Here is a 72,089-nt window from a genome sequence, read left to right as displayed (position 1 = left end):
ATCAAGTGATCCCATGGTATGGTAAGCATTGTCCATTACGTGTTTGTATACTAACCCATGGTCTTTGTGAGACTCCTGTGTGGGGGTTAGGTGTGCTTTCATTGGGCTTGCGTCAAAAGGAAGATCTCGTACAACCCATGAAGGATGACGTCAAGTGGTGATCGTCATCAAGATTGTGGTGTGCAAGTTCAAGTGGATCAGCACAAATATATCATTGAAACATAAGCTAACAAGGATGTTGATAAGGACAACCTCATGTGCTAACAAGGACAAGATCAAGATAAGCATTTCTGAGCACTACATGCTTGATTCTTGTGGATGTTCACATGGTGGACAAATGAAGATGAATACATAAGCTAGGCTTTCTGCATTGTGTATGGGAAAGCTACTTGAAGACTTCATCATGTCTTGCTTTCAACTTGAGCCAAGAAGGAACAACAACATCAAGCTCAGGTGAAAGGGCTAACTCAAAGGTATCAGTTCCTTTGACGTTAGTTGTGCGGAGTGATGATCAACGAATAAAAGTATACACTCAAGTATGGATCATCACTACTCTTTTATGATTCTTGAGTCCTTAGGGATCCCGCACTATTAAGAAGGGATCACAGGCTTTGCGATAAACTTGCTCATACCACATCTCTACAACCATATCATACACCACATATTGTCCACTCTCTACAATTCAACATATGTCCAATCTCCTCGGACATCCGGCTCCCTCCGGACGTCCGAGGGCCGGACGTCCGGCTGGCTTCGGAAATCCGCAGCCAGACACCAGTAGTTTGATAGGCTTATATCTCAGAAATCCGGCTCCCTCCGGACGTCCAAGGGCCGGACGTCCGGCCAAGCTCCGGAAATCCGGAGGTCAACACCAGTAGTTTGTGTGCACTATATCTCGGAAATCCGGCTCCCTCCGGACATCCGAGCGCCGGACGTCCGACACCCATCGGAAATCCGGAAGCCACCACCAGTAGAAATTGTGGTGTATAACACGGACTTCCGGGCCACTCCGGACGTCCGTATGCTGATGTATTCAAACTTGTTCAGGCACATCTATAGGCCTCGGACGACCGACCCCTGTCGGACGTCCGGCCACTGATAAACTCAGAAGAGTTCCAGTCATGCCTACAGGTCTCGGACGTCCGGCCCCTCACGGACGCCCGGACTTCCGACAAGTGTCGGACGTCCGGACCCTGTGTGACTTATTGCACCTCCAACGGCTGGATTTCACTCCACACTATAAATACTCTTCTCCCACCTCGTGAAAGGGGGTTCAACACAGCTAAGACACATCCAAGAACACCTTTCCTCTCACTCACTCTTGTCTACACTAAATCCTAGATCCCAAGAGCATTTGTGAGTCCTTTGGAGTGTTGTTCCAATCAAAAGATAGATCGTCTCCCTCTCCTCCTTCCCACCAAAGTGATTTGTGATTTGAGCAAGTTTTGAGCATTCCCCGTGATCTTGTTACTCTTGGAGGTTGGAGACTCCTAGGCGGTAGGAGTTCTTCGGAGAGGAATCAATCCGTGTGATTTCCCCTGGAAAAGTTTGTGAGGGTTTGGAAGCCACCTCAAAGGCTTACCACTAGTGGTTGAGAAACGCCTTTGTGATGTTATCTCAAAGGGAGAATAGGGTGAGCCTTCGTGGCGTTGGTGTGCCTTCGTGGTAACATCCACCTCTCTAACGGTGACTAGCTTCCCTCCAAGGAAGTGAACATCGGGATACATCTTCGTCTCAGTGACCTTGGTTATCCTTAACCCTAACTCCTTACTTGTGGTTTACTTGTGTTATTTGAGCATACATACATTGCATATTGCTTGTGCTCATTATATTGTGTTGGCCATTTCTTGTACAAGATTAATCATTCAAGCATACCCTCTATATCCACACGTTCATACTTGCAGCCCTTGATATATCGTGTTGATATAGTGTGAACTAGTATCTTGTGTTGTTCACCTACTTGTCGTGTGATATAGCTCAAGTAAGTTTGTGTAACTTACTTGTGCTTGTTAGTAACTGTATTGTGTCCATCTTGGTAGATCGTGTTGTTGATACACGTTGCAGTGCCTAGTGCATTTAGGATTTGTGCTTGACAAGTACCCTCTTAGTTTATTTCCGCATTAGGTTCAAGCCAAATCTGAAGAAGTTTTTAAATAGCCTATTCACCCCCCTCTAGGCGTCATCGAGGTCTTTCACGGGGGATGAAGCGGTGACCTAGGTTCGACGGTGGGGGGGGAGAAGATGTTGCGACATCGACGGTAGGGAGCGCCGTCAGGCAGGGGATCGGGACGGAGGCGGAGGCGGAGCACGGGAGATCGGGGATGGTGCGCTCGAGGAGGAGAAGATGCGGTAGCGGCGTTTCACGCTGGATCTCCTTATCCACTATCGTCGGTTTGCTCTCCAAGACTCGAGCGTGAGCAGTAGGATCCCGTGGGGAGGCGCAAAGAGACAGCGGTTTGGGCCGAGAGAGACGACGAGGGGCGGGGGCGAGCGTCGAGCGGCAGGGGTGAGCGGGAGCGGTTCCGTGCGCGTGGGGGGTTTCGTCATTAGCGATGGTATTAGCGGGAGTTTCGCTAGCGAGCGATCAGTTTCTTTAGTAGTGAAATTAGACCGTTGATGATATAATTAGGCGCTCCATATTGCGAGTTGGATCTACCCTCTCGTGCTTTCAATAGTACAGATACAGATGTTCAAGTCTGGTCTATAATATTTTGATGCATGGATTGTATGATTTTTGCACTGTTTTTTTTTTAATTTGGGCAATTTTTTGTTAAGATTTGTTCAAATTTAAATGTTGACTAGTCATTTTTGTCCAAAATTTTCCAAAATAAATTCAAAAACCCGAATTTTGCCCAACCCCAGTAAATTTTGCAAAAGGAAATCCAAAACACAAGTACTAATATCATGCATATGATACTAGTGTATGATACTACATTCTTAATACATAGTATCGTATGTTAGTATTATAGAATCGGTCATTTATTGTCATGCATGGCATATAGAAGCACAATATTTAATATGATATAGTATCATGATATGATACTCAACCCTCTCTTTCTTCATTTAATTCTATGTCACCTCATTAAAATTGCCTAGTTGACACGCATGATACTACCTAATTTTTTAGCTCCTATTCAAAACGCATACAAATTTTCAAATGTTTGCTTGGTAAAATTCAAGCTATTACATGCATATTTTTTTAAATAAATACAAATGCAGTCTAGAAAGTTTGAAACTTGGCATGGTCAGGTAATGATCTCATTATACCGTGTTTAATAATTCAATCAATTTCAAAAAGCTGCATTGCGCATTGCTTTTTTTTTTTTGTAACTCGTGGGTTTCCCATGTAGAATCATAGCATTCAAAGGCTAATTATGAAGTTTTGACTCAACGAACCATTTTATTATCATTTACACCTAAGATTCATCTGACACTATTACACACGCATATACTGCCATGTTTTATCATGTTATCGAATACTTTGTATTTTTCCTTTTTTGGAAAATCAATTTAAGGTACAATATGTACGTTCCAAAAATATTTATCTAAAATTCTCCAACCTTCTACATGAAAGATAATACATTACAATGTTTTTGTCGGATTTATGTATTTTTCTGAATCTATTTTCTATTATTTACAAATTAAATGAATTTATATCTATTTATTACATATAATTGGACTTTGAACTACAAGTACGTAAACTAAGACCTTGGAATATAAAAAACCCCAGTTAAGTACTCATGTAAATTTTCCATGAATATATAGATGGGAAATATATAAAAAATTCCATATGTTATTCATATGTTTTGTGATGGCATATGAATTAGATATTATTTTTACAAGATTTGGTGATACTTTTATATCTTCAAAAATAAATAGAGATAAAAGAAAGAAAAAAATATTTAGGCCAAATCATATTGGGCCATGGCCTAATCATATGATTTAACCGTGTGCCCAAATCATGAATCGTTTCACTGCTGTTTCCAGATGTCATCATAAAAGCATCACCCGACCGGGTCTTATCGACCCACTTTTGTTCTGAATCGTCATGGACCAAACAATGGCAGTTCTTGACAATGCCATCCGAAAGCCATCATTGATTAATATGTTTCTGATAGTGCGTAAGTTTACTCTTGTTTACTCCACGCATTACATCAAGAAACACTTTTTTTCACCCGCAAAAAAAAACACTATTTTTTTTATCAAAGCCATATACCCCATGTGGCAGTGTTTCAGAATCCAGTATCAATCTCTAAGAAAATCATATATTTGAATATGGATGCATTTGCAAAATCACGCCGTACGCCGCGCCATATCCTTTGAACTTGTGGACAACACATGACATGACCTGAGGCAAACACAAATCGAAGCACAGAGAAGACACAAGCCAACAAAAGAGGTATAATTGAGGGAACAGGCTGACAATGCTCAAGCAACATATACCGCACCACAATGATAGAAATGCTCATACATATATAGTGGAGGGAGCTTGCGGCCGGTGGTGAGACGGAAGGACAGTTTAAAGGAAACGAGGAATCTAAGGATCACGCAAATAAACGAGCAAACATCATCTTTTCCAATAAGGGTAGATTTCACTTACTTAAAATGAAGCATCATGGAGATAAAAATTACATAACCAACACCAACACACTCACATTAAAAAACACGCAGGAAAAAAAGCAAAGTCATACGAGACGAAAACTATGCCTAAGTAAATAAAAAACGACCATTTTATGGTACCCTGTACTGCTGACCGATAGAGGGAGCGGTATATTCAAATCTGGCCATTGATTTTTGAAGGGTGAGATAGACATTTTTCTTTTCTACGCAACACTCACTTAGCTGATTCATCTATTTTGCGTCCTTCTCCCAGTCGTCGCCCCGTCACCAGTCCCCTCAACCCCCCCCCCCCCCCTAACACAACGACGGCCGAGATGAGCCGATACCTCTTCATAACAAAGGGCAGGATGGTCCTTCGAAAATGTCGGCGACCTACAGTCGTCGGGGTGACGTGTCGTCAGCGCGCCAACCGTCATGACGTGGCACGTCCACGTCGTCTCGTGACGGTTCCAGTTCGTCCGTCGGTTCCCGAGGCCTGCCGCGTCGTCGGTTCCCGAGGCCGCCGCCTTCAATCGCGCAGCCGCGTCGCCAGTTCGTCCCGTCATTTCGGGGGAGCAGTTAATACCGACCCGCGTCAGTGCCCCCGTCATTTCTCCGTCTCCCGAGGGCGCCATTAATGGCGGCAGCGTCGTCAGTGCCTCGGGGGTGTCGTTCCCTGGGGCCGCCGCCAACTGACCGTCGGTCTCCGCCGTCTCCCCAGGCGACGCGGACTATTAACCGCGGGTCCGCCATGTTCCCGAGGCTGCCGCGCTCCCGAGGCACCGCGTTTACTCCCCCAGAGTAACGCCGGCCACCTACCCCGTCGCCTCCCCTTCCCCTCGCTGTGCTATACAACCCGGCACCCCCAGCACGTCGGCCCCCATCTCTTCCCGACGTTCTCCTCCCCCTTTCTGCTCGACGTTCTCCTCCCTCCCTCCTCCGATGATGCTCTCTGCCTGACGCTCTCTGCCCGACGTTCTCCTCCCTCCCTCCTCCGACGACGCTCTCTGCCCGACGTTCTCCTCCCTCCCTCCTCCGACGACGATGGCCCGCGCCGGCGGGACCAGCTCCGGCGGCGGTAGTGCCCCGGAGAGCAATTGGCCAAATATCCTCGACTAGCCGGCGACGGAGTAGCTCTACCGGCTCGGGCTCCTCGTCCCGCCGGGCTGCCGCCTTGCGAAGTCGTGGCGAATCAACAAGGACGGCTACCCGACGAAGGGCGACCCGCCGACGGCGGAGGAGCTTCCCACCCACCGCGGCGGCCGGTATAACGCTCGCGGCCGTCACGCCTTCTGGGATAGCAAGAGCTACTACGCTGTCGTCGCGCACCTCCGCCCGAGGAGGCGGGCGGCCGTCCCCCAGCCCCCACCGGCGGCCCCGACGATTCCCAAGGAGTTCGACCTACCGCCGAAGCAGATCGTCCTCCGTGAGGACGGCGACCCCGACGACACGCCGGGGCTGCTCGTCGCCCTGCGCGCCTCTCAAGCGGCGGCCGCCGTGGCAGCGGAGGCGGCGAGAGAGGAGTCGGAGATCGCGGCGGCCATCCAAGCGGCGCAGGCTCTGAGAGCGGCGGACCCGCAGCCCGTCGCCGCCGCCGACGACGACGACGTCGACTGGGACGGCCTCGCCGTCAGTTCCGACGACGACGATGGCTCGGACGGGGGCAGCGCGGGGGTTGGGCAGGACGTCGTGTACGTCGACGAGTCCGACTAGTTATTTTAGTCATTTTAATTAAAATCAAGTTATATTCTAATGTAATCGTGAACTATGTTTTATTAAGTTATGTATCGAATTTTATTATATTATCTAAGTTATTTATCGAAGTTATTATGTATTATTTTTCGTAATATTTTAAATTTGTTTGACTATTTTTAAAAAACTAGAACTTCCATAAATTATTAGAAATAAATGAAAAATTTAGAAAACAATAAAAAGATTATTAAAAAAAATTCAACAAAGGTGGCAAGATGAAGGATTTGCTACCCCACGTGACGCCGTTTTAGAGAAGTCGATTGTAAGACCAACTCGAAACGATCTCAAAATTTGATATGCCATTGATGTTGATATTTTAAGTGTGCATGCCAAGCGGGTGCACGAGTTTCAACAAAGGTGGCAAGATTTGTTATGTTCGGTCTTTTTACAGTCATTTTAGAAGAAAAAATACAAACTCATTGAAAATTTGCATGCTTGGTTTGCATGATGGTGTAGGATGTTTGTAAGGTTTTTCCTAACATGTTGGAGGTGTAATGAATCAATTTCTACCCCATGTGTCGACGTCTAGGGGGTAGACGGACGGGGGCTGTTTTTGTGATTTTTGTACAAAATAAAATAAAATAATATGTAACTAGTGTAAAAATTGTATATAGAATTGTGCATCTCATGCTGTTTTCATCACGTGAGTCTGTAAAAAAAATATGGGGTGTTGTCTTGACTTTTGAAAAATGAAGGTGCTCCGAGACGAAGCCTACAAGGCTAGTCTGAGAGACCCGTTTTAGAGAAGTGGATTTTTCGACCAACTCCGAACGATCTCATATTTTGGTAGGCCCTTGGTGTTGATATTATAGGTGTGCATGCCAAGTTTGAACGAGCTTCGACAAAGTTGGCAAGATTTGTCACGTTCGGGACTTTTTCGGGCATTTTAGATGGATAATCATTGCAAACACATTGAAATTTGGCATGCTTGCACTAGTAGAAAACAGGGCATTGAGCCAACCACATTGGATCCGGATTGGATATAAACCGGTTCTAAAGGGTCTGTCCGCTGGCCCCCCCTCCCTGCAGCAAATGGCCGCAAGGCCTTCAGGACCGGTTTGTAACACAAACCGGTCCTAAAGGTTTTTGGACCGTTTGCTGCAGGGAGGTGTGCCCAGTGGACAGACCCTTTAGAACCGGTTTGTATCACAAACCGGTGCTAAAGATTTCTCATTTTTGCACCAACTGCGGGGCCCCGCTGTCAGACCCTTTAGCACCGATTTTTAACACAAACCGGTCCTAAAGCCCTCCCCTATATTCCACCCCGAGCTCAGCTCCATTTTTTCCAGCTCGAGCTCAACTCCATTTTTGCTCTCTCCTTCCTCTTGGGAGCTCTAATCCATCCCCATTTTTCTCCACCATTTGTCAAGATTGTTGGCACCCATCGGTCCTACGGTTAGCATCAACATTCCCTCTTCCGGCATTGCAAGTTTTGCTCGTTTTCTTGCTCATTTCATTTTTGTTGTGCTAGCTAGGTGTTTGATGAAATGCCTAAGCTAGAGAGAGTTCATCATTTGTTATGTATACATATGCAATTTGAGCTCAAATTAAATTATGATTTGTGGTTTTTTTAGTGTCGCGCACCTTGTCCCCTTCCTCACCGTCGTCGATCGCCCCGTCACCGACACAACCTTGGTGAGCCTATTGTTTTTATTTACCAAAACAAATTTTGATTTGTATGATTTACATATTTACTTGTATATAATTTTCTTATTGTGTAAGATTTTTTTTATATGTATAGCGCCATGGTTTTGATATCCGTCCCCGTTGGCCCTCGTCCAGTATATGATTCGGATGTGATATATTATCTTTTATAACTACATATTTTCATTTCCTGATTATATGACAATTAATTACGCCGACCAACTTGACATAGATATTTTTATCTAGGAGGTAGTTGAACCGGAAATGCCAATCGACCCTGATGAATCCAGAGAATTTCAAAGGTCCTGCCAGCTACGCTCTTACCAAGGAAGAGAAGGAGATCTTTTTCCAAGTCCTGAGCAGTATCAAGGTCCCGTCTGGCTACTCGTCGAACATAAAAGGAATACTAAACCTAGAAGAGAAAAAGTTCCAAAACCTAAAGTCTCATGACTGCCACGTGATCATGACCCAGTTACTTCCGATTGCATTGAGGGGGCTTCTGCCAGAAAACGTGCAAGTACCCATTGTGAAGCTATGTGCATTCCTCAACGCAATTTCTCAGAAGGCAATCGATCCAACAACTCTACCAAGTTTACAGAAGGACGTGGTCCAATGTCTTGTCAGCTTCGAGTTGGTGTTCCCACCAACCTTCTTCAATATTATGACGCACCTCATAGTTCACCTAGTCCAAGAGATTTCCGTTCTCGGTCCTGTATTCTTACACAATATGTTCCCCTTTGAGAGGTTCACGGGAGTCTTGAAGAATTATGTTAAAAACCGTGCTAGACCAGAAGGAAGCATGGTCAAGGGCTATGGAACATAGGAGGTCATTGAGTTTTGTGTTGACTTTATTCCTGACCTGAACCCGATCGGTGTTCCTCAGTCGCGCCATGAGGGGAGACTGCGTGGAAAAGGCACGCTAGGAAAGAAATCAACAACATGTATGGACGAGCAATCTTTCACTCAAGCACACTACACAGATCTAGTTAATTCCAGCTTGGCGGCTCCATATATCGAGGAACACAAGGATATTTTACGCTCGGAATACCCGGAGCAACCTAAAGATTTCATTGCTAAAGAACACGCGAAGACTTTCGGCGGTTGGTTGCAAAGACGTCTCATTAATGACAACATTGTTGAAGATGAGCTATACTTGTTGGCCAAGCAACCATCTTCGACTGTATTGACCTTTAAAGGGTACGAGATAAATGGTAACACATTTTACACGGCAGACCAAGATAAAAAGAGCACCAACCAAAACAGTGGCGTCCGGTTTGATGCAAAAGACGACAACGACAAAGGGTCACATACTATGGTTACATAGAGCAGATATGGGAACTTGACTACGAACCTTCCTTTAAGGTCCCTTTGTTCTGGTGCAAATGGTTCAACCTGTCAGGCGTGAAGGTAGACCCGAAGTACGGAATGACAACAGTGGATCAGAAGAATCTTGGGTACGGCAATGATCAATTCGTCCTAGCCAATGATGTGGCTCAGGTTTTCTATGTGAAGGACATGTCTAGAAGACCGAGAAAAAGAAAAGATAAGGAAGCGAATACATCAGACGATGAGCCAAGGCGCCACATAGTTCTTTCAGGGAAAAGAAACATCGTGGGAGTCGAGGACAAGACAGACATGTCAGAAGATTACAATAAATTTGATGAAATTCCTCCCTTCAAAGTCAAAGATGATCCAAGCATCCCGTTAAATGATGAAGATACTCCATGGTTACGGCGCAATGAGAAGAAAGTCAAGAAGAAAAATAGATAAGGGGTGTTGTTGGTGATGTGTAATAATGTATTAAACCTTTTATGTAATTGTGTTGACCATTTTGATAAATATCAAAAATTTGATCAGTTTCCACTAAATTTGACCATTTTGATAAATATCATTTTTATTTTTTAAGTGTTAAAATGACATTTAGACAATTTGTAAACAAAATATCAGAAAATATAAATATGTTGTTATAATATTTGATTTTACAAAAGCTTTTGTTTATACAAAATTTTTGAGTCTATTTTGGACAATTAAATGACATTTAGACAATTTTTACACAAAATATGAGAAAATATAAATATGTTTTTATAAATATTTGATTTTACAATTTTTTGAGTCTACTTTGATTTTCTAAATAAATGTAAAATAAAACAGAAAAGGAAAACAAAAAAAATAAAAAAATAAACAAGAAAAAGAAAAAGGAAACAAAAAAATATCTTTATATTTTTAAATTAGTTTGATAAATATCTTATTTTTTATTTTTTTATTGTTTTAAATGACATTTAGATAATTTTTACACAAAATATGAGAAAATATAAATATGTTTTTATAAATATTTGATTTTACAATTTTTTAAGTCTACTTTGATTTTATAAATAAATGTAAAAGAAAACAGAAAAGGGAAACAAAAAAGAAAAATAAAAGAAGAAACAGTAAAAAGAAAAAGGAAACAAAAAGAAAAAGAAAACAGGAAACAGAAAAAAGGAAAAAAAAAAAAGAAAAAAACCTTTAGGACCGGTTTTTAACAACAACCGGTCCTAAAGGTGGGTTCGCTCGCCCATTTTGAATGTGGCCCAATTTTTGGACCTTTAGGACCGGTTTGTGTTAACAACTGGTGCTAAAGGGTCTTTAGGACCGGTTCTCAACACCAACCGGTGCTAAAGGCTTGTACAGCCTCGACCTCTCCGGTGTTGCCGTCTTCTCGCCTTCCCGCGCGTCTTCTCTCCTTCCCGCGCGTCTTCTCTCCCTCCCGCGCGTCTTCTCGCCGTCGTCGCCTCCTCGCCGCCGTCGCCGTCCGCCTCGACCTCTCCGGTGCCGCCGCCCGACGTCCGCCTCCACGCCGCCGCCGTGCTCGACCTCCGCGCCGCCTCGACCTCGACGCCACCGCGCGCCGCCTCCTCGCCACCCCACGCCGTCCGTCGCCCCGACGCCATCTGCCTCCGCCGCCCCCATGCTGTCGTCTGCCGCCCCGACGCCGTCTGCTTCCGCTGCTCCGGCGCTGTCGCCTCCTCGCCGCCGTCGCCTCCACGCCGCCGCCGCCGTGCTCGACCTCCGCGCCACCTCGACCTCGACGCCGCCGCGCGCCGCCTCCTCGCCGAGTCGACCTCGACGCCGCCGCGCGTCGCCTCCTCGCCGCCCCACGCCGTCCGCCTCCCCGACGCCGTCTGCATCCGCCGCCCCCACGCCGTCGTCCGCCGCCCCGACGCCGTCTGCCTCCGCTGCTCCGGCGCCGTCGTCTCCCCGGCCTCCCCTGCCGTAATGATATATTCCTAATGATCCGCACGCCGATCAGCTCGCGGGAATGGGTGAGGCGGAGAAGGAAAGATACATGTGCCAGATGATTTTTGAAGATGCAACGGCCATATATCATGATGACGACGGTGGACAGGCGTTTAGCAATCAATTTTAGAACGACTCCGGTGACGGAGCTGAGAATATAGAAGATGTAGTAGATGACGACGACGACAACGTCGACGATGCAGAAGTGCCCTCCGGAACAAACTCTGCCAATGTATATCTCAAGTCACTGTTGACGCAATAATTAATTTGTATTGCACTTACTAACGAATCATTATTTTCCCGTTTAGGCGCCCTCCGGAACAGCTAGCGCAAGTACTGAGACAAAGTCGAAACGAGGCCCGGCCGCAAGGTTGAAAGATACTGCAAGGTACTCGATCGATAAAGTTGCTGCTGATGGCAAACCACTCGAACCCCCAGAAACTTATCGCAAATTTGTAAATCAGTGCAGAGTTGTTGTAAGAGACCTGGTCCCGATCAACTTAATAGAATGGAATAAGCCGAAGACCGGCGCCAACGTTGGAGCTACTTATGTCGATGACAGATTGAAAAGAGTGCTTTGCGACACGGTCTGGCTAAATTTCAGCGTAGCGGAAGATAAGAAGAAGAAAGTCGAGGAGTGGGCTTTGAAGAAGACGGCCACACAATTCCAGAGGTGGAAGAAAGACTTGTGGAAGAAATATAAGGATGAAGATCCAGTTTTCACTGGGCACCTAGTGAAGATAAGAGACGCTTGGCCTGATTTTAAGGCGTACAAGAAATCGGGTGTCTTTACATCCCGATCAGCCACAAATACGGAGAATGCGAAGAAGAAGAAATATCACCATATTTTGGGGTCAGGTGGCTACATGACTGCCCTGCCTAGGTGGCGACGCATGAAGATGCGCTTCTGAAAAGAAATATCATTCCACAGACACATGACTGGCCCGATAGGTCCAAGTTCTGGTTGTTCGCGCATGGGGCAACGTTGGACGCTGAGACTGGGATGATTGTTGCGGAGGGACCATGCTCGGAAAAAATAACACAAGTCGTATCAGATCTAGAGAAGGCAATAGAAGCTGTTCGAAAAGGAACTTTTGTTCCCGATAGAGAGAACGACGAGCTGACGAAGGCACTCGGGAACCCTGAAAAGTGGGGACGAACACGAGGCTTTGGAGCCACTACCCCGTGGAACCAAGGGTTTCCGACGGACCTTGGCACTTACAGAAGCCGTGGTAGAAGCAAGAGGAAGGCGCTGGAACGGATATCGACATTAGAAGAAAAGGTGGCGTTTCTCTTGAAGAAAGGGGGACACCCTATACCTGACACTGAAGAGGAGGAAGAAGATCCTGCACCTGGCGCTGATCAGCAGCAATTAGAAGACGATCCTGTAGCAGATGCCGTCCCATCTCAGCATAGAAGCAGCGTGGGTTCCACGCAGCTGCAGCTAGAAGACGGTCCTGCAGTCGAACCGTCGGCGCCTCACTACCCCGTGGATGATATCACGGAGAAGACAAACTGTGAGATACATATGCCAATGGGGAACATATCCTTCATGGTGGCATCAGGCTATGCTTTACCGAATCAACCTGGAGCAACCTACCATGGTGGTCAGATTCCAGCATCCCATGCTCGTGTCGGGTTGTCAACAATTACGCCGGGATGCCAGTCAATTGAGCTTGATATTCCTGGAGGTGAAGGCGAGAAGACACTGGGAGAAATGGAGCTTGGTATCATCTTGTGGAAGAAGAAACACATCGTGTTTCCTAACGCGGCGCCAAGGCCACCGACTCCTCCAGGTACAAATGCACCACCTCCAACAATTACTGAATGTTGCACCACATGTAAGCCCATTTTTAATAGTTTTTTCACTTTCGTACAGAGAATGCACGACCTCCAAGTCCACCCCCCAACGCACCTCCAAGTCCACCCCACAACGAAGATTGGGAGTCCGAGGCCGAGAGTCCATCGCCCGTGCACTCCCGTGAGCCGACGGATGCGCCCACTACGGGTACGGCAAAGCGGAAGCTGCAGTTCAGAAGAAACGGGGCTCCTCCCAAGAAGAGAGAAAGGAAACCCAAGAAAGTCAAGACTCCCCCGAAGTTACCAGGCCTGATGACTCCGGAGGAACTAGACGAGGCCGTGAAAGCCAAAAACAAAGCATGGTTCGCACGGTTTACCCTGAAGCCCCCTCCAGACATCTGGAAGGAAACTCTGAAGAACATACCAAAGTGGAAAATTGAGCGCACCATCGACAACTTATATTATCCTGAACCGCCGCCACCGCCGCCCCTTTCAGACTATGAACGGTACATTGAAAAGATGCACACCGCACAGATGAAGCAGGCGGAGCAGATGAAGCAGGCGGAGCAGACGAAATGCGGGAAACAAGTTCCCCAGCTCGGACAACAAGAAGCACAGTCAATTGCCCCGCTCAAGGTGTTATCTGACCAGGCTTCAGTGTCCGGTCCACGCATGGGCGGCGTAGGTTACGCTATTGCTGATGTGGTATATAAATATAAGCCCGAGCACCCTCTGGTCGAAAATCCTAGTGCTCTAACAACCCAACTACGGAATTTACATGTTTGGTACTTGAAGGCCGCAAGGCAAAAGAGAGACTATATCATGGCGGCAGTTCAGGATCAACACTACTTCGGAGAGTACGGTGTGGAGGTTGGGTTCGATGATTTTTTCCAGATGTACAATCAACGTGCCCTCGACAAAGCTATCGTCAGCTGCTACTGTTTGTAAGTGATTTATTTGTGTAATTTAATTATTTAGTTAAGCTCGCGTTCATTGCCCGTATAATTATCACTCACGAGACATTCTTTTTGTACGCTACTATGCAGAATGAAGATTCGTGAATGCAGGCTGGCAGGAATCTGGGACTTTGGGTTCATTGACCCGTATTCGTTTCATCAAGAGACAATAGAAAAGTTCAACAAGGATACACCGGATGATTTGCTAAGGTTTTTGAAGCGACAAAGTACCAAAAAAGAAATACTTTGGCCCTACGGATTCAAGTGAGTGTTACTGTCTTGTACACATTCCATTTTGCTTACCTGATGTTAAGTGTAATTGATGAGTATGCATGACTGCGTGTGTACACGTGCGAGGTCCCACTTCATATTGTTCATCATTAGAATCGATCAAGGACAAGTTGAAGTCTGGGACCCGTTAACCTGGGACGCTGACACATGGAAGAGCGCGCGTCAGATGCTTCAAAGGTATATATATATCGGCCTCTTTCATTCATCGGCCTCTTTTTCGTTCATTTCCTGATATCAAGTAAGTAATAGTTAACTCTTGTATTCATTTTTCTTTGTCAGCCAGGGTTTGGCAAATGCTCATCAAGGAAGAACCCGGTACATGGGCAGGCAAGCTCCACTTTCAGATTAACAAAGTAAGTAGTACTACGTACCCTGGTTTCAATACCATTACCATTCTCTTGATTATTATTAATTTGACTGAATTATGTTCTCGTATATAGGGCGTCCGCAACAACCACCGGGCACTGATTATTGTGGATACTATGTTTGCGAGTACATTCACAGGATTATCAATGAGAAATCCCGTACTTCCAGAAATCTAGAGGTACGTAACCGGATCTTCACAACTTTATTTATGTTGCCATCAATTATGTTTAGTTTTGTTCATAACTTAATTGTTTTCATCTACTTCTTTTAAAGCTGCAACGAAAGCGGGCGATGCTCAGACCAATCCAACGTTGCAAGGTAGTTGCAGAGGAATTGGCAGGATTTCTCCTCACGCAAGTCATAGATGAAGGCGGAGAATTTTTCCATCCTATGAACCAATAGCCAGCTCCCTTCTCTATGCAAGTATACAGCTATAGGAAACGAACTTCAAATTATGTAATGATAATCGGTCGAGTACTTCGTGTTACATGTATATATGTACTTTTATTTGGTGCATCAACATTTAACCGCAAACACGGAATCGGAAACACTTAACTGCAAACACGGAATCGGTGTTTCCGATTCCGTGTTCGTAAAAAACGGAACACAGACACACGGAATCGGAAACACGGAATCGGAAATACGGAATCGAAAAGACGTAAACGGAAATACGGAACCGGAAACACGTAAACGGAAACCCTGAAAATACGGAACACGGAAACACCGAAATACGGAATCGGAAACCCTGAAAAGAAAAGGAAAAAAAAGAAAAAAAAGCATTAGGACCGGTTGGTGTTACCAACCGGTTCTAAAGGTCCTCCGCCTGCGTGCACTCTTCGGCGCCCACGTGGAGGCCTTTAGCACCGGTTTGTAAGAGACCGGTGCTAAAGGGGGGGGCCTTTAGTCCCGGATACGTAGCACCGGATGTGTATCCGGGTCCAAAGGCCCTTACCAACCGGTTCTAATACCCCTTTCTCCACTAGTGTTGGTTTGCACGATGTAGGTAGTCACTACAAAAAATTACACATTATTCTGAGTCTCTGAAGATCCAGTTGCTTCACAAAGTGAAGGGTGCGGGAGAAAGTTCATGTGTACACTACGGATTGATCGGAATGAATACACGGTAATGCACACATTGATCATCAGGGTAGCATGATGGTGTAGGATGTTTGTAAGGCTTTTCACATGTTGGAGGGGTAATGAAGCAGTTTCTACCCCCATGTGTCGACGTCTAGGGGGGGGGGGGTAGACGGCGGGGGCCATTTCTGGGATTTTTGTACAAAATAAAATAAAATAATATGTAACTAGTGTACAAATTGTATAGAATTGTGCAGGTGATGTTGTTTTCATCATATGAGTGTGTAAAAAACATGGGGTGCTGTCTTGACGGTCGAAAAGTGAAGGTGCTCCGAGACGAAGCCTACAAGGCTAGTCCCATTTTAGAGAAGTGGATTTTTCGACGAACTCCGAACGATCTCATATTTTGGTAGGCCCTTGGTGTTGATATTTTAGGCGTGCATACCAAGTTTGAACGAGTTTCGACAAAGTAGGCAAGATTTGTCACGTTCGGGACTTTTTCGGGCATTTTAGACGGAAAAATGCAGAAAATGGATAATCATTGCAAACACATTGAAATTTGGCATGCTTGGTTTGCACGATGTAGGTAGTCACTACAAAAAATTACACATAATTCTGAGTCTGTGAATATCAAGTTGCTTCACAAAGTGAAGGGTGGGGGAGAAAGGATCGGAGTGAATACACGGTAATGCACATATTGATCATCAGGGTAGCATGATGGTGTTGGATGTTTGTAAGGCTTTTCCTAACATGTTGGAGGTGTAATGAAAAAGTTGCTACCCCCATGTGTCGACGTCTAGGGGGGTAGACGGCCGGGGGCCATTTCTGGGATTTTTGTACAAAATAAAATAAAATTATATGTAACTAGTGTAAAAATTGCATAGAATTGTGCATCTGATGAGTTTTTCATCATGTGAGTCTGTAAAAAAACATGGGGTGCTGTCTTGATTGTTGAAAAATGAAGCTGCTCCGAGACGAAGCCTACAAGGCTAGTCTGAGAGACCCGTTTTAGAGAAGTAGATTTTTTGACCAACTCGGAACGATCTCATATTTCGGTAGGCCTTTGGTGTTGATATTTTAGGTGTGCATGCCAAGTTTGAACGAGTTTCGACAAAGTTGGCAAGATTTGTCACGTTCGGGACTTTTTCGGGCATTTTAGATGGAAAAAAATTCAAAAAATGGATAATCATTGCAAACACATTGAAATTTGGCATGCTTGGTTTGCACGATTTGGTAGTCACTACAAAAAATTACACATCATTCTGAGTCTCTGAAGATCCAGTTGCTTCACAAAATGAAGGGTGCGGGAGAAAGGTTCATGTGTACACTACGGATTGATCGGAGTGAATATACGATAATGCACACATTGATCATCAGGGTAGCATGATGGTGTAGGATGTTTTTAAGGCTTTTCCTAACATGTTGGAGGTGTAATGAAGGAGTTGCAACCCCCATGGGTCGACGTCTAGGGGGGGTAGACGGCCGGGGGCCATTTCTGGGATTTTTGTACAAAATAAAATAAAATAATATGTACCTAGTGTAAAAATTATATAGAATTATGCAGGTGATGTTGTTTTCATCACGTGAATTTGTAAAAAAACATGGGGTGCTGTCTTGACTTTTGAAAAATGAAGGTGCTCCGAGATGGAGCCTACAAGGCTAGTCTGAGAGACCCGTTTTAGAGAAGTGGATTTTTCGACCAACTCCAAGCGATCTCATATTTTGGTAGGCCCTTGGTGTTGATATTTGAGGTGTGCATGCCAAGTTTGAACGAGTTTCGACAAAGTTGGCAAGATTTGAAACGTTTGGGACTTTTTCGGGCATTTTAGACGGAAAAAGATGCAGAATATGGAGAATCATTGCAAACACATTGAAATTTGGCATGCTTGGTTTGCACGATGTAGGTAGTCACTACAAAAAATTACACATCATTCTGAGTCTCTGCAGATCCAGTTGCTTCACAAAGTGAAGGGTGCGGGCGAAAGGTTCGTGTGTACATTACAGATTGATCGGAGTGAATATACGGTAATGCACACATTGATCATTAGGATAGCATGATGGTGTAGGATGTTTGTAAGACTTTTCCTAAAATGGTGGAGGTGTAATGAAGCAGTTGCTACCCCCATGTGTCGACGTCTAGGGGGGTAGACGGCCGGGGCCATTTCTGGGATTTTTGTACAAAATAAAATAAAATAATATGTAACTATTGTAAAAATTGTATAGAATTGTGCATGTGATGATGTTTTCATCATGTGAGTCTGTAAAAAAACATGGGGTGCTGTCTTGACTGTCGAAAAATGAAGGTGCTCCGAGACGGAGCCTACAAGGTGTTGATATTTTAGGTGTGCATGCCAAGTTTGAACGAGTTTTGACAAAGTTGGCAAGATTTGTCACGTTCGGGACTTTTTCGGGCATTTTATACGGAAAAATCAGAAAATGGATAATCATTGCAAACACATTGAAAATTGGCATGCTTGGGTTTGCACGATGTAAGTAGTCTCTACAAAAAATTACACATCATTCTGAGTCTGTGAAGATCCAGTTGCTTCACAAAGTGAAGGGTGCGGGGGGAAAGCTTCATGTCTACACTACAGATTGATCAGAGTGAATATACGGTAATGCATACATTGATCATCATGGTAGCATGATGGTGTAGGATGTTTTTAAGGCTTTTCCTAACACGTTGGAGGTGTAATGAAGCAGTTGCTACCCCCATGTGTCGACGTCTAGGGGGCTTGACGGTCGGGGGCCATTTCTTGGATTTTTGTACAAAATAAAATAAAATAATATGTAACTAGTGTAAAAATTGTATAGAATTGTGCATGTGATGCTGTTTTCATCATGTGAGTCTCTAATAAAACATGGTGTGCTGTCTTGACAGTCGAAAAATAAAGGTGCTCCGAGACGGAGCCTACAAGGCTAGTTTGAGAGACCCGTTTTAGAGAAGTGGATTTTTTGACCAACTCTGAACGATCTCATATTTTGGTAGGTCCTTGGTGTTGATATTTTAGGTGTGCATGCCAAGTTTGAACAAGTTTCGACAAAGTTGGCAAGATTTGTCACGTTCGCGACTTTTTCGGGCACTTTAGACAAAAAAAGCATAAAATGGATAATCATTGCAAACACATTGAAATTTGGCATGCTTGGTTTGCACGATGTAGGTAGTCACTACAAAAAATTACACGTCATTCCGAGTCTTTGAAGATCCAGTTGATTCACAAAGTGAAGGGTGCGGGAGAAAGGTTCATGTGTACACTACGGATTGATCGGAGTGAATACACGATAATGCACACATTGATCATCAGGGTAGCATGATGGTGTAGGATGTTTGTAAGGCTTTTCCTAACATGTTGGAGGTGTAATGAAGCAGTTGCTACCCCCATGTTTCTACGTCTAGGGGGGGGGGGGGTAGACGGCCGGGGCCTTTTCTCGGATTTTTGTACAAAATAAAGTAAAATAATATGTAACTGGTGTAAGAATTGTATAGAATTGTGCATGTGATGATTTTTTCATCATGTGAGTCTGTAAAAAAACATGGGGTGCTTTCTTGACTGTCGAAAAAGGAAGGTGCTCCGAGACGGAGCCTACACGGCTAGTTTGAGAGACCCGTTTTAGAGAAGTGGATTTTTCGACCAACTCCGAACGATCTCATATTTTGGTAGGCCCTTGGTGTTGATATTTTAGGTGTGCATGCCAAGTTTGAACGAGTTTCGACAAAGTTGGCAAGATTTGTCACGTTCGGGACTTTTTCGGGCATTTTATACCGAAAAAATGCAGAAAATGGATAATCATTGCAAACACATTGAAATTTGGCATGCTTGGTTTGCGCGATGTAGGTAGTCAATACAGAAAATTACACATCATTCTGAGTCTGTGAAGATTCCAGTTGCTTCATAAAGTGAAGGGTGCGGGAGAAAGGTTCATGTGTACACTACAGATTGATCGGAGTGAATATACAGTAATGCACACATTGATCATCAGGGTAGCATGATGGTGTAGGATGTTTGTAAGGCTTTTCCTAACATGTTGGAGGTGTAATGAAGCAGTTGCTACCCCCATGTGTCGACGTCTAGGGCGGGTAGATGGCCGGGGGCCATTTCTGGGATTTTTGTGCAAAATAAAATAAAATAATATGTAACTAGTGTAAAAATTGTATAGAATTGTGCATGTGATGCTGTTTTCATCATGTGAGTCCGTAAAAAAACATGGGGTGTTGTCTTGAGTTTCGAAAAATGAAGGTGCTCCGAGACGGAGCCTACAAGGCTAGTCTCAGAGACCCGTTTTAGAGAAGTGGATTTTTCGACCAACTCCGAGCGATCTCATATTTTGGTAGGCCCTTGGTGTTGATATTTTAGGTGTGCATGCTGCTACTGCGACAACAGACCTTCCCTGGTACGGCGCCAGGAATCCTGCTGCTACGGCTACGCCTTTAGGGACTTCCTTGGCAAATATGCAAAGGATTTCCCCGCGGCCTTGGAGCCTTGCGTTGGTGTTCCCTTGAAGAGGAAAGGGTGATGTAGCACAGCAGCGGTAAGTATTTCCCTCAGTTTTGAGAACCAAGGTATGGAACCAGTGGAAGATCTCGTCTAGTCACAAGTACCTGCACAAACACAAAGAGCTTGCACCCAACGCTATGAAGGGGTTGTCAATCCCTTATAGATTGTTTGCAATGTGAGAACCGAAAGCAAAGAGTAAACAGAGCAAAGTAAAAGTGAAACTGGAAACGATAGTTGCGAATAGACCCGGGGGCCGTAGTGTTCACTAGTGGCTTCTCTCATGAAAGCAAGTAGACGGTGGGTGAACGAATTACTGTCGAGCAATTGATAGAACCGCCCAAAGTCGTGACGTTATCTAAGGCATGATTATATCTATAGGCATCACGTCCAAAACAAGTAGACCGATACTTTCTACATCTACTACTATTACTCCACATGTCGACCGCTATCCAGCATGCATCTAGTGTATTAAGTCCAAAAGAACAGAGTAATGCCTTAAGCAAGATGACATGATGTAGATGGACAATCTCATATCTACGAGAAAAGCCCATCTTGTTACCCTTGATGGCAACAACACGATGCGTGCCTTGCTGCCCCTTCTGTCACTGGGAAAGGTCACCACACGGTATGAACCCAAAGCCAAGCACTCTTCCATTGCAAGAATCATAGATCTAGTTGGCCAAACAAAACCCAAGACTCGGAGAGACTTACAAGGATATCAAATCATGCATATAATAAATCAGCAAAGACTCAAATATAATTCATAGATAATCTGATCACAAATCCACAATTCATCGGATCTCGACAAACACACCGCCAAAGAGGATTACATCGGATAGATCTCCATGAAGATCATGGAGAACTTTGTATTGAAGATCCAAGAGAGAGAAGAAGCCATTTAGCTACTAACTACAGACCCATAGGTCTGAAGTGGACTACTCACGAGTCATTGAAGAGGAGATGATGTTGATGTAGAAGCCCTCCAACTCCAAAGTCCCCTCCGGCAGGGCACCGGGAAGCGTCTCCAGATGAGATCTCGCGGAAACGGAAGCTTGCGTTGGCGAAAAAGTGTTTTCGTGGATGCCCTTATTTTTTCTGGATTTTTAGGGAATTTATAGGCCAAAGACCTAGGGCAGGGGAGTGCCAGGGGGCCACAAGCTTGGTTGCCGCGGCCTCCCCCCTAGCCGCGGCAACAGGGCTTGTGGGCCCCTGTGGGCCCACTGCCTTGGCCCTCAAACCTCCCGATCTTCTTCCGTTCTGGAAAAATTTATTTCGGGGATTTTATTCCGTTTGGACTCCGTTCCAAAATCAGATCTGAAAAGAGTCAAAAACACAGAAAAACAGGAACTGGCACTTGGCACTGAATTAATAAGTTAGTATCAAAAAAGATATAAAAGGTAAACAAAACATCTAAAGTTGATAAGATAACTGCGTGAAGCCATCACAAATTATAGATACATTTGAGACGTATCACATGCCAAGTTTGAACGAGTTTCGACAAAGTTCGCAAGATTTGTCACGTTCGACACTTTTTCGGGCATTTTAGATGGAAAAAATGCAGAAAATGGATAATCATTGCAAACACATTGAAATTTTGGCATGCTTGGTTTGCACGATGTAGGTAGTCACAAAAAAAATTACACACCATTCCGAGTCTCTGAAGATCCAGTTGCTTCACAAAGTGAAGGGTGCGGGAGAAAGGTTCATGTGTACACTACGGATTGATCAGAGTGAATACACGGTAATGCACACATTGATCATCAGGGTAGCATGATGGTGTAGGATGTTTGTAAGGCTTTTCCTAACATGTTGGAGGTGTAATGAAGAAGTTGCTACCCCCATGTGTCGACGTCTAGGGGGTAGACGGCCGGGGGCCATTTCTGGGATTTTTGTACAAAATAAAATAAAATTATATGTAACTGGTGTAAAAATTGCATAGAATTGTGCATGTGATGATTTTTTCATCATGTGAGTTTGTAAAAAAAACATGGGGTGCTGTCTTGATTGTTGAAAAATGAAGCTGCTCCAAGACGGAGCCTACAAGGTAGTGTGAGAGACCCGTTTTAGAGAAATGGATTTTTCGACCAACTCCGAACGATCTCATATTTTGGTAGGCCCTTGGTGTTAATATTTTAGGTGTGCATGCCAAGTTTGAACGAGTTTCGATAAAGTTGGCAAGATTTGTCACGTTCGGGAATTTTTTGGGCATTTTAGACGGAAAAAAATGCAAAAAATGGATAATCATTGCAAACACATTGAAATTTGGCATGATTGGTTTGTACGATGTAGGTAGTCACTACAAAAAATTACACATCATTCTGAGTCTCTGAAGATCCAGTTGCTTCACAAAGTGAAGGGTGTGGGAGAAAGGTTCGTATGTACACTACATATTGATAGGAGTGAATATACGGCAATGCAGACATTGATCATCAGGGTAGCATGATGGTGTAGGATGTTTGTAAGGCTTTTCCTAACATGTTGGAGGTGTAATGAAGCAGTTGCTACCCCCATGTGTCGACGTCTAGGGGGATATACGGCCGGGGGACATTTTTAGGATTTTTGTACAAAATAAAATAAAATAATATGTAACTAGTGTAAAAATTATATAGATTTTCATCATGTGAGTCTGTAAAAAAACATGGGGTGCTGTCTTGACTGTCGAAAAATGAAGGTGCTCCGAGACCGGAGCCTACAAGACTAGTTCGAGAGACCCGTTTTAGAGAAGTGGATTTTTCGACCAACTCCGAACGATCTCGTATTTTGGTAGGCCCTTGGTGTTCATATTTTAGGTGTGCATGCCAAGTTTGACGAGTTTCGACAAAGTTGGCAAAATTTGTCACGTTCGGGACTTTTTCAGGCATTTTATGAAGACAAAAAGTAGGTTTTTTTTCCAATCGTCGGCTGTAACGACGTGGTCGCGTCGGTTTTCGTCGGGTCTACCGACGTGCCCGCATATTTGGGGATTTCCTTCCCTCGTCGGGTCTAACGACGTGGTCGCGTCGGTTATCGTCGGGTGTACCGTGATTGTTGGGATTTCCTTATCACGTCGCACCGCCTCGACCCCGCACCTAGCCATACCCTCCCGCGACGTCGCAGATCCATCTGAGCTAAGGTAACGCCGTCGCCGCCGCCGTCACAGGTAAACCTAACGCCGACGTCCGTCCGTTTAAACCTAACGTCCACTACCGTCCCGACGCGTTTCAGCACGTTAAGATTGACTTCGGGGTTCTCGTCACGCAGTCGGGGGTCTCGCCGCCTCGCTGCTTTACGGGGGTCTCGCCGAGCGTCATCAGTACTGACGTCGGGGTCTCGTCACCGCGCTGCTTCACGGGGGTCTCGCCGAGCGTCATCAGTACTGACGTCGGGGTCTCGTCATCGCGCTGCGTCACGTGCGACGTCGAGTCGCGAGGCGGGATTGGCGCGTCCCCGTCCATCGGGGTTTCTGTCGGAGTGACGTACGACGTCGACGCGCCGTGATAAACTCACCGACGGCAGAAGGTACTAATTTTCGATGTTTGTTAATTTTTAATTTTCTGTAATTTCTGGAAATATTATAAATTAGTAATATGTACTATAATTTTGTTTGTGTAGTATGGAGGAGCACAATGCAATATATTGTTCGATTGAAAAATGGTGCACATTAGTGGAAAAATTGAATCCGAAGCAATGTTTGCGGCTACGTGGTACTAGCTTACAAAATATGTTGCGTATTCCTAGTGTGCTTATGAGAAAGAATCTACTTCAAACGTTGATTAAATCATATGATGTGACTAAAAGAAGGTTTGTTTTGCAACCTAAAAAGGTTGAGATGACAGTACGGTCCGCTGATGTGTTCCAGATTTACGGATTAAAAAATAAAGGCAAAGATGTGATAAAACATTTAGCAACACTAGAAAAGGGATCAAAAGATTATGTACCTAGTAGATTCTTGAATGAAAAAACTGGTACAATAGTCATAGACGAATTGATCGATCACATTGTTAAGTCTGGATCATTTGATGATGATTTTGTGAGGAGGGCCGTACTTGTTCTTATTGGCACCGTCATAGCACCACACTTCACGAAGACTGTTCCTCGTCACTTGTATTCATTGGTGGAGGATGTAGAAACTATCAAGTTATATAACTGGAATGCGTTTATGTTACACGTGTGCATTGATGGAATAGCAAAGACAGTTAAAGATCAGCACAAATTCAAATGATGGGTCGGCAACTTATCGCTAATTCAGTTATTTTATTAATGCATTTTAAATTTTGTTTATAAACTTGTAATAGTGCTAATATTTTATGTACCATGCAGTACTCATACTGAGAAAAAGTGCAGACGACAGGTATAGACGAACATTTGTCATATGAGTATCCACTAATGCTTAATTGGTCTGAAATTAAGGCCAAGAAGCGTGACGAGTACGACTTAAAAAATGGACGTGGTCATAAGAAGGTAATAAGTTATGCCTTATTGTCAAGTTATTTCTTTTATCATCGTTTATGTCATTTAATTGAGTGTCTTTCGACAAAGGGTACTCAGGAATGGGTCAAGGGAGACTTGCACCACCTGGTCCAAAAACAAAGCGGAGAAAAGGCATCGGGGTTTGCGAAGGAAGAGGTTGTAGACTTGTAGACATGCCGTGAAGGGGTTGTAGCCATGCCGTGATGGCCAGAACTTTAGTGACATCGTCGGCGGATACTGGCGACTAGAAATCAAGGGGCGGGCCTGGGCTGCCAGCTGCCGTGGTGTAATTTGGCCAGAACGGCCAGCCACCGTTGCTGACAAGCAGCGTGCACCTGGAGCAATTGGATGCCCCGAAGACATCGTTTTGGAGGTCCTGCACTGAGCAGCCGTCTAGTCCCCGGCCGGAGGACGAGACGGCGGGGCTGAACCGCTGAAGTGGGCGAGGCAGGCAAGCCGGCGTGCGTGCTACTGGAGGGGATGTCAGCGAAGTTGACGGGCGCAAAACTCCGGCGCCCACGCCGCCAGGGACCTTCGTGGAGGCGAAGACAAGGAGGTACGTAGCAGTCGCAGGTGAGCTCCAGCGTGACGGCGTCCCAGGGGAGCGGGGAGCAGCGGCGTCGGGGGCGGCGAGTCCTCGAGCGCCTCGCGGCTGGAGGAAGATGAAGATGAGGGAGGGACAGGGAAGAAAAGCGGGGCATTGGTGGCAAGGAAAATGACCTAAGTCCGTCAAAAAGAAAGGAAAATGGCCTAACACGGCAGCCAACTGATCCGCTATAGGTGGTGAGGCGCACGCCGCAGCGGCCGGAATCTAGTGGGCTCGGCAGCTGAATCTTTTACTTGCCAAAATGCATTCAGAGCATCTCCAACAGGCGTCGATCGTGCCGCGCGTAAAAAACTTGTTTACCGCATGCCCATCGCTGGCTTCAGCAGCTGCGCTAAAATGCAGCACGCGCGCGCCGCTCCAGCAGCGCGCACACAACATTTTACAACTATAGATAGATTGCAAAATCGACCAAATAAATAGATTGCATAAAATAAAAAACGATACAAAGTTATTTTACATCGTTGCAACTAGATAGATAGTTCGAAAACATAGATAAAAGTACGATGCAAGTAGATAGATAGTTCGAAAACGTAGAAACTACTCCCAGTCGCTCCAATCATCACCATCATCATCGTCGTTGGTGTCGTCAGAGGTTGATAGCCATATGTCCAACCAACGATCATCGTTTTCAGTGAAGAACGACCTCCCGCCTGCTGCAACGATATCGGCCTGCGCATTCGCCAATGCTTTCCGCCGATGCATGTCCAACCGCTCCTCGCGGCGCCTTCGCGTGTCCTCCTGGCGGCGCCTTGCCCGGTAGTCTTGCTCGTAGGCGACGTCCTCCGGGTGGCGCCGGCGCCACTCCGCCATGACCCGCTCGTCCTCGTGGGTGACGAGGAGGTGGCGCTGCCGCACAGTGTGCTCTGCACGGTCTTGTGCCGAGTTAAGACAAGGCGGCGGGGCTACGTCTAGCGCCTGCTGAAGCGTGTAGACGTCCTGGAAGTTCATCTGCCGGCGCGGCCAGCCTAGGCGCCACGCCGCCACGTCGAACGCGCGGGCGGCCTCATGCGCCGTCTCGTAGGTGCCGAGGCTGAGCCGGAGATCGCCGGAGCGTATCTCGGAGTAGTACCCGCCGTTGGGGCGCAAGCGGACGCCGCAGTAGCCCGATGCTCCTCGGCGGCGCGGCGGCATGGTGGTGCGTCGGTGGCGGGGCGCTGGAGCGGTGGAGGCGCGGGAGGTAGAAGAAGAGGAAGAGGAGCGGTGGAGGAGCGGAGGAGGCGCGCGTGGCGAGCGCCGCATTTTATAGGCGCTGCCGCCTTTTCGCGCGCGCGCAAGCGGTTCCCGCGCGCGCGACTTTCCCCCCACCGCTGGAGCACGTCAAAACCTCCCGCGCGCGCTAAAAGTTGGGTTTACCGCGCGCGCGTTTTTTGGCGCGGCCGTTGGAGATGCTCTCAGAATTCGTATACTGAAGGATAGAAGCAATGCGGTGCAAGCCATACCGCGTGCAATTTCACTAACAAAACTGGAGCAGTACTGAGCGTTCCCCACCATTAGATGTCACAAATGGACGACCCATATTTCTCGTAGGGTATGGTAAAAGAGCTAAAAAACCTATGATCAAAACATCGACCGATAAACTACATCAGCGATCATATCCGCATCAGTCATCTCTTAACATCATAAGGACCACCAAAAAGTTCTTCGACAACAACGCAAAAAAAAAATGCATTCATTATAGGAACAATGCTCAAGCACTGCCGTCAGGATCCAACCTACAGAAAAAGGCATTGTTTTCAACCTACAGAAGCAAGTCCAAGCATATCCAAACAATGCCTTCAACAAAGTAAGGATCAAAAAACATTGGGGTTGCTTGAACAATTTAAATCAAGACTTAGGGTGTGTTTGGTTTTTGTCACGGGATAGAATGTAATGGGTCGGACCCATCTCTAGAGGCCATTCTTGCGTTTGATTCGTCACAGGAACCAGAACCCATCGGTTCCCAAAACATCATATTCACTCATATTCTGGAACCAGTGGTTCCTCGAAATCGAACGGGCCATGCGGAATGGCTTCTTGAATCGTCGATGCTAATATGCCTGTTTGTTGCATGGATGGATGGATGATATCCAATTGCTCACATTCCTTGGGTTCTTTGCTATTTGTTTTTGGCAGAACGGGATCAAAGCATTTGTTGCATCGATGGATGACCACATTATTCAGCAATTTTCGTGTGACTGAAATTCAATCCAATTTCATGTGAGATGGACAAATCTGTTTCATTCCATCTCTCAAACCAAACATCAAAATGTAACCATTCCCTTCCATTGAATTGCTGGAATCGTTATACTTCATTTCCAAATCAAACACACCCTTAGCTTATCGCACAGGGCATGGCTCCAAGCTTACACACACTGAAAAAGTAGATATGGAGTACTGTACTAGATAGACTACCAGAGTTCCACCAGGCCACCACACGCGAACAGCGATATACGAACGCAAACGGCCAGCACACAAACGGCCTGCGTGGGACGAAATCACGAAATTAAGCAGAGTAGGTACGTGGCCAGCCCTCCCGTGCAGCTACAGACCAAAAGCGGCGGCAGCCGCTGCCGCTCCGGCAGTGTGGAGGATCTTGAAGTAAAGCTTTGAGTTGGCTTCAAACGCCACACGGGAGATGAAGAAGCCGGCGGCACCAGGCGCTGCCATGGTGGCAGCGGTGGCAGCAGCCGCCGCCGCGGGCCAGAGGAAGTAGGCGCCGACGGCGCTCCCGACGAGGCCGAGCCCCGCGACGACCGCGCTGGAGGCGTTCACCTCGGCTAGCTTCTGGCGGACGAGCTCACGTAGCCTGGCAGCGAGCGAGCCAGTGGCGGCGACGTCCTCCTCCTCCTCCTCGAGCAGTTGGTAGGCGTCGTCATCGCCCTCCTGGTCCTGGTCCTGGAGACAACTGTCGTCGTCGTAGTAGTATCGGTAATCGTCTTCGTAGAACACGAGCGGCGCCGGAGACGGCGAGGGAAGAGGGGTCGAGCCGAGGGTGGCCGGGGAGTGATCCAGCAGGCCACTCGTGTCCATCTCCGCTGCCTTGATTTCCCCTTGGTGGTGGTGGCCGTCTTGGTTTCCGGCTGCCGCCAGCAGGGAGGCGGACTCGCACATGGTTTCAGAAGAAAGACTAGCTCGCTCGCTCACTGGCAGTGTGCGTGTGAGGGAGCAGCAGCTGGCTGAGGTCTGTTTATGTAGAGACGGCAGGCCGACGACTTCCTGTAGAGTCTCGACGAGCGGATCAGTGACGCTAGTCAGTGGGTCCAACGCTCGACGAGTGGACGAGGGAATCACGGCGATGGATGACTCGGTCACCCCGCCCCGGCGTTTGATCAGCGATCGTGGTACCCCTCAAAAAAAAAAGAAAAAAAGATCAGCGATAGTGGTGGAGCCCCGCTGCCCCCGTCCGAATCGTCCCACTCCAATCCAAAGGTAAAGCTAACGAAGCACTAGCCTGAAAAGAAACCACATGCATGTACTGGAGCGCACATACTTCGCTGTTAAGCAACACAAATAGTATCACAAAAAATAATAGTAAATGTTTTCAAAAAAATCTGATTTTTTTTAGATGATTGTATTAGTGTCACAAACATGCATGACAATTTTCGTGCGATAAGAAGCAGCGGTGTTTCGTCAGTAAAAAAACAAATTTAGGGTGAACTTTTGGGGTATCTTTCGGTGTTCAATTTTTTTTTGAACAAGCCAAAATGTTTTACGTTTTTTTTCAAAATTTACAGTTAGCATTTGAATGCGACAAAGTACACAAACAAATTTGATCTTGATTTTTTTTTCATTTCAAACTTTTTTTTGCCGAATTGCATTTCCGCACAAATAATGTACTAGTAGCACAAGTGAAAGAAATTCTACAGCGCGCTTTATGCTTCATAAAGGGCTGAGAGCATTTTGAATACTCCCTCCATCACAGTTTATAAGGCATGTACGTATATCTAGGTCATCAATTTAACCAACTTAATAAGAGGCATATATTATAAAAAAAATATCATTAGAAACTGTAGATGTTCTATTTTTTAATGATATATTTTTTATATTAAACAATATATTTTATATAAGTTAAATTAGCGACCTAGGTATACGTGCACGCCTTATAAACTGTGACGGAGGGAGTAGCACGTTTAAATGAGTGTATAGCGGTTTTAGGTCCTGTTTAGACACAATAGATTATGATAATCTGGATTATGAAGATAGATTATATAATCTGGTTTATAAAAATAATCTATGTGGGCATGTTTGGAGGTCATATTATATAAACTGTAATTCAGGTTTTACATTGCACTAGTCGAGTGCCTGTGCGTTGCCACGGAAATAAATGTTTATGCTGCTATTTCATCGTGATGTTGCTTGTGCCATAATGATAACCAAAGTTATTTCACGTAGTGTCATGTATCGTGTTTGCTCGAAAGAAAACGTTCTTTTAACGCATACTTGTAGTACCCAAATTAATAGTAAACTGGACTATCTTATGCATTCCAATAAGTATTTGCTCTAGTCATGTGCCTTCAAAATCTTTATATCAGGTACTGATTCTTCTTGGTGCTAGCAAATCAGACATCAATGAAGCATTCACCCATTAATCGAATAGGTATTATGTTTGAAACATATATTTTTCTACTAATAGAAACTAAAAGAATATGGTATACATGTCACTTATAGGATCCAAAAGATAAAGATAAATATGCCAGAAGCTAGTAAAATGTCAATACAAAAACCAAATGTTTGCATTCATTCTTGACCATGTACATTAGGCCCACTCGACCCACTCGTTCATCGAATATTATCTTCTACTACTATATTCAGTCTTGATTCATCTGAAGATCACATCTACACTTGCATCTGAAGACCAGCCAGACATTTGTGTTTTAAAGGTGCCCAATATGCTTCCACAATTGTTTTGCACATGGGAAGCTCTGCATCTTGTCAAAGAAGGAGCTTCGTTAATTCATACACATGCAAATCAGAGTATCATCTCCCCTGAGCAACAACTCGCATTAGTGGATGTTTGTTATATCCTATAATAACATTTTTGCAACAAGGTGTTCTGGATTGCGTGCGCTTCTGATGATGGCAAAGAGGCCAGGAGCCAGAGTGTTCATAGTATTCCTAATCTAGTAACAGTCCAAAAACAAGCGTGATTGCCATCCCACAAGACCGTCGTGACGGAAGCCTGGTGATTCCCTACACAACTACACCACAGGGAAACATGATCTGTTTAGGCTGGGCATGAAAATAAATATATAGTTTAAGTATGTTGACATGGCAAACCAACATATTCATATAAGAAACACAAAACCATTCATATAAACAAAATCATGCACCCACACATTGATCACTTGCTTCTTCCTGTCAAAGTCTAGCATAATAATTGCCCGCAAAATATCGTTAACCCAAGTCGCATGGTTGTTTCCTAGAAAAATGATGCACCCACACACCCATGTATTTTTAAGATATAGACATGTTAAGAAGGTACAAAGCTTCAATGCAAAAATATTGCCTTGTGCTATTTCTAGCGTTGAACTTCCATTCAAAGTTCAGAAAACAAATATTCAAAGTTCCGTATGTTTTATGATTGCGTGCAGGTTAGATCCTTGAGGACCTTGTTATCCTATTCTAGAATAGCTAATGTAAATATTTCTATTCATGGTTTGATAGTTGCTCATCTAACTTGTAGGAAAATCAAGCTAATCTTTCAACCATAGAGCTAAGAGGAATACACCTGGTATGAAATTCATTGATAACATGAACAATAAAAATGAAAAATGGCACGAGAGAAGCAAAAAATAAATGTAGCCAAGTAACTCTAGCAAGGTAAACATAAAAACGCTTTATTGATTTATCATTTTCAAATAAGTTCACAAAGAAATCATAATAAGAATTTCTAATCATGTGATATTAGTTAACAAAAAATTTGTACCCGATACAAAAAATGGTAAGTTGCACCAAAAGCTCATGCAAGATGGTGCAACAATGTCTCAAATAATTTAAGTTGGCGCATACTCCCTCCTTCCGGAAAATATTGTCACCAGCGTAGTGTACATCTATTTATACAAAAACACCCTCATAGCATTAAATCTCTTACAAAAAGGTGGTTGTCTCCTTCTTTCGGTTCTTCCTCTGCCCGTCCAGGACCTGTGCCGGTGCCGCCCAGGGCTTGCTTCTCCACCGCCCAGGAGGCCAGGACGTGCTCCTCTGACACCCATGTCCTGCACCGCCCAATTGCTTGCTCCGCCGCCGCCCACGACGTGCTCCTCCGCCACCCAGGACCGGCGCCACAAAATCGCATGCTTGCTCCGCCGTCGCCCAGGACGTGCTCCTCCGCCACCCAAGAGGCTAGGACCTGCGCTGTTGATATCCCCTCCCGCCACCCAGGACCTGCACCGCCGCCGCCCAGGACCTACGCATGCCTGGGTCACGAGCGCATGGACCGCGAGCTGCCGCCGCGCCTGGATCTCCAGCTCCCTCAAGCTCGTCCTGGACCTCAAGTTATCTCACGGGACTGGAATCTCGAGCTAGTTCTGCTGCTCCTCTGCAAGTTGCTACTCCTCCCCTACTCGTGTTGCTGCCTGGACGTCCCCTGCTCGTGTGTTGTTGCCAGAGTCCCCTGATTGTGTTCCTGTCGGTGAGAAGATATACAGGGCGCCTTGCTTTTTCATCTCCAGTGCCGGACATGTACCTTGCTCCCAGCGTCTCCTTTTCAAGTACTCTGAGAAGAAGTACAGGGCTCAGCCCTGTACCTTGCTCAAGCTCCTACTTGTGTTGCTGCCGGTTTGAAAATGTACTCGAGAAGCTCCAATTCCAAACACTATTTCTTTACATTGCACCGTGTACCTTGCTTGCTCTGTAATTTGAAACACAATTGACCATGTCCTCTGTAGAAATGTTACAAACAAAGTTCAGTTAACTATTATGGTCAAAAATGGGAGAAGGAAATCTCTGAAATCATTCATGGTTTGTAGCATTTTCATCGGTTATAAGTGTTCTGTCAATTTCTGCAATGTTCACTACGACATGGAGTGTTAAGTACTGTCAATCTTGTTTATTTAATTCCAATAAAAAATGTTTAGTATGGTCTAAAATGAACTGTCAATTTTTCGGCATTGATGTTGATTTCTGATGGAGCAATCTTTAGTACTGCCATAGTCCCCATTGAAGGCTCCCCTGCTTATTCCTTGACAATTACTGCCATTGGAGTACATGCATATGCCACAAGAAATAAAAAATCTTGAAAGAATAAAGCAAAGTAAAACAACCAGCAAGGGGAAGATTCAAACTTATCTTTTGCACATTCCTGCTTCTGAATATACTCTGAAGTTTTAGTGGAACAACAAATTTATGGAGATGTTCACTGTCAAAATTAAGAGACTGTCATTCCAAGTCAAAACAGGGACTGGTCATTCAAAGTCAAATCTGTAACTTAAACTGAGAGCAAAAGAATTTAGTTAGAGCAAAGTGTTACGAACGAAACTGAAAATTCAGTTAGCAAAGTGTACAAATTCAGTTAGCAATCATCACTGACTCTAAAGTGAATGAGCATTAGTTCAGTTAGCTATTCTACGCAAGAAGCAACAACTTACTGATTTTCAGATTTAAGATGTGAGCATTGAACTGATATTCAGTTTAGTTCTTGTGTAACACTGACATTCAGTTAAAATATACACTGACATTCAATGAGTTTAGTTCTTGTGTAACAAGTGAAATTCAGTGACATGATAAACAAGTGATCTTGCTAAAGAAGCTACAGGACATACACTGTATTCAGAACCTGCTGCCATTTAATTCCCTGGCTTTGTTCAGGACTATGCGGTTTTGATGGAAGGATGCATTCTGATCAAGATGAAGGCGAAATTGTCAATAGATACAGTCGCTACATAAATATTAAGAAAATCAAGAGGGTTTGTTAACACAGTGTGGTAAATAACCATTATTTGTGACAGACTTCCAATAAAGCATGTTCCAACCAATGGCACTGGCAGTGCCACCTCAGATATTTCAACAAGTGACTGACATAATCCAATGCTATATTTAAGGCAATAAGAAACCTTTCTTAATACCAAAATGCGCAGGTATGATGCAGAGAATTAGGCTTATCAACATGTGTCTGTGACAGAGAGCTTCAAATTTGAAAAAGCGATGGCAGATCATATATCTCCAAAATCAAGAGAGGGAGTTTAAGTGCTGTTCAGGCATGCAAAAAGATGATGCTTCAGTGCGTACAGCCGTACACATGTTATTTAATTAAAACTCTTAACACAACTAAAGTACCTAAAAAATGGGGTAGTATCAAATTCTCAATAACATTACAAGAGCAAACATAATTATGAGCACGAGAGATGTTGAAGGTATTTTGACTTACGGGAAGATCACGCAATTTTCTCAATTCGGTCAATGACTCGTATGCTTTATCCTTTCTGGCAGTAGCTGCATTTAAATCTTCTTGAAGCAAAGCAATCTCGCCATCAACAACCTTCATCTCATCATCCAGGACCTTAATCTTAGACCTGACCCCTTGTCGCTCCTTCTTTACTCCATCTATACCATCCCTGATGATCTGAATGGGAAGTGACAATGAAAATGGTGTCTAATATTTATTTACGCAGGAGGTAAATGCATAATAAAATACAAAGTCACGGCATGGGATACTTACTTTCACCTGATCCTGTATGGCATCTCTTTCAACAACTGTATCTTGCATTTTAGCTCGTTTAGCAGCATTGGAACTGACCTTTGGCTTGGTTTTTTCAAGGGTCTTAATTTCTTTGATCAGCCGGTTCTCCTCGTCTAAAGATATGCTCTCATGACTTATGCGGTGATTCAATCTCTTGATCTAGGGACTATTGAAACAGAAAACACAAACAAAAATTCAGAATACTGAATGAGAAGAAGTTGAGTTATCAAAGGGCTGATCATACCTCATGCTCAAGCTCTTCGAGTGTTTGAAGGAAGAATAAAATATACCACCCAACTTTTCAAGGAAGTTCTTCATGGCCGTCATATGCAAAAGATGTGTGTTACATGGTGATACTGCACAAACTTCATGACAGAGTCCACGTGCCTTTTTAGTGTTTAGTCATAATATTGACCTTCGGTCTGCAATGCTTGTGTGTAAGTATTGACGAACCAGACTTGATATTGTTATAAATAAATTCTGATAAAAAAGAAATGGATTACCAATTAAAAAAACTCTTAAAGAAGTAATATAGAAGATATCCCAATCAAAAAACTCTTAAAGAAATAATATAGAAGATATTGGTTATTGCTCACAAAAGAACAATTGATGTACTGTATCCTTGCTGACATTTGTGTTGAACAAAGCATGAAAACATTTGTAATTGCAGGCAAATTTCCATCTTTATTCTGTTTCTCTTATGATATGGCTTATATAAACAACTTCTTAGATGTACACATGTACAACAAGGAAACATATTTGTTCTGACAGAATGTTGTATACACATAAACAACGGTGTGAATAGCAAGTATGACACTCATCATTTTTTATCGATCCAAGATCAACAACAAGGAAGAGGCCTTATTTTTTAACTCCCTCCAAATTATTTTACGAGACATCTCGTGCTACACCTCAGCTTCTAGCAGAGACCACAAAAAATGTAAGAAAAATTGCTTTAATCTTGTTTGCTATTTCTAAAATATATAGAGATATATACCACTCAAGTAAATGGCACCATCACCCTGACGCAGAGTACCATATTTTGCTTGGCTATCTATTCTAGGAGCTTGGACACCAAGTTTATGCTAGAAGTCAAACAGTTAATTACTTTCTACTTTAGTGGATATATTTAGAAAGAAGACAATAGTTTAGATCAAACCTCCGCTACAGATCCAGTTAAGTCATGCATAATGTGTGCCATTATAGGGTCCAAAGGACAATCAAGTTAAGTCATGCATAATGTGTGCCATTATAGGGTCCAAAGGACAAGCAGTTGATTGGTACCTGGAACAACAACATAAAATCCTTGAACACTACTTAAAATCAAATGACAGATCTAGAAAATGGCACACCTTTATCTAAGATGACTGTACTTCAACGTCACCTCATCCGGAACAACCATCGCTGTCGCTTCCTTCAATCCATGGCATCTCCTGCACGACGAGGCAGAGGTGGCCCTCCTCTGCTGCGGTCATGCTCGATCTGGTCGTCTTTCATGCTGGGGTGTACGTGATGTCCTCGCCCCGTCCCTGCAGGTTGCCGTCTTGGAGAAGAGGGAGATGCAGATTTTGGTTCCTAGCTGAAACTCAAACTGTATTTTTGTGAACTTTTTCAGTTCCTAGATGATTTTGGTTCAACTTTAAAAGAGCCAAACTTTCTATTTTTTGAACTTCTCTAGGTCTGGAAGATAACAGTTGAATGTGAAACAATCAGACCTGCTATTTTGTGAACAGAGTAAGCTATTTCTTTCTTCATTTATGCAAAATATAGCAGTAGTGGAAGTAGTACACTCCTTAGTAGCAGCAAGAAGTAGTTATATAGGGTATATATGTCTCCCTTGACCATCACAATTACATATAGGATCACATCAGCTCCAACTAACGATGTAGCAGCAGTAGTAAATACACAAAGAATGGAAATCCCGATCATAGCCAAAAATAATTGAAGTGAAACCAATTTGTCCCACCCTTGTTTGCATGTTGAGTATGTTGGGGAACGTCGCATGGGAAACAAAAAAATTTCCTACGCGCACGAAGACCTAACATGGTGATGTCCATCTACGAGAGGGGATTTCCGATCTACGTACCCTTGTAGATCGCACTGCAGAAGCGTTAAGAAACGCGGTTGATGTAGTGGAACGTCCTCACGTCCCTCGATCCGCCTCGCGAACCGTCCCGCGATCCGTCCCACGATCCGCTCCGATCTAGTGCCGAACGGACGGCACCTCCGCGTTCAGCACAAGTACAGCTCGACAATGATCTCGGCCTTCTTGATCCAGCAAGAGAGACGGAGAGGTAGAAGAGTTCTCCGGCAGCGTGACGGCGCTCCGGAGGTTGGTGGTGATCTAATCTCAGCAGGGCTCCGCCTGAGCTCCGCAGAAACGCGATCTAGAGGTAAAACCGTGGAGGTATGTGGTCGGGCTGCCGTGGCAAAAGTTGTCTCAAATCAGCCCTAAAACCTCCGTATACATAGGGGGAAGAGGGGGAGCCTTGCCTTGGGGCTCAAGAGGCCCCAAGGGGGTCGGCCGAGCCAAGGGGGGAAGGTCTCCCCTTCCAAACCGAATCCAACTTGGTTTGGAAGGTGGAGTCCTTCTTCCCTTTCCCACCTCCTCCTTTTTTTCCTTTTCTCTTTGATTTTCTTCCTATGGCGCATAGGGACTTATTGGGCTGTCCCACCAGCCCACTAAGGGCTGGTGCGCCACCCCCAAGGCCTATGGGCTTCCCCGAGGTGGGTTGCCCCCCCGGTGAACACCCGGAACCCATTCGTCATTCCCGGTAACTCCGAAAACCTTCCGGTAATCAAATGAGGTCATCCTATATATCAATCTTCGTTTCCGGACCATTCCGGAAACCCTCGTGACGTCCGTGATCTCATCCGGGACTCCGAACAACATTCGGTAACCAACCATATAACTCAAATACGCATAAAACAACGTCGAACCTTAAGTGTGCAGACCCTGCGGGTTCGAGAACTATGTAGACATGACCCGAGAGACTCCTCGGTCAATATCCAATAGCGGGACCTGGATGCCCATATTGGATCCTACATATTCTATGAAGATCTTATCGTTTGAACCTCAGTGCCAAGGATTCATATAATCCCGTATGTCATTCCCTTTGTCCTTCGGTATGTTACTTGCCCGAGATTCGATCGTCAGTATCTGCATACCTATTTCAATCTCGTTTACCAGCAAGTCTCTTTACTCGTTCCGTAATACAAGATCCCGCAACTTACACTAAGTCACATTGCTTGCAAGGCTTGTGTGTGATGTTGTATTACCGAGTGGGCCCCGAGATACCTCTCCGTCACACGGAGTGACAAATCCTAGTCTCGATCCATACTAACTCAACTAACACCTTCGGAGATACCTGTAGAGCATCTTTATAGTCACCCAGTTACGTTGCGACGTTTGATACACACAAAGCATTCCTCCGGTGTCAGTGAGTTATATGATCTCATGGTCATAGGAACAAATACTTGACACGCAGAAAATAGTAGCAACAAAATGACACGATCAACATGCTACGTCTATTAGTTTGGGTCTAGTCCATCACATGATTCTCCTAATGATGTGATCCCGTTATCAAGTAACAACACTTGCCTATGGCCAGGAAACCTTGGCCATCTTTGATCAACGAGATAGTCAACTAGAGGCTTACTAGGGACAGTGTTTTGTATATGTATCCACACAAGTATTGTGTTTCCAATCAATACAATTATAGCATGGATAATAAACGATTATCATGAACAAAGAAATATAATAATAACTAATTTATTATTGCCTCTAGGGCATATTTCCAACATTCTCCGACTTGCACTAGAGTCAATAATCTAGTTCACATCACCATGTGATTCCAACGAATCCAACACCCATATAGTTATGGGGTCTGATCACGTCTTGCTCATGAGAGAGGTTTTAGTCAACGGTTCTGAAATTTTCAGATCCGTGTGTTCTTTACAAATCTTGATGTCATCTTATAGATGTTGCTCCTATGTGCTATTCGGAAATACTCCAAATATCTACTCTACTATACGAATCCGTTTCACTACTCATAGTTATTCGGATTAGTGTCAAAGCTTACATCGACGTAACCCTTTACGACGAACTCTTTAACCACCTCCATAATCGAGAAAAATTCCTTAGTCTATTTAGTTACCAAGGATAACTTTGACCGCTGATCAGTGATTCAATCCTGGATCACTCTGTGTACCTCTTAACAGACTTGCTGCAATGCACACATCAGGTGCGGTACTCAGCATGGCATACTTTAGAGTCTACGGCTAAGGCATAGAAGACGACCTTCGTCTATTCTCTTTATTCTGCCGTGGTCGGGTTTTGAGTCTTACTCAAATTCACACCTTACAACGCAACCAAGAACTCCTTCTTTGCTGATCCATTTTGAACTCCTTCAAAAATTTGTCAAGGCATGCATCTTGTTGAAACTACCATTAAGCGCTTTCGATCTATCTCCATAGATCTTTGATGCTCAATGTTCAAGTAGCTCAATCCAGGTATTCCTTTGAAAACTCCTTTCAAACAACCTTGTATGCTTTACAGAAATTCTACATTACTTCTAATCCACAATATGTCAACCACATATACTTATCAGAAATTCTATAGTGCTCCCACTCACTTCTTTGGAAATACAAGTTTCTCATAAACCTTGTACAAACCCAAAATCCTAGATCATCTCATCAAAGTGTATATTCCAACTCCGAGATGCTTGCACCAGTCCATTTAAGGATCGCTGGAGCTTGCATACTTGCTAGTATCTTTAGGATCGACAAAACCTCATGGTTGTATCTCATACAATGTTTGCTCAAGGAAACCGTCGAGGAAACAATGTTTTGACATCCTACATGCAATATTTCATAAATAATGCAGCAACTACTAACATAATTCTAACAGACTTTTAGCATCGCTACGAGTGAGAGAGTCTCATCATAGTCAAATGTTTGATCTTGTCGGAAACATCTTTGCGACAAGTTGAGCTTTTCTTAATAGCGACTTATCACTATCATCGTCTGTCTTCCTTTTAAAGATCCATCTTTACTCAATAGTCCTATGACCATCAAGTAGTTCTTCCAAAGTCTACACTTTGTTTTCATACATGGATCCTCTCTCGGATTTCATGGCCTCCAGCCATTTGTCGGAATCCGGGCCCACCATTGCTTTCTCCATAACTCGTAGGTTCATTGTTGCTCAACAACATGACCTCCAAGACAGGGTTACCGTACCACTCTGTAGTAGTACGCGACCTTGTCAACCTACGAGGCTTGTAGTAACTTGATCCGATGCTCGACGATCACCATCATCAGCTTTCACTTCAATTGGTGTAGGCGCCACAGGAACAACTTCCTGCGCCCTGCTACACACTGGTCGAAGTGATGGTTCAATAACCTCATCAAGTTCTACCACCCTCCCACTCAATTCTTTCGAGAGAAACCTTTCCTCGAGAAAGGATCCGTTTCTAGAAACAAACACTTTGCTTTCGGATCTGAGATAGGAGATGTACCCAACTGTTTTGGATATCCTATGTAGATGCATTTATCCTCTTTGGGTTCGAGCTTATCAGACTAAAACTTTTTCACATAAGTGTCGAAACCCCAAACTTTCAAGAAACGAGAGTTTAGATTTCTCTAAACCTCAGTCTATACTGTGTCATCTCAATGGGAATACGTGGTGCCCTATTTAAAGTGAATGCGGTTGTCTCTAATGCTTAACCCATAAACGATAGTGGTAATTCGATAAGAGACATCATAGCATGCACCATACTAAATAGTGTGTGGCTATGACGTTCAGACACATCATCACACTATGATGTTCTAGGTGGCATGAACCGCGAAACAATTTCCACATTGCCTTAACTGCGTACCAAAACTCGTAACTCAGATATTCATTTCTATGATCATATCGTAGACAGTTTATCCTCTTGTTACGACGAACTTCACTCCGAAACAGAATTGAACTTTTCAATATTTCAGACTTGTGATTCATTAAGCAAATACTCTAGTGTCTACTCAAATCGTCATTGAAGTAAGAACATAATGATATCCACTGCGTGCCTCAGCACCCATTGGACTGCATACATCAAAATGTATCACTTCCAACAAGTTACTATCTTATTTCATCTCAATGAAAACAAGGCCTTGCTCATGTGGTATGACTTGCATGTCACTAGTGATTCAAAATCAAGTGAATATAAAGATCCATCAGCATGGAGCCTCTTCATGCAATTTATACCAACATGACTCAAGCGGCAGTGCCACAAGTAAGTGGTACTATCATCATTACCTCGTATCTTTTGGCACCAATATCATGAACATGTGTAACACTACAATCGAGATTCAATAAACCATTGAAGGTGATTATTCAAGAAAATAGAGTAACCATTATTCTCTTTAAATGAATAATCGTATTGCAATAAACATGATCCAATCATGTTCATGCTTAACGCAAGCACCAAATAACAATTATTTAGGTTTAACACCAATCCCGATGGTAGAGGGAGCGTCCGACGTTTGATCATATCAACCTTGGAAACACTTCCAACACGTATCGTCACCTCGCCTTTAGCTAGTCTCCGTTTATTCCGCAGCTTCCATTTCGTGTTACTAATCACTTAGCAACCGAACCGATATCCAATACCCTCATGCTACTAGGAGTACTAGTAAAGTACACATCAACATCATGTATATCAAATATACTTCTTTCAACTTTTGCCAGCCTTCTTATCTACCAAGTATCTAGAGTTGCTCCGCCTCAGTGACTGTTCCCCTCATTACAGAAGCACTTAGTCTCGGGTTTGGGTTTAATCTTGGGTCTCTTCATTAGTGCAACAACTGTTTTGTCGTTTCACGAAGTATCCCTTCTAGCCCTTGTCTTTCTTGAAACTTAGTGGTTTTACAAACCATCAACTATTGATGCTCCTTCTTGATTTCTACTTTCGCAGTGTCAAACATCGCGAATCGCTCAAGGATCATTGTATCTATCCTTGATATGTTATAGTTCATCACGAAGCTCTCACAGCTTGGTGGCAGTGACTTTGGAGAACCATCACTAACTCATATGGAAGATTAACTCCCACTTGATTCAAGTGATTGTCGTACTCAGACAATCTGAGCACACGCTCAATGATTGAGCTTTTCTCCTTTACTTTGTGGACAAAGAATCTTGTCGGAGGTCTCGTACCTCTCAACAAGGGCATGAGCATGAAATCACAATTTCATCTCTTTAGAACACCACTTATGCTCCGTGACGTTTAAAACGTCTTCGGTGCCTTGCTTCTAAGCCATTAAGTATTTTGCACTGAACTATCGTGTAGTCATCAGAAACGTGTATGTCGGATGTTCACAGCATCCACAGACGACGCTCGAGGTGCAGCACACCGAGTGGTGCATTAAGGACATAAGCCTTCTGCGCAGCAACGAGGACAATCCTCGGTTTTACAGACTCAGTCTGCAAAGTTTGCTACTATCAACTTTCAACTAAATTTTCTCTAGGAACATATAAAAAACAGTAGAGCTACAGTGCAAGCTACATCGTAATTCGCAAAGACCATTAGACTATGTTCATGACAATTAGTTCAATTAATCATATTACTTAAGAACTCCCACTCAAAAAGTACATCTCTCTAGTCATTTGAGTGGTACATGATCCAAATCCACTATCTCAAGTCCGATCATCACGTGAGTCGAGAATAGTTTCAGTGGTAAGCATCTCTATGCTAATCATATCAACTATACGATTCATGCTCGACCTTTCGGTCTCATGTGTTCCGAGGCCATGTCTGCACATGCTAGGCTCGTCAAGCTTAACCCGAGTGTTCCGCGTGTGCAACTGTTTTGCACCCGTTGTATGTGAACATTGAGTCTATCACACCCGATCATCACGTGGTGTCTCGAAACGAAGAACTGTCGCAACGGTGCACAGTCGGGGAGAACACAATTTCGTCTTGAAATTTTAGTGAGAGATCACCTCATAATGCTACCGTCGTTCTAAGCAAGATAAGGTGCATAAAGGATTAACATCACATGCAATTCATAAGTGACATGATATGGCCATCATCACGTGCTTCTTGATCTCCATCACCAAAGCACCGGCACGATCTTCTTGTCACCGGCGTCACACCATGATCTCCATCATCATGATCTCCATCAACGTGTTGCCATCGGGGTTGTCGTGCTACTCATGCTATTACTACTAAAGCTACATCCTAGCAAAATAGTAAACGCATCTGCAAGCACAAACGTTAGTTTAAAGACAACCCTATGGCTCCTGCTGGTTGCCATACCATCGACGTGCAAGTCGATATTATCTATTACAACATGATCATCTCATACACCCAATATATCACATCACATCGTTGGCCATGTCACATCAGAAGCATACCCTGCAAAAACAAGTTAGACGTCCTCTAATTTTGTTGTTGCATGTTTTACGTGGTGACCATGGGTATCTAGTAGGATCGCATCTTACTTACGCAAACACCACAACGAAGATATATGAGTTGCTATTTAACCTCATCCAAGGACCTCCTCCGTCAAATCTGATTCAACTAAAGTTGGAGAAACTGACACTTGCCAGTCATCTTTGAGCAACGGGGTTACTCGTGGCGATGAAACCAGTCTCTCGTAAGCGTACGAGTAATGCCGGTCCAAGCCGCTTCAATCCAACAATACCGCGGAATCAAGAAAAGACTAAGGAGGGTAGCAAAACGCACATCACCGCCCACAAAAACTTTTGTGTTCTACTCGAGAAGACATCTACGCATGAATCTAGCTCATGATGCCACTGTTGGGGAACGTCGCATGGGAAACAAAAAATTTTCCTACGCGCACGAAGACCTATCATGGTGATGTCCATCTACGAGAGGGGATTTCCGATCTACGTACCCTTGTAGATTGCATAGCAGAAGCGTTAAGAAACACGGTTGATGTAGTGGAACGTGCTCGCGTCCCTCGATCCGCCCCGCGAACCGTCCCACGAACCGTCCCGTGATTCGTCCCACGATCCGCTCCGATCTAGTGCCGAACGGACGGCACCTCCGCGTTCAGCACACGTACAGCTCGACGATGATCACGGCCTTCTTGATCCAGCAAGAGAGACGGAGAGGTAGAAGAGTTCTCCGGCAGCGTGACGGCGCTCCGGAGGTTGGTGGTGATCTAATCTCAGCAGGGCTCCGCCTAAGCTCCGCAGAAACGCGATCTAGAGGTAAAACCGTGGAGGTATGTAGTTGGGCTGCCGTGGCAAAAGTTGTCTCAAATCAGCCCTAAAACCTCCGTATACATAGGGGGAAGAGGGGGAGCCTTGACTTGGGGCTCAAGAGGCCCCAAGGGGGTCGGCCGAGCCAAGGGGGGAAGGTCTCCCCTTCCAAACCGAATCCAACTTGGTTTGGAAGGTGGAGTCCTTCTTCCCTTTCCCACCTCCTCCTTTTTTTTCCTTTTCTCTTTGATTTTCTTCCTATGGCGCATAGGGCCTTCTTGGGCTGTCCCACCAGCCCACTAAGGGCTGGTGCGCCACCCCCAAGGCCTATGGGCTTCCCCGAGGTGGGTTGCCCCCCCGGTGAACACCCGGAACCCATTCGTCATTCCCGGTACATTCCCGGTAACTCCGAAAATCTTCCGGTAATCAAATGAGGTCATCCTATATATCAATCTTCGTTTCCGGACCGTTCCGGAAACCCTCGTGACATCCGTGATCTCATCCGGGACTCCGAACAACATTCGGTAACCAACCATATAACTCAAATACGCATAAAACAACGTCGAACCTTAAGTGTGCAGACCCCGCGGGTTCGAGAACTATGTAGACATGACCCGAGAGACTCCTCGGTCAATATCCAATAGCGGGACCTGGATGCCCATATTGGATCCTACATATTCTATGAAGATCTTACCGTTTGAACCTCAGTGCCAAGGATTCATATAATCCCGTATGTCATTCCCTTTGTCCTTCGGTATGTTACTTGCCCGAGATTCGGTCGTCAGTATCCGCATACCTATTTCAATCTCGTTTACCGGCAAGTCTCTTTACTCGTTCCGTAATACAAGATCCCGCAACTTACACTAAGTCACATTGCTTGCAAGGCTTGTGTGTGATGTTGTATTACCGAGTGGGCCCCGAGATACCTCTCCGTCACACGGAGTGACAAATCCTAGTCTCGATCCATACTAACACAACTAACACCTTCGGAGATACCTGTAGAGCATCTTTATAGTCACCCAGTTACGTTGCGACGTTTGATACACACAAAGCATTCCTCCGGTGTCAGTGAGTTATATGATCTCATGATCATAGGAACAAATACTTGACACGCAGAAAACAGTAGCAACAAAATGACACGATCAACATGCTACGTCTATTAGTTTGGGTCTAGTCCATCACATGATTCTCCTAATGATGTGATCCCGTTATCAAGTAACAACACTTGCCTATGGCCAGGAAACCTTGGCCATCTTTGATCAACGAGCTAGTCAACTAGAGGCTTACTAGGGACAGTGTTTTGTCTATGTATCCACACAAGTATTGTGTTTCCAATCAATACAATTATAGCATGGATAATAAACGATTATCATGAACAAAGAAATATAATAATAACTAATTTATTATTACCTCTAGGGCATATTTCCAACAGAGTAAGCTCCCTATCTATCTAGCACATAAAAAAGAATGGAATTTGATCAAGAAATACCGAGAGTCTGCTGCATGTTGCGTAAGTCCCAAATCTCTCTAGCCGATCTTGAGCATTGTTGTTTACGACTTTGTCGCCGCCGTGTCCATGGAGCGGCGCCCCGTCTCAATGTCATGGTGATCCTTCAACCCGCATGGCCTTCTCCTCGTATCCTCCTCTGCTGTCAAATGTGAGCTTCAGGTCATCACGGATGCAGAACGGGTCTTTCTTCTTCTTCTCCTTCGCATCGGTTTTCAAACTTGATCAGCAACCAAGCTAGGGGCATGAGTTCTTGTTGATTAGCAAAATATTTCTATTGCAAAAAGAACTCAGTTTTTACCGCTCGTATGATTCAGATAACACTTTTTGTGAGGGATTTAGAAGATACTTAGTATCAGAAGTCAAACAAAAAAATAAATTCAGTTGCTTTACATTAAAATGGACTAATTCATTAAGAATAATCACCAATCAAGTTTATTAGTAGTTTGTTCAGAAAGTTGGGACTATGATTTAGAACCCAAAAAATCCATATATTGTCTAACAGAAACATCATAGAAAATTTGGATCTACGCCAGCAAGACGATATGAGACCTATCCGTTCCCCACGAGGAAGGGGATTACATGCAAACAAAAGTAAAATCACGTCTGCATTAAAAAGTTCAAAAGAAAATCCTGTACGAGCAAATGGGTAAAGGGAAATATTGTTGAGTAGTGTGTACCTGAAGGCCTAGTTCTATATGAACTCGTAGTCAATGTCCACGGCGGCAATGAAGGCGGAGGCTACTCGGGACTTCTGGTCGCACCATGTGCAATGGGGAGAAGCAACCATGCCAGTCCCGCAATCCTGTTGTCGTCGGGGGCTCCCCTGCCGGGCATTGCAAACAAAAATTGTAACTAAAGACCCATCCAAAAAAAAATCAAAGGAAAAAAGCACTACTGTACAAACCAGGACAATGATGATGTGCTCCTCGTTGCTGCGGGAGCCACGGAGGTGATGCGTGGCCTCGTCGGAGGTCCATCCCGAAGCGAGAGGGTTACTGAAAAGCTTCGTGTCCGCGTGCCCAAGGAAGATGGTGGCGGAGCCAGGCTATGGTGGTCATCACCTTACTCCAGCGGAGCGAGGCGGTGAGATCTACGAACCCCATCAGAAACCACAAACCGTAGGAAGCGCTGGGGCGCGGTAGCAGATGACTACTGCTGGTAGTGGAGAGGTGAAGACCCGGCATGTGCTCCACGGACCGTGACGTGAGCCGACCTGCCGTCCATCGTGCGGGCCTGCAACCGCCGCCACCGCCAGCAGCAGAAGTAGAACGCGCGGCTAGAGATTCCCTCGTGGGGTCGGCGCCGGCCGCGGAGGGCCCCCGCGTCCTCGCCGGCCGAGAAGCCCGCCGCGGCGGTCGATGATGATAGTGGCAGGAGCGAGGGCGTCGCTAGCCCGGACACCCCACTCGCCTTCCCCAAGGACGACGAGCACGACGAGGCCACCGAGGCCGCCGCCGCGGAGGACGTCGCCGCCAAAGCCTGCGCGCAGGACAAGGTGAGCCGTCCTACGAACAAGACAAACGCTCATGCGTAGGTGTGTGTTTCTATTATATGGTATGTTAACGTTAACGGTGACATGATATGTTACCAACTTAGCGTTTATGTTGTGTCTCTTGCTTTTTGTATGGATTAATAACACTCATGAATGGTGAGTTGTTTCCCTGAAAATTCATAATTTTTATTAACCAAACAATTCAAACCAATGCTTCATGTATTTTTTAAACCTGGATTTATTGTGATAACTCATCAAAGGGATTAAGGCAAAAGAACACCCAGTTGGGAAGATGAAAAAAAGACTAAGCCATATTAAATTATGATAATGATATAAAAAACTGAACATAATTTGATCAATATATGCTTGCCCACTAAAAATAATTTGAACCGCAAAGGGATATGTTTAAAATAAACTAAGTACATATTGGTAGCTAGATTGTTTATATACAACACAAAGTGAAGTTTTTTGGCCATGTATTGAAACCGGAAGGTCTTTAATTTCTTTACAGAGTCGTATGTATTACTCCCACTGAAATCCCTATCAATCACCATGTCCATCTCTCCAAACCTAGGTGCCACCTGAAATACAAGAAGATAAAGTATGATGATGATGTCTCTCATGCTTCAACTTCACATTCTCGACAACTGCATGAACAAGCAGCATAAGGATAACCGGGTTAACTAAAATAGTGGAAGCGATATATTCCAGTAGGTCTCTCTCCTACTATTCTTTGCTTGATGCAATAAATGTATGGTAATTAGATATAGAACTCGCCTCGATTGCTAAGTCGAGTTGCAAAATTCATCAAAATGCAGCTGTCTACAATCACCGAGTCTTTCGACATGAGTGCTTGCGGTTCTTCCTATATGATATTATATGCAATCACGGCATCAAGCCATAGCTATAATTCACGAATCACCATACAGAACAGGAATAACCAGCCAAGTTTAACATGGCACCAGCGATGCCAAATAGCAGAGCATGTAAAAAAAGTTCCAGTGTCAGAACGATTGTGTGTATAATTTGGGGAGATTATCCGTACTAATCATAAAATATTTAGCACAACTAAAAAAACATCGAATGGAAATGAGATACCCATGATGGCACATCGCAACACGATTTATAAACTACTAATCTAATGTAACTATGAACTATGATATGCTCAAAGCCTGAAGAATTTCCTCCTACAACACAAATTATACTGATAATTCTTCATGACTGCAAATCAAAAACACACTTGGTATGAAAAATCTAAGAAAGACAGTACTACCTTTGAATCGAAATAAGATACACATGATCGCACTTTGCATCACGATTTAAACCAGTAATACAATCTAACTATGAACTGTGATGTGACCAAACCTTGAAGCATTTACTCATCACAATCCCACTGATTAATAAGTCTGCATGAGCAAATAGGAACACATTTATGTGATAAGAATAACTGAGGAAAGAAAGCACTACGTTTTGATCCGCCTGAGCATCTCCGGCTGACCTCGGCCTCAGTATCGTCGGGCTGGATCCTCTTCCGGAGCACCTCGTTCCCCTAGTGGAGCCTGTCCATGGTCATGACCCCACACCAGAGGATCCCCTTGGCGACGTTCTTGGCGCCGGACGCGATGGCCCTGGCGACGGCGCTGCCGTACTCCTCGACGTTGGGCGCGACGGCGATCCAGTACGCGGCGGCCTCGACCTCGCCGCGCACCCCGTCGGCCAGCCCCTCGCTGCCGGCGATGGAGTGGGTGGAGAACCTGGTGTAGGCGCCGAGCAGGGCGTCGAGGCGCGGGTCGGGGACGGAGAGCGTGAGGCCGTAGTGGAGCGGGTCGGGGGCCGGGTCGTCGGGGGAGGCGGGGACTGCGAAGGAGAAGGAGTAGTGGCGGGGGTCGAGCTTGACAGCCGCGACGTCGCGGGCCAGCGGCCACTGGACGACACGGAGGGCTGCGATGGCGGCCAGGGAGGTGTCTCCGGCCCGGATGCGGTGGAGGGAGAGGTCACCGGCGGCCAGCGGGTGGCTGCGCTGGTGGTCGATGAGGTGGAGCTGCGCGCCGGGGACTCGCAGTAGCACGTCCTCCGACGGCGCCGACGCGTCGGGGGTGGCCGGGGACCGCGGGATCTCGACCGACGGCAGCGGCATTGGCGATGAGGAACTGCTCGGCGTGGACAGGACGGATCTGGGGCGAGAGGTGGGGGAGACTGGGAGAGGGACATGTGACGTGGGAGGAGGAGGTCGACGAACTTTTTTTTTCTTTCTTAGCGTTTTTCTTTACGTGGGCGTGGGAAGAGGAGGTACAACGAAGGAAAGGTGGGATCGTACGATCGCTGGGAGGTCGAACCATCGTGGAGGTTGAACCATCACGACGGCACATCCTGCTTTAATAGTAGAGATAATGACATGTTTGTCCTTTGTTTTTTTTAAAGAGGAGGGTGGTGGTAGTAGGAATGTAATTATCTCCAACATTACAAGGGTAATGGGTCATTAGCAATCCATAATCTTATTTTAGTTGAGGTGGAGTAGATTATGGGTTTTAATAATCTGTCCATCTAGTTTTTATAATCTACACCATAATCTGACCTGTTTGAAGACAAAATAGGTTATAAAAACTGAATTATATAATCTGAGTGGTTCCAAACAAGGCCTTAGACGACATGACCCTAAAACCAACGTCCAGCAGCTCGTCTAAACGGATGTCTAAATGTCCACATCGCCTAATTGAAACTCTACATCGTCCAGGGCTGGACGATGTGAACCCTCGTCCAAACCTCAACCGAAGGCGAGTGTCTCCTTCCCGCAGAGATCAGGAAGAGGAGCGCCACCATCGCAAGAACGCCATCGTGCCACACCACCGGACCAAGGTATGCCCTTTTTGCTCCCATAGACAGAGATAGAGGAGGGGATCCACCCGCTACAATCGGGCTGTTGAATCCACCCGCTGCAGTCGGGCTGGATCCAGATGTCGTCGCAGCCACAGCCGCATTCGGGGGGAGGGGAGGGTTGAGGGAAGGGACGCGCCGCCGCTACGCTTGCGGGGAGGTGAGGGCCGCTGTGGCTCGTCCGCTCGGGGGAGGGAGGGGAGGGTTGCCGCCGGTTCGCTTGGGGTGGGGAGGGGAGGGCCACCGCAAGTGTGGGAGGGGGATGTTTGGTGTCGCCGTGCGAGGGAGAGTGGAACGGGAGCACGGGAAGCAGAGGATGTGCTCTGTGTGTGGCTTGGGTATGGATTTGGGCTGAATATCTGAATGTATGTGCCTTAGTGTAGGTTAACCGAATATGTGGTCGTGCTGAGTGCAAGTTAAATGAACATGTTCAATGTTGCTGAACTAAAATTGTTATTTAGTTACTCTGCTCGTACTACTGAAATTGTTTTAATTACCGTTGAAATGGTACTTGAATTGGTAGTTACAAAATAATAATAAAATAAAAAATAAAGAATATAGACGTTCTGTGTATAGACGTGTTGCTGTAAAATTGAAGGTGTATATAAAAAATTTATAGACTATTGTCTATATAGATATATATACTCCAAATTTACAGAGGTTGTTGGAGATGCTATGGAAGTGGCACTACGGCATAAATGTGAGTGCCATCTGATGGAGATATGTACTTAGGGTAGGGTCATAGGCCTGGCCTAAATGTCCTACCCAAGGACACCTCATTATTAGGCCAAGTGTGAGACAGAAGACACCGACTGGATGAAGATGTTACTTAAAAGTCACTCGGTACGAAGGCACTCGGATTAAATTTACATCCACTCGACAACCCAAATGCGCTCAGAAGGATTCCAGTCGGTATTGAAGATTAGAAGTCACCCACGATGGCCAACGGTCACACGTTCAACCAATGGTCTTTAGTAGCATTTATTACCCACTTACGTTATCAGTAACGTATATCTTTAACTCATATTGATCGAGCCCTTAGATGCTGAGGTATTGATGAGAGGTGGCGCACTCTATATAAGCCACCCCTCCCCTCTAGCACAAGGGTTCGCACCCCTTGTATTACACAAAACCACCGTGCAAGAGCTCCCGAGCACCTGAGACGTAGGGTTGTTACCTCCAAGAGAGGGGCCTGAACTCATACATCTTGCGTACAATCTTGCCGTAGCTAGGACTCTGCCCTCTCCATTCGTACCCTACACCTCTACTATCAGGTTTATTCCCAAGACAGTTGGCGCCCACCGTGGGACAGACGTATCAGCGACTTCCGGCAAGTTTGCATTTTTTTCACTCTTCATCATGTCTTCCGGCGACAGTTCGTTCATGGGCAGTGAGATCCATTTCGCCGCCCTCGTCTCGTCGCCGACGACTCGGCATGGCTCTCAGAAGCGCCACTCGACGTCGAGACGCTTCCAGTTCATGGAGGGACGCACTTCCATGCAAATTCCTTCGGCATTCTTCTTCTACAGCCGTCGACTCCGTTGTCGGCTCTTCACTCTGTTGTTGGTCACCGCAAGCGATCCAGCCGCTCTCGACTCCAGCGGTGGGTGAAGCACGCGGTGGCTGGTCAGGCGTTGTCTCCGTTGACCCCTCAAGTTGCAGCCATCGAACATGTTGTACCTCTCCAGGACCCGATCCACTCAGCGTCATTCCAGTCTGATGTTCCTTCCAAGTGCGAGAGCTGCAACCCAGCAGCAGAGGTCTTCATGGTGGGGTCTGCGGAGATCCCACCCGGGTTCGGTCGTGGTGAGCCCGAAGCCGGTGAACCATCGTCTCGACGCGGTCGTCGCCATCATCAAACTTCCAGTCGGCGTCAGCGGCAACTCTTCGCAGGCGACCACCGCGCCAATAGCAAGGTATATCGTACTCTGGTACTTAAAGTCACAGCCAGAGCCAAAATAGCAGATTCAATCCAGCCGTCAGATTTAGAGGCAGGCAGAGGCTTAGAACAGATTCGTGCTTTGCTTCAAGCAGCACGTCAGCAGAATTCGGCTGTATCACAGTCGATCAATAGATTGCACAGCAATTCACTAAAGGGAGAGACAGTTCGGTCAGTATACATTCCAGGTTCACCCCAACGTCACAGAGATGGGGGTTATTGTCACACCCAAGATGCGACCCTATCCTCAATTTGGCACGAGGGCATCATGAGGGATAGAAGCGCATCTCGTCGTGTCGCGAGAATGGATATCGTTACAAGTACATGTACTGAAAAGAAGATATATATATATATATATATAGAATTGGCTTACACCCGCCACAAGCTACACCAGAGTCACATCAGTACATTACATAAATAACACGAAGAAGAGCAGGGTCCATCTAAGGACGAAAACAAACAAGAAAAGAAGAACGATGTCCATCCTTGCTATCCCAGGCTGCCGGCCTGGAACCCATCGTAGATCGAAGAAGAAGAAGAAGAAGAAGCAACTCCAAATGAACAATCAACGCGCTCGCATCAAGTAACCTTTACCTGTACCTGCAACTGGTGTTGTAGTAATCTGTGAGCCACAGGGGACTCAACAATCTCATTTCCAAAGGTATCAAGACTAGCAAAGCTTATTAGGTGAGGTAAGGTTTCAGCAGCGGCTAAGCATATATTTGGTGGCTAAACTTACGAGTACAAGAAATAAGAGGGGGAAGATTTACGCATAGCGGACGTGACTACTGATGATCAAATAAATGATCCTGAATACCTACCTACTTCAGACATAACCCCACCGTGTCCTCGATCGGAGAAGGAACTCATGAAAGAGACAGTCACGGTTACGCACGCAGTTGGCAAGTTTTAATTAAGTTATCTTCAAGTTATCTTGAACCAGTGTTAAACAAAGTTTCCACGTGGCCACATAACCGCGAGCACAGCTTTCCGAAAGATTTAACCCTGCAGGGGTGCTCCAACTAGTCTATCAAAAATTACCACAAGCCCCATAGAAATCCTCGATCACGACACTTGCGATCTCGTCGGATTCCTTAGTGGAAAACCTCAACTCTGAGATTACCCAAAGCATCACCGGAATCCCGATGCACAAGATATCTCGTCAAAGGTAAAACTAATCCAGCAAGGCCACCCGACGTGTCGACGATCCAGATAGGAGCCGCGTATCTCGTTCTCAGGACACGAGGGATAAGCGAAGCGTACGGTGGCCTGATACAAATCTCCGGAGTTGCCCCGGGTTGGCCCCGCACGGTGCTCTGCTTTTGGACCAGCACCATCAGCACTAGCTCCCCTGTATTAAGTAGAATTACTCCTCGGGTAGCCCTAACTCCCTATGCATTTCAGTTTAACAGAATTATTATGTTGGGCAAATAGTACCAATGTTGGGCCTTGCCAGACCAGCTTTAATCTAAAATTAATTATCAAGGGGGTCCCCATAACAACCCCGATCGTGTTAGGAGCGCTCAATTATGGAACATAACACCGGTAGCCGAAACTAAGGGGGCAAAGGTGGAACAAAATACCAGGCTAGAAAGGCCGAGCCTTCCACCTTTTACCAAGTATATAGGTGCATTAAATTAAATAGCATTAATATGGTGATATAACAAGGAACCCATATTTTCACATGGAAGCAATGCACCTGCAACTAGTAACGCTAACATAGGGTTAAGCAAGCGGTAACATAGCCAATCAGTGGTTTGCTAGGTTGAATAGGTTGAAGGTTGTCATGGCATTGTTGAGAGGCTGATATTTAACATGTGGTAGGCAATGAGACATAATCGATAGAAGCGGTAAAACTAGCATGGCAATGATAGTAATGGTATCTGGGGAAATGGTCATCTTGCCTGAGATCCCGCTTGGAAGAAGAATGACTCTGTGAAGCAGACGAACCGATGTAGTCGAACGGGTCCTCACATCCGACACGCTTGCGGAACTCTATCGAGACGGAGGAAACCGGAAACAAGAATCAACACAGATATTCACCACACGATGCACAACACATATGATGCATGAGCAGCTGAATACATGCAAGTCACGGCATGACAATTCACACAAACAGACACTACACATTAAGTGAAGTTCAATATGCAACGAGTTGCATATTGGCGAAACTCCATGTTAATTATTTAGTTCAATCCCGATTAGATACACGACAAGATTAAAGGTGGTTGAACATGGCAAGAGGTGAAGCGTAATTAATCTACCTATCTAGGCATTTTAAATGAGGTCGGAAATGACATATAGCATCTCCGAAACGACCTCACATGTTAATTTATAATTCTGTCCTGATCTGAACTAACACATTTAATTAGTTGTTAAACAGCAAAAAAATAGGTTCACGTGATTCTACGCGTCTTTACAAGCAATTTACACATAGAGAACATCTTCAACGGAGCTACGGTTCAAAAGATACGGACACCGAAAGATATGATGGCATGAATGCAATATGTGAGCAATGACGGTCACGAGCACTTCAAAACATACAACCAGCAAGAGAAAATGAAACTACACGAGATTCTAAGCAAGTTCCATATAGGACACGATCAAATCGGAGCTACGGTTCAACAACTACGAGCAAAACAAGATATCACTACAATCTGCCAAAATCAGCCACATAGCGTTTTCTACACCCCACAACTACGAGCTACTCAACTCCAATATGCTCAACCAAGGCATGACACGAAAGAGGGAAAGAAGCACTACAACATACAACCAACAACAACTAGCATGGTAGCATGGAACACTAGGAAAAGAAGTCACAAAATGGTTTCTCACACACAGTTTCAGACTTAGTGAAAATAACACTTCATGAAAGTGCAGTTTTCGATCTGAAGCCATATTGACAGCAGCAAAACCATAAACTACATGACTCCAAATGGCATGAAAATTCACAGCATGCTGGAGAAACACAAAGTCTATAACTAACTCCATTGGACCAACCTCAAAAGAGCTACAGATGAAAAGATAGAAGCAAGACAAGACAACAACAAAATATAACAGATTCAGACTTAGAAATATTTCAGCATCTCTAAAATATCACTATTTCCTAGCAAGAAAAGATCAACCAAAGCACACCTAAACATGGATTTCTATGGCAAACAAAAATACCAAGGGCTAGACTAAACATCAAAGATGAACTCTCTAGTTGACAACTCCTTCAAACGAAGCACCGAATAAATCCTACGAAATAGACAAGAGGGCAACATGGCAAAATATCGCGCAAACTAACTTGCTCAAAAGCTAAAACTAAATACACAGAAAAATCCTATGGATTTTTCTACCCCGAAAACATATAAAACATGTGGGGTTGCACAACACTAATTTCACCACACGTAAATCCGAGAATATGCCCTAAACACGGGAAATAAACTAGCGACAAATCCCTACACGCGAAAATTCCAATGACTACTCTAAAATACATGGCAAAGGGGTTCCTAAAACTTGGACATTTTATCTAAGGCATCCGAGCAATCCGGGCACGCGCGAAAAAATAACTACGGGCTAAAACATTATAGACAACACACGTTTCTAGGCACACGGCACACTAAACGACGTCAAACTAATATGCAAGTTGCAAAATCGTATTCGACGCAAGATTCTACACCAAAACCATATCTAATTCATCGCGAACCGACTCACGGTTTAAAAGATACGGTCGATCTAATATATGTCTATTTTCTGGAATATATATTAATTCTGAAATCAACCTAAATCCTAATGGGCCGAACAGGTGGGCGCAAAATAGCTAAGGAGCGCTCGAGTCTTCTCGTCGGGCCCGAGGGCGGCGGCCGAATCCTGCAGCCGGGACGGGGAGGATCCCGCAGGAGGCCGGAGGGGGGTTGACTGCGGCGGTTCCAGCGGGGCCGGCGGCCGGATCCAGCGGCGGCCGACTGGATCTAACGCGGGAGGCCGGCTGGGAACCGAGGCAGGGCGTGGGGCGGCGGCTCGCTTCCTGGCAGAGGCCGACGGCGGGGTAGGCAGGGCGGCGCGGCGACGCGGGCGAGGACAGCGGGAAAGGGAGAGCTCCAGCGAGTTGGGGCGCACGGCGGCGGCCGACGGGGATGAGCGGTGAGGCATGAGAGGCGACTGGGAGGCGGGGCTCGCGAGCGGCGGCGGATCTGGGCTCGGTCGGGCCCGATCTGGGCCTGGCGGGCCCGGCGGCTGCGCACAGGGGGGAGGTAGGAGAGAGAGTGGGTCGATTAGGGTTTCAGGGGCACGGTTTTCGAGGAAAGAGGGGGTTGGCTGCCTCAAAAATAGGAGGGGTCTATTTATAGACAAATGGGGGGGGGGCTAGTTTAACCGGAATTTCGTTCCAGATCCAACCATGCGGTTGGATTCAAACGATTCCGCACGCGGGAACGGGTACGTGGCTGTGAAGAGTGGTTTACCGGAGACGAGAGGGAAAACGGGCGGCGCGACAACGATTTTTAAAACACCGACAAAAGTCCGACGAATAACCGAAGACGGTGGCGCTACGGACGACCGTTCGGGTACCAGACGGACTCTGATTGCGACGAAACTTGACAGGCGGTCTACCTATATCTAATTAAGACCGCATGCCAAGTTTCAACCCGATCAGAGAAAGTTTTCAACACACTTTTAAAACAGGGTTTTGACGATGCCGCAGGCGCGTGTGTGCGGTCAGGCTCAGAACGGACAACGACGTGAACCGACAACTAACAATGGATATATGTTTGAAAAATGGCGGCAACGGAGATGCCGATGCAATGCAGATGATGCGACGATGATGCGACAAAAGAAAATAGACACACGACGAAAACGGGGTAGAAGGGGAATCTTCTGGAACATCGGCATCGGGCTGTCACAACTCTCCTACACTACAAGAGGATCTCTCCCCGAGATCCAAGAATGAAAGGGGGAGAGGATAAGAAAGAACAAGAGGTAAAAACTTAGTGAAACAAACGATCCTTGAAGGTTGCAATGAGATGAGGAATGATATGAGAAGCAAGCAAGAATTCACGGAAAATTTCGGCAGCACTTCGGTAGGAAAATGGGACAAAAAATTTGATAAGATGGGAGAAACAGACAATATTCATAACAAACAACTAAATAGAACAAGGGAACACCATGATCTTGATAGAACAACAAGATTGACCCAAAAGAGCAATATCACAATGCCTCCGGAACAATAGAATAGGAACTAGCTCATACTAAAGAAGAGAATGAAGAAAGAATGACAACTACTAACTGCAATGAACTTGTCAAGCATCCTTGCAAGAAGAATTGGACGGAGTTATTGAAAAAACAACAACGAAAAGAACAAGATAGTAGTGGGCTTATGGAAACCTTTTCAAACTAATGAAGTGACAACCATCCTCTAAGAGAACAAGGATTGTTTGGGAGAAACAAGATATAAACAATTTCTTATACCAAGAGGATACATTGAGAACTTGGATTAATGAGAAGCACCATGATATCAACAATCCATAGGAAAAGCTTTAGGTGAAATCCAAACCAAGATAGCTCAATGAAGAAATCATGGGTTGAAAATATCTCATGATTATAGAATTGGTGGGTTTAATTTTCTCATTCTTGAAAGGAAATCTCTTCGAAACTCCTACACTAACAAGAATGCTATAAAACCACCTCAAAGGATAAAGGAAGAACAAATGCACTTAGAAATGCAAGATAAGAAAACTTGAGGTTCTCCAATAAGAATCTTGAAGAACACTTTGAGAATGAATTGACATCATGAGCCGCTTCGAAAGAAGAATTCAGATTACTTATGAACAAGAATAAAAAGTATGTTATGCTTATGCTTCATCAAGTTAAACTGATGACAAACAACGGATTTAGCGTACCACTTATTCTTCTTGAAAGAAACTTGAAGAGAGAGGTAGATATGCACCACATGATGCATAATTGAAGGAAGCACCGGTAAGAATTGAAATGAATGAGGCAACCATGAATAATGGAGATACATGATAAAGAAGAGATCATGAGCCACTTGAGAGAAAACTAGAACAAGGCACCGGATAATCGAGAGACGAACGAAGAGACAACAATTGAGAAGAATTAAGGATGAAAGCTGAAAGCTGAGAACGAGGAATCTTCTGAAATGATGGCCTTCGGAGGATCGAGAATGAAAACAACTCAGAAAAGCACCGGATAGCAAGAAATAGATCACTCATGATTGACAACAACTAAGAAGATGCGAGAAAGCTAAAATGATGGATGATACGTGTGATAGCCTGGCTTATTAGGGATGATAGACTACTCATATCAATAAGGAATTCCTTCTTTTCTGGGAGCCCATTCAAATAGAACTCTCAAGTTAAGCGTCCTCGGCTTGGAGTAGTTCTAGGATGGGTGACCGACCGGGAAGTTCATCCCGGGTGCACATGAGTGAGGACAAAGTGCGCAGAAAAGACTAGTATTGATATGTGGGTCCAGTCTAGATCCCGCCAGGAGTAACGACCGCCGGCGGGTGTGTCCGGGGCGTTACAAGTTTGGTATCAGAGCCGACCCTCATGGTTACACGGATGTTTGCGGACAGGTGTGCGGTCATGTTGTTCATGACGGTGACCCGTCATGGCACACGGCATGGTACTTGTACCGGACTGGATGCACAGACGTTTGTACCAAGAGGGAACGCTCCTTATTTTGCAAGGTTTACATGAAGAGGGAGAATACCGGCAACTGGAATTCTGGCCTAAAAGTGGAGCAAAGTTGAGATACCTATTCTGCGCAACTCCAAACGCCGTCAATAATCAACGGAGATTTTTTTCCCAATTTATAAAAAATACTGGGCCGAAGAAGTGCCGGAGGGGCACCAGGGGGTGCCCACAAGCCTGCACGGCGCGGCCACACCCCAGGCTGCGCCATGGGGGCTTGTGCGCACAAAAGACTAGTATTGATATGTGGGGCCAGTCTAGATCCCGCGAGGAGTAACGACCGCCGGCGGGTGTGTCCGGGGCGTTACAATACGTCCATTTTGCATCACGTTTTCATGTTGATATTTATCGCTTCTTTGGCTGTTATTTCACTTCACAGTACTATTCTTATGCCTTTTCTCTCTTATTTTGCAAGGTTTACATGAAGAGGGAGAATACCGGCAACTGGAATTCTGGCTTGAAAGTGGAGCAAAGTTGAGATACCTATTCTGCGCAACTCCAAACGCCGTGAAAATCAACGGAGATTTTTTTCCCAATTTATAAAAAATATTGGGCCGAAGAAGTGCCGGAGGGGCACCAGGGGGTGCCCACAAGCCTGCACGGCGCGGCCACCCCCAGGCTGTGCCATGGGGGCTTGTGGGCAGCCCACTGGCCCACTAGCCCCCCTCTTTTGCTCTATGGAGGGTTTCGTCCAGGAAAAAAATCAGAAGGGAGCTTTTTCGTGGTTTTGCCGCCACCACGAGGTGGAACTTGAGCAGAACCAATCTAGAGCTCCGGCAGGACGATCCTGCAGGGGAAACTTCCCTCCCGGAGGGGGAAATCGTCGCCATCGTCATCACCAACACTCCTCTCATCGGAGGGGACTCGTCACCATCAACATCTTCATCAGCATCATCTCATCTCCAAACCCTAGTTCATCTCTTGTAACCAATCTCCGTCTGGCGACTCCGATTGATACTTGTAAGGTTGCTACTAGTGTTGATTACTCTTTGTAGTTGATGCTAGTTGGATTACTTGGTGGAAGAGTTTATGTTCAGATCCTTGATGCTACTCATTACACCTCTGATCATGATTATGATTATGCTTTGTGAGTAGTTATTTTTGTTCCTGAGGACATGGGATAAGTCATGCTAATAATAGTCATGTGAATTTGGTATTCCTTCGGTATTTTGATATGGTGTATGTTGTTTTTCCTCTAGTGGTGTTATGTGAACGTCGACTACATAACACTTCACCATTATTTGGGCCTAGAGGAAGGCATTGGGAAGTAGTAATTAGATGATGGGTTGCTAGAGTGACAGACGCTTAAACCCTAGTTTATGCGTTGCTTCGTATGGGGCTGATTTGGATCCACTAGTTTAATGCTATGGTTAGACTTTGTCTTAATTCTTCTTTCGTAGTTGCGGATGCTTGCGAGAGGGGTTAATCATAAGTGGGATGCTTGTCCAAGTAAGGGCAGTACCCAAGCGCCGGTCCACCCACATATCAAACTATCAAAGTAACGAACGCGAATCATATGAATATGATGAAACTAGCGTGACAGAAATTCCCGTGTGTCATCGGGAGCGTTTTTCCTCTTATAAGACTTTGTCCAGGCTTGTCCCTTGCTACAAAAGGGATTGGGCCACTTTTCTGCACCGTTGCTACTTTTGTTACTTGTTGCTTGCTATGAATCATCTCACCACACAATCACTTGTTACCGACAATTTCAGTGCTTGCAGATTTTTCCTTGCTGAAAACCACTTGTCAGATCCTTCTGCTCCTCGTTGGGTTCGACACTCTTACTTATCGAAAGGACTACGATTGATACCATATACTTGTGGGTCATCAAGACTCTTTTCTGGCTCCGTTGCCGGGGAGTGAAGCGCCTTTGGTAAGTGGAACTTGGTAAGGAAACATTCATATAGTGTGCTGAAATTTATTGTCACTTGTCACTATTGATACTAATCCTTTGAGGGGCTTGTTCGGGGTATCTTCACCTCGAACGGAAGCACAAAGAGTTGCTCCTCAACCTGCTGCACCTACTGAAAATATTTGCTTTGAATTTCCTTCGGGTATGCTTGAGAAACTGCTGGCTAATCCTTTTAGAGGAGATGGAACATCACATCCAGACTTGCATCTGATCTATGTAGATGAGGTTTGTGGTTTATTTGAACTTGCAAGTGTGCCCGAGGATGAGGTCAAGAAGAAGGTCTTTCCTTTATGTTTGAAGGATAAGGCGTTGACATGGTATAGGCTATGTGATGATACTGGATCATGGGACTACAATCGGTTGAAATTGGAATTTCATCAAAAGTTTTATCCTATGCATTTAGTACATCGTGATTGGAATTATATTTATAATTTTTGGCCTCATGACAGAGAAAGCATCGCTCAAGCTTGGGGAGGCTTAAATCGATGCTATATTCATGCCCCAATCATGAGCTCTCGAGAGAAATTATCATTCTGAACTTCTATGCTCGGCTTTCTCATGATGATCGCTCCATGCTTGACACTTCTTGTACCGGTTCTTTTATGAAGAGAGATATTGACTTCAAATGGAATTTATTGGAGAGAATTAAACGCAACTCTGAAGATTGGGAGCTTGAAGAAGGTAAGGAGTCAGGTATGAATTTCACGTTTGATTATGTTAAATCCTTTGTTGAGACAAATACTTTTTGTGACTTTAGCGCTAAGTATGGACTTGACTCTGAGATAGTAGCTTCATTGCGTGAATCCTTTGCTGCTCATATTGATGTCCCCAAAGAGAAGTGGTTTAAATACCGTCCTCCTTTAGAAGTCATTGTAGTCAAACCCACTCCAGTTGAAGAGAAAGTCATTGCCTATAATGATCCTGTTGTTCCCAGTGCTTACATTGAGAAACCACCTTTCCCTGTTAGGATAAAGGATCATTCTAAAGCTTCAACTGTGATACGTAGAGGATATATTAGAACACCACACCCCCTGAGAAAATTAGAGTTGAACCTTGCATTGCTATTATCAAAGATCTTCTGTTTGAAGAAGTTGAGGGACATAATATTCACTTCTGTGAAGATGCTGCTAGAATTGCTAAACCTCACGCTAGAGACAAACATAGGCCTGTTATTGGCATGTCTATGGTTTCTGTTAAGATAGGAGATCATTGTTATCATGGTTTATGTGACGTGGGTGCTAGTGTTAGTGCAATACCTCAATCCTTATACGATGAAAGCAATGATGAGATTGCACCTGTTGAGATAGAACCTATAGATGTCACTATTCAACTTGACAATATAGATACTATCTGCCCTGTGGGAATTGTTAGGGATGTTGAAGTCTTGTGTGGTAAAACGAAGTATCATGCTGATTTCCTCGTTCTTGCTACCGCTCAAGATAGCTTTTGTCCCATCATATTTGGCAGACCTTTTCTCAGTACCGTCAATGCTCATATTGATTGTGAGAAGCAAACTATCACTGTTGGCATTGAAGGTGTGTCACATGAGTTCAATTTCTCCAAGTTTGGTAGACAACCTCATGAAAAGGAGTTGCCTAGTAGGGATGAAACTATTGCCTTAGCTTCTATTACCGTGGCTCCTACTGATCCCTTAGAGCAATACTTTCTTGAGCATGAAAATGATATGCATATGGATGAAAGGGATGAAATAGATAGAGTTGTCTTAGAACAATATCCTATCCTTAAGAATAACTTGCGTGTTGAACTGCTTGGTGATCCACCCCCACCTAAGGGTGATCCTGTGTTTGAGCTTAAACAGTTGCCTGATACTCTTAAGTATGCCTATCTTGATGAAAAAGAGATATATCCTGTAATTATTAGTGCTAGCCTCTCGGAGCATGAAGAAAAGAAGTTACTAAAAACTCTAAGGAAGCACCGTGCTGCTATAGGATATACTCTTGATGATCTTAAGGGCATTAGTCCGACTCTATGCCAGCACAAGATCAAAACTGATCCTGAATTCAAACCAGTTGCTGATCATCAAAGGAGATTGAATCCTAAGATGAAAGAAGTAGTGAGAAAAGAAATACTAAAGCTCCTGGAAGCAGGTATCATTTATCCTGTTAATCACAGCGATTGGGTGAGTCCGGTGCATTGTGTCCCTAAGAAGGGAGGCATTATCGTTGTCCCTAATGATAAGGATGAGTTGATCCCACAGAGAATTATTACTGGCTATAGGATGGTGATTGATTTTAGGAAGTTTAATAAGGCCACTAAGAAATATCATTACCCTTTGCCTTTTATCGACCAAATGCTAGAAAGACTATCCAAACACACACACTTCTGCTTTCTAGCCGATTATTCTGGTTTCTCCCAAATACCAGTTGCACAACCTGATCAGGAGAAAACCACTTTCACCTGCCCTTTCGGTACCTTTTCTTATAGACGTATGCCTTTTGGCTTATGCAATGCACCTACCACTTTTCAAAGATGTATGATGGCTATATTCTTTGACTTTTGTGAAAATATTGTCGAGGTTTTCATCGATGACTTTTCCGTTTACGGGCCTTCCTTCGATGATTGCCTCAGCAACCTTGATCGAGTCTTACAGAGATGTAAAGACACCAATCTTGTCTTGAATTTGGAGAAGTGCCACTTTATGGTTAATGAAGGCATTGTCTTAGGACATAAAATTTCCAAAAGAGGTATTGAAGTCGATAAGGCTAAGGTTGATGCAATTGAGAAAATGCCATACCCCACAGATATCAAAGGTATAATAAGTTTCCTTGGTCATGCTGGTTTCTATAGAAGGTTCATTAAAGACTTCTCTAAGATTTCTAGGCCTCTTACCAATCTCTTTCAAAAGGATATCCCTTTTGTCTTTGACGATGATTGTGAGGAAGCCTTCGAAATACTTAAGAGGGCTTTGATAACTGCACCTATTGTTCAACCACCTGATTGGAACTTACCTTTTGAGATCATGTGTGATGCTAGTGATTATGTTGTTGGTGCTGTGCTAGGGCAAAGAGTTGATAAGAAGTTGAATGTTATTCACTACGTTATTAAAACTCTAGACAGTGCTTAGAGAAACTATGCTACTACGGAGAAGGACTTTTTAGCAGTCGTGTTTGCATGTGAAAAGTTCAGGTCTTAAATAGTTGATTCCAAAGTCAGTATTCACACTGATCATGCTGCTATTAAGTACCTTATGGAGAAGAAGGTCGCTAAACCTAGACTTATGAGATGGGTTCTCTTGCTACAAGAATTTGATTTGCATGTTGTCGACATAAAGGGTGCGGATAACCCAGTAGCGGATAACTTGTCTAGGTTGGAGAACGTTCGTGATGACCCACAACCTATTGATGATAGATTTCCCGGTGAGCAACTGAATGTCATCCATGCTTCACTTAGTGCACCGTGGTATGCTGATTATGCGAACTATATTGTTGCCAAATACATACCACCTAGTTTCACGTACCAGCAAAAGAAGAAATTCTTCTTTGACTTGAGACACTACTTTTGGGATGATCCTCACCTTTAGAAGGAAGGACTAGATGGTGTTATTAGACGTTGTGTACCTGAACATGAACAGGGATAGATCCAAAGAAGTGTCACTCTGAGGCCTACGGAGGACACCATGCGGGAGATAGAACTGCACACAAGGTATTGCAATCAGGTTTCTATTGGCCCACTCTCTTCAAGGATGCCCGTAAGTTTGTCTTGTCTTGTGAAGAATGTCAAAGAATAGGTAATATTAGCAAACGTCAGGAAATGCCTATGAACTATTCACTTGTCATTGAACCATTTGATGTCTGGGGCTTTGATTATATGGGACCTTTTCCAAAATCCAATGGGTATACGCATATCTTAGTTGCTGTTGATTACGTCACTAAGTGGGTAGAAGCTATCCCCACTAGTAGTGCTGATCACAACACCTCTATCAAGATGCTGAAAGAAGTTATATTCCCTAGATTTGGAGTCCCTAGATATCTAATGACCGACGGTGGTTCACACTTCATTCATGGTGCTTTCCGTAAAACGCTTGCTAAGTACGATGTCAACCATAGAATTGCGTCTCCCTATCACCCTCAGTTCAGTTGTCAAGTAGAGCTAAGTAATAGAGAGATTAAACTGATTCTGCAAAAGACTGTCAACAGGTCTTGAAAGAATTGGTCTAAGAAGCTCGATGATGCACTGTGGGCTTATAGAACTGCCTATCAGAATCCCATGGGCATGTCTCCGTACAAAATGGTGTACGGTAAAGCATGTCATTTACCTCTTGATCTAGAGCATAAAGCTTACTGGGCAATCAAAGAGCTCAACTTTGATTTCAAACTTGCTGGTGAGAAGAGGTTATTTGATATTAGCTCACTTGATGAGTGGAGAACTCAAGCATATGAGAATGCCAAGCTTTTCAAAGAGAAGGTTAAGAGGTGGCATGATAAGAGGATACAAAAGCGTGAGTTCAACGTAGGTGATTATGTCTTGCTATATAACTCTCGTTTAAGATTCTTTGCATGCAAGCTTATCTCTAAATGGGAAGGTCCCTATGTTGTTGAGGAAGTATATCGTTCCGGTGCTATCAAGATCAACAACATGGAAGGTAATTGTCCGAGAGTGGTAAATGGGCAGAGAATCAAGCATTATATCTCAGGTACTCCCATAAATGTTGAAAGCAATATCTTCAATACCATAACGCCGGAAGAATACCTAAGGGACATTTATCAGCCTCTTTCAGACTCCGAAAACGAAGAGGTATGTAAGAAAACAGAGTCCAAGACTTTTCCAATAGGAAATTTTCTCCGTTTTGGAATATTTGAAAAAATACAAAAATTGGAAGTAGTCCGGGAAGTGCACGAGGAGGCGACAAGCCTGCACGGCATGGGCCCACCCCCTGGCCGCGCCGTGAGGGCTTGTGGCCACCTCGTGCGCCTCCCGGACTCCGTTTTCGTGCAGGGTACTCCTTCTGGTCTGAAAAAAATCATTATATATACTTCCGTTTGGTCTGACCCCTACATCACGCAGATTTCCTATGTTTTTCGTTTCGATCCTATTTTCTGCCGCAGATCTAGGTCAAGATGTCTTCTCAGGATTCACACGCGGAGAGCTATGTGGCTAATTACCTTGCTAACCCCAAGGTCTATGGGGACTTTGATCCATATGGCTGGACCACTGATGAGGAAGAAGATTATGATCCAAAAGGGAAGGAACAAACAAGTTCTTATGAAGAGGAGGCTCCTCTACCTGAACCTGGACGCACGCATGTGGAGTTCAAGAAGTCGAGCCTCCCCGACTCGAGGAAGAAGCCTAAGACCTTGTTTATCCCTTCTCGTTTCTTGCAGTAGAGTAAGCAATAATTATGCCAAAGAGTGTTGAAGCTTGAGGAGGAAAATGATGATCTGAGGGAGCATAACTTTATGCTCAAGTGGAAATTAGACAAGCTCAAGACCGCTTCAACAACTCCATGACCATCACCACCAAAGGAAGACAACTGAGCATTGGTATGGGCAATCCCCTTGGATTTTGCCAAGCTTGGGGGAGTTGCCCCGGTATCGTATCATCACCATCACATCTTTTGCCTTTACCTTTGTTTTAGTTTTCCTTTTCAGTTTTCTCTTTCTCTAGTAGAGTAAAAGTCTTAGTATTTTAGTTTTGAGTTTTGCTTTGTGTCACCCCCGATGTATTCTTGCTCGCGAGCCATATAATAAAGAGTGTCGTAGTTGAAGGGCTTTGCCTCTTGCCATGATCAAAAGAGTGAGAATAGAACAAAAGCATGAAAGATCATGTAGTGATCTTATGGGAAGTGATGGCTTCACATATAAAAATAATGAGGATTGAAACTTGTTGAGGGTAGGCAAACGTAGACCTTGGTCATTGTTGCAATTAATAGGAAGTGATAAAGAAGGAGAGGTTCACATATAAATATATCATCTCTGACACCATCTATGATTGTGAACACTCACCAAACTATTGCATGCCTAGAAGTAGATGTTGGACAAGGAAGACAAGATAATGAATTGTGTTTGCTTGGTTCCGAACAATGTTATATGATTAGAGATCCCTTCACATGTGACGATTGCTTCCACCTCATATTAGCCAAAACTCCCGCACCTAGTAGAGATACTACTTGTGCAACCATAAACCTTCAAACCAGTTTTGCCATGAGTGTTCACCATACCTACCTATGGATTGAATAAGATCCCTCAAGTAAGTTGTCATCGGTGCAAGCAATAAAAATTGTTCTCTAATATGCATGATCTATTAGTGTGTGGAAAATAATATTTATACGAACCTGTGATGAGGAAGACATAAAAGAGACAGACTGCATAATAAAGTTCTTTATTACAGGAGGCAATATAAAGTGACTTTCCTCCGCACTAAGAGGACACACATCCAAACCTCAAAAGCGCATGACAACCTCTGCTTCCCTCTGCGAAGGGCCTATCTTGTACCTTTACTTTTTGCCCTTGAAAGAGTCATGGTGATCTTCACCAATTCCTTATTTCACCTTTGTCTTGGCTACCGTCACATGCTTGGGAAAGATCTATATTCATATGTCAACTTGGAGGTACGTATTCATGAATTATTATTGTTGACATTACCCTTGAGGTAAGCAGTTGGGAGGCAAAACTATAAGCCCCTATCTTTCTCTGTGTCCAGCTGAAACTTTGATCTCATGAGTACCACGTGAGTTGTAGCAATTATAGAGAACGAAAGAATGATTGAGTATGTGGATTTGCTTTACAAGCTCTTATTTGACTCTTTCTGATGTTGTGATAAATTGCAATTGCTTCAATGCCTAAAAGGCTATCGGTTGTTACTTCTCGGTAAGGTTCTTGATCCATGCTTTTACTTTGTGAAGGAATTATCACTTTAGCATGAGAGATTATATGTTGGTATTGCTGTTCTCATCATGATCATGATGCATGCATGTTCGTATCTTGTTTTGTCGACACCTCTCTCCCTAAACCTGAGTAGTAACCATAGAGGCATGTTTACTGAGAAGCTTAAGATCATTGGCATTTCTGTCCACACAAGCACTTAAATGACTAAGCATACGAGCATTCTGTTCCAATTGTCTGCTAACATAATCATTGAAACTCTGTTGTTTGGCAACAAAGTTATCAAATTCATCCAGGCATAAGCCAGCAGGTTTATCAAAAGGAATATCACTCTCATCAAACCTACACAGAGAATTTACTTCTACTACCTGTGTCGGGTTATCGAGACCATGGATCTCTTCGATAGGTGGTAGATTTTTGACATCTTCAGATTTAATGCCTTTCTCTCGCATAGATTTCTTGGCTTCTTGCATATCTTCAGGACTGAGGAATAGAATACCTCTTTTCTTCGGAGTTGGCTTAGGAGGTGGTTCGGGAATAGTCCAAGCATTCTCATTGCACAAGATGTTATTCAGTAGAATCTCAGCTTGTTCTACGGTTCGTTCCCTAAAAACACTACCGGCACAACTATCTAGGTGGTCTTTGGAAGCATCAGTAAGTCCATTATAGAAGATATCAAGTATTAGGTTGTTCTCAGGAGGGTGATCAGGCAAAGTATTCAGTAGCTGGATAAGCCTCCCCCAAGCTTGTGGGAGACTCTCTTCTTCAGCTTGAGCAAAGTTGTATATTTCCTGCAAGGCAGCTTGCTTCTTATGGGCAGGGAAATATTTTTCAGAGAAGTAGTAGACCATATCCTGGGGGCTACGCACACAACCAGGAGCAAGAGAAGTGAACCAGGTCTTAGCATCATCCTTTAGCGAGAAAGGAAACAGCTTGAGGATATAGTAGTGGCGGATCTTTTCCTCACTAGTGAATAGGGTGGCTATATCGTGCAGTTTGGTAAGATGGGCTACAACCGTTTCAGACTCATAACCGTGAAAAGGATCAGATTTGACCAGAGTGATTAACTCAGGGTCGACAGAGAATTCATAATCCTTATCGGTCACAAAGATAGGCGAAGTGGCAAACTTCGGGTCGTATTTCATCCTAGCGTTCAGAGATTTTTCTTTCCACTTGCGCAGTAAATTCTCAACATCATAGCTATCCTTACACGCAAGAAAGTCCTCAGCTATCTCTCCCTCCATAACATAACGTGTATCAGGCATATCAGGCAATTCAGACATAGGAGAGCTAGTTCTAGCAGGCAAAATAGCAGGTTCTACTTCAATAGTATCAGCAGTTTCAAAAGTATCATCACATCTAGCAGCAACTCTAGCAATTTGTGCATCAAGGAATGCACCTAGTGGCAAAGCAGTATCAAGCATAGCATCATCAGGCATAGTATCAAGCATAGCATCATCATAAGCATCATGGGCAGCAGAAGTAGCATCATCAAGCACAGGCAACATATCAATATTTCTAGCAGGAGATGAAGTCGCAAACTTACTCATAACTGAAGGTGAATCAAGTGCAGAGCTAGATGACAGTTCCTTACCTGTCCTCGTAGTGGAAGGCGAGATTCCAGTTCTTTGATTTTTCGGATTCCTCATAGTGATCAGCAGACGTAAATCCCAAGTGACTCAGAGAATATAGCTGTGCCTCCCCGGCAACGGCGCCAGAAAATAGTCTTGATAACCCACAAGTGTAGGGGATCGCAACAGTTTTCGAGGGTAGAGTATTCAACCCAAATTTATTGATTCGACACAAGGGGAAGCGAAAGAATATTCTCAAGTATTAGCAGCTGAGTTTGTCAATTTCAACCACACCTGAAAGATTAGTGGTTGCAAGCAAAGTATCAGTAGCAAAGTAGTATGATAGCAACAGTGTCAGAAAAAGATCTGTTGACGGCAGACTATTCCTAACTGTTGTATAAATGGCGCCAGTAAATAACACGTTGACGGGGGACTATTCTTCCCTAGCAACGGCTCCAGAAAAGTCTTGCAACAAGTAGCAGCAAGGTAGCAAGTAACAGGAGTGGTGACAGCAGCAGCAAGGAACAACAGTTGTGACAGCAGCAGTAGCAATAGAGTAACAACAGTAGCAACAGTAGTAGCGACAAAGTAACATAGCAAGGACCAGTAGTAAAAGACTCGTAGGCAGTGGATCGGTGATGGATGAGTATGAAGGACGTGATTCATCATGTAACAGCTATAACACGGAGAGATAAGTAACTAGCTCCCGTTCGTCAATCTAATGTAGGCATGTATTTCATATGTAGTCATACGTGCTTAGGGAAAAGAACTTGCATGACATCTATTGTCCATCCCTCCCGTGGCAGCGGGGTCCTAATGGGAACTACGGGATATTAAGGTTCTCCTTTTAATAAAGAACCGGACCAACACATTAACACTTGGTGCATACATGAACTCCTCATACTATGGTCATCTCCGGTAGTGGTTCTGGCTATTGTCACTCCGGGGTTGCCGGGTCATAACACATAGTAGGTGACTACAACTTGCAAGATAGGATCTAAAACACATATATATTGGCGACAACATAATAGGATCAGATCTGAAATCATGGCACTCGGGCCCTAGTGACAAGCATTAAACATGGCAAAGTAGTAGCAACATCAATCTCAGAACATAGTGGATACTAGGGATCAATCCCCGTCGAAACTAACTCGATTACATGATAGATCTCATCCAACTCATCACCGTCCATCAAGCCTACGATGATATTACTCACGCACAGTGAAGAGCATCATGGAATTGGCGATGGAGGAAGGTTGATGATGACGATGGCGACGATCTCCCCTCTCCGGAGCCGAAAACGGACTCCAGATTTGCCCTCCAAATGAAGAACAGGAGGTGGCGGCGCCTCCGTATCGTAAAACGCGATGAATCCTTCTCTCTGATTTTTTTTCCGGGCGAGATGGAAGATATAGAGCTGAGTTTGGGGGCGGTGGTGCCACGTGGGCCCCACAAGCCCTCACGGCGCGGCCAGGGGGTGGCCGTGGCCCAGGGGCTTGTGGCCCACTCGCACACCTCCTCCGGTGGATCTTTGCGCAGGTATTTTTCATTTATTCCAGAAAAATTCTCCGTAAATTTTCAGGTCATTCCGAGAACTTTTATTTCTGCACAAAATAACACCATGGCAATTTTGCTGAAAACAACGTTAGTCCGGGTTAGTTCCATTGAAATCATGCAAATTAGAGTCCAAAACAAGGGCAAAAGAGTTTGGAAAAGTAGATACGACGGAGACGTATCACACCCGTGGAGCTAGCCGAACTTAAGAAGCAACTAGATGAGGCCTTGAATAAAGGTTTCATTCTTCCTTGCTCTTCTCCTTGGGCTTGACCCGCCCTCTTTGTCAAGAAGAAAGACAGAACGGATCGGATGGTTGTAGATTATCGACCAGTTTACCTGGTCACCATAAAGAACAAGTATCCGCTCCCCAGGATCAACGACCTGTATGATCAGCTCGCTGGATCCTCAGTCTTCTCCAAAATGGATTTGAGGTTGGGTTATCATCAAATCAAGATCAAGAACGGGGACATTCCAAAAACGGCTTTTGTCACTCGTTATGGCCAATAGGAGTACACCGTCATGTCCTTCGGTTTAACCAATGCCCCAACAACCTTCTCTCGCTTTATGAATTCAATCTTCATGGAGTATTTCGATAAATTCGTCGTGGTATACCTCGATAATATCCTCATCTACTTGAAGAACGAACAAGAACATGCTGAGCATCTAAGGCTGGTATTCGTGAAACTTTGAGAGCACCACCTTTATGCCAAGTTTTCAAAGTGTGAATTTTGGTTACCATAAGTGACCTATCTAGGCCACGTAATCTCTGGTAAGGGTATTGCTATCAATCCCGAGAGAGGTCAAGCCGTCCTTGATTGGACTCAACCTGAATCGGTTAAGCAAGTTAGGAGTTTTCTTGGTCTAGCGAGCTATTGTCGCCGCTTTGTCGAGAATTTCTCCAAGGTTGCAAAGCCTCTAACCGAACTCCTCAAGAAAGATAAAAAGTTCAAGTGGACACCACAGTGTGAGCATAGTTTTCAGGAACTGAAAAGACGCGTGACTTCCGCACCTGTGTTGCTACCACCAGATTTTTCGAAGGACTTTGTTATCTATTGCGACGCCTCGCGACAAGGATTAGGTTGCATTCTCATGCAGGATCGTCATGTGATTGCATACGCATCTCGACAGTTGTGTCCACATGAGGATAATTATCCCACACATGATCTTGAGCTTGCAGCTGTAGTCCATGCACTTAAAACCTGGCGACATTACCTTCTTGGTAATCGTTGTGAAATATTCACTAATCACCAAAGTCTGAAATATATCTTCACCCACCCGGATTTAAATCTCAGGCAAAGACGATGGGTTGAGTTGATCACAGATTACGACTTAGGGATAACTTACACCCTGGGGAAGGCCAATGTATGGCTGATGCACTAAGTCGTAAGTCTTATTGTAACAATCTGATGTTACAACGAGGTCAACCACATCTCTATGCGGAATTTTGGAAGTTAAATCTTCACATTGTTCCTCAAGGATTACTTTCTAACCTGATGGCGAAGCCTACTCTTAAGGATCAAATCATAGCTTTCGAGAAGCGTGACAAGGGTATATCACGGATCAAGGAGAATATTATTAGCGGAAACGCTAAGGAATTCGCCATGAATGATCAAGATGTTGTGTTCTTCCAGAATCGTCTAGTGGTTCCTAAGAATCCACATCTAAGGCAGTTAATCCTTAAGGAGGCTCATGATTCTCCTCTCACCATTCATCCTGGTAGTACTAAGATGTATCAGGACTTACGCCAGAGGTTTTGGTGGACTAGGATGAAGAGAGAAATTGCTGAGTTCGTTGCTAACTGTGACGTTTGTCCTCGAGTTAAGGCAGAACATCAAAGGCCTGCAGGCACCCTTCAACCTTTAGCTATTCCTGAATGGAAATGGGATAAAGTTAGTATGGATTTCATCAGTGGATTTCCCAAGACCAAGAAAGGAAATAATGCTATCTTTGTGGTCATTGACCGTCTTTCCAAAGAAGCTCATTTTCTTCCAGTCCGTGAGAGTATAACAGCTAGCCAGCTAGCAGAGTTATATATATCTCGAATAGTGTCTCTTCATGGTGTTCCTCTGGAGATTAACTCAGACCGTGGAAGTATTTTTACTTCTCGCTTCTGGGAGAGTTTTCAGAATGCCATGAGGAATCACTTATATTTTAGCACTCTTTTCCATCCTCAATCAAGTGGTCAAGTAGAAAGAGTGAATCAAATCCTAGAAGATATGCTCCGAGCTTGTGTTATATCGTTCGATATGAATTGGGAGAAGTGCCTTCCATTCGCCGAATTTGCTTATAACAATACTTATAAATCAAGCTTGGGCAAAGCCCCTTTTGAAGTTCTCTATGGACGAAGATGTCGAACACCTCTTAATTGGTGAGAAACCGGAGAGAGGCAACTCTTTGGTCCGGATATGATCCAGGATGCAGAAGAGTAAGTTCGCATTATTCATGAAAAGTTAAAAACAGCCCAGTCTCGTCAAAAGAGCCAATATGACCGTCATCATAAAGCTGTGACCTTTGAAGTTGACG

General features: G+C 44.6%; 2 protein-coding genes and 1 pseudogene across 2 annotated transcripts; all 3 read right to left on the bottom strand.

Moving 5' to 3' along the window:
- Window positions 1-27,582: 27,582 nt before the first annotated feature.
- Window positions 27,583-28,468, bottom strand: LOC123407699. The gene has a single exon (XM_045100890.1). It carries the CDS (start codon window positions 28,401-28,403, stop codon window positions 27,834-27,836), a length of 570 nt encoding a protein of 189 aa, XP_044956825.1. The 5' UTR covers window positions 28,404-28,468; the 3' UTR covers window positions 27,583-27,833.
- Window positions 28,469-33,059: 4,591 nt separating this feature from the next.
- LOC123397179 (proton pump-interactor BIP103-like) lies at window positions 33,060-46,736 on the bottom strand. The gene is made up of 5 exons (XM_045091830.1): window positions 46,686-46,736; window positions 45,882-46,163; window positions 33,949-34,128; window positions 33,658-33,852; window positions 33,060-33,128 (listed from the first exon to the last, which is right to left on the bottom strand). The coding sequence occupies exons 1-5, from the start codon at window positions 46,734-46,736 to the stop codon at window positions 33,060-33,062; spliced, it is 777 nt and encodes a 258-aa protein (XP_044947765.1).
- A 903-nt stretch (window positions 46,737-47,639) lies between these two features.
- Window positions 47,640-48,313, bottom strand: LOC123397169 (annotated as a pseudogene).
- Window positions 48,314-72,089: the final 23,776 nt, after the last annotated feature.

Source organism: Hordeum vulgare, chromosome 1H, assembly GCF_904849725.1.
Source record: "Hordeum vulgare subsp. vulgare chromosome 1H, MorexV3_pseudomolecules_assembly, whole genome shotgun sequence".
Classification (NCBI taxonomy): Eukaryota; Viridiplantae; Streptophyta; class Magnoliopsida; order Poales; family Poaceae; genus Hordeum; species Hordeum vulgare.
The sequence above is the reverse complement of the archived record's forward strand: the minus strand, read 5'-3'. Positions and strand labels throughout refer to the sequence as shown.

Coding starts and splice junctions, on each gene's coding strand:
- LOC123407699 (XM_045100890.1), bottom strand. CDS start 28,403: ATGTGCGAGTCCGCCTCCCTGCTGGCGGCAGCCGGAAACCAAGACGGC.
- LOC123397179 (XM_045091830.1), bottom strand. CDS start 46,736: ATGGACATGGTGATTGATAGGGATTTCAGTGGGAGTAATACATACGAC. Junction 46,164..46,685: donor GGAGTAATACATACGACTCT/GTAAAGAAATTA, acceptor TCCTGCGCGCAG/GCTTTGGCGGCGACGTCCTC. Junction 34,129..45,881: donor GCAGGTCGGCTCACGTCACG/GTCCGTGGAGCA, acceptor AATAGTCCCTAG/ATCAAGAGATTGAATCACCG.